We start from the raw sequence: 72,089 nt of genomic DNA, 5'->3' as shown, positions 1-72,089 counted from the left end.
AAAAATTATTTAGTTAATAAAATGTGTTCGTTGTTTTTTAAAAAAACAATTAAACATGACTAATTTCTCAGAATATGGCGAGCAAATGATCAGTGTCGATTAGCGAATTATCAACTGTTATACGTTTCGTAATTTATAAATTACTTTCACCAGCTCTTATCATTACGCTTAACATTGTCAATACATATAATCTTCTCGCCATTAAATATTATCTTTGTAACTCTACTTGTGATTAAGTTTACATAAATTAAATCGATTAACCAATCCAGTGAAACCAAATATTTATCGTCACTGTACACCATATCTCGTCAGCCATATTGTAAAAAAACGAAAAAATATAATAAAAATAAATAGCTGAAGTAAATTTATAATAATTTAAATATTGCAAAATAAATGAAGTAAATGCAAATATGAAATTTAAAAAAAATTTTTCAATAACCTCAACAGTAACTCAATATGGATGTGAATAATGGGTCATATGATTATAAGCCTTAACTAAATCGACTTTAATAATAAGATTAGTGAGTTGAGAGAACTCAGATGTTGTTCAGATTTGAACCCCACAGGACATTTGGTATGCTGGTCGACATGACAACATGCTGCGTTATCAGAATAGCCTAGTATAGCCTTTACAACCAATATCAGGGCTAATGCGACGCGTTAACATTCGTGAGGGCGCGTCGAGCGTCGCATACTCGCAAGCTGTGACCGGACTGTTTGCTTTCTCGCATGCCACTACAATACACACAAATACAAATAAAAGGGAATCCCATAGCCCATAGCCCACAACCCAAAGATGAACATATGTAATATATGTATGTATATGATATTATACAAGACTCTATTAGATATATAGATACATATATAGTTTGTCTACCTTGACATTGCCAGTGTATACTATTTGTTCTACTGTGCTCCTACTGTATGGTACGGACTTGCATCTCTGTTGTTGAATTTGTGCCTAAAGGCCTCATCACAAATGTGGGTGTCTTTCAGTTCACTCATATCACATATGTCGCGCCGAATCGGAGGGGATTTCAAGCTGTTTTGAAGTATATCTCAATCTCTATTGTTCTATTGCTCAATTTTGTTGTATCATGTGGTGAATCTATGTGTACATAAATATATATATGATTGTCGATTGACTTTTTCGGGCATCGAACTTCTTTTGGGTACAATGGGTGCCTTGAAAATAATCATTCAGTCGTGATATATATTTTTTGTTATTATTTATTTATTGATAGATCATTTGTAATGAAATAAAATCAATATCAAATATTGTGAAAATATACTCTGAAGAAAATTGGGAGTAAATACCCAGTATGTTTTCTCGGAATACGGATTTTATTTAAATCCGAAATCACTCGGAGTTCCAGAGTTTGAAATAAAATCACTCCGCATGCAGAGTAAATAGGGAGTTTGTTTTTCCAGAGTGAATTTGGAGTGAACTGAATTTCATTCAAATCCACATTCACTCCGATTCGGAGTTTTAGTATTAAAATAAGCTCCCTGTTGGAGTGAATTTTACTCCGAACCGGAGTTTCAATATTAACTCCCCTCCGGAATAAATTTTACTCCAAGAGGAGTAAATAAATAAACAGTCATCCGCTTCGCATTCACTCCGGATTTAATCCGCGTTTACTCCGCAAATTTTTTACAGTGCAGGCATTCGGGTCTTCGATTCTTGGACCAAATGAATAAGCAAACGCTAAATTTTCTAAATGTGCAATATTTCGTTGACTATTTTTCAATTTCTTCAGATAATTATTTGCAGTTATTTAAAAAAAATCGGTGGGATTATTTTAAAAAATTGTTAATTCTGTTATGGATGAATGAATATTTATTGCATTATTAGAGTTACATCTAATTTTTACGATTGGAGTTCGGATTGCTTATCGCTACTTAATCTAATTTAAATTTCAAGTAAATAATTATCTTTGCTGACATAATTGTTTAATTTCTTTTAAATTAGGATCGCTTATTGACATGTTTATAATTTTCAAGAAAATTGGTCTACTATCTACACACAGCGGGCATTCGTTAATTCTGTTATATATTTACCTTATTTTTTTTAAGCATCAGAGTAATACCCGTCTTTTTAATCAAATTTTGGAAAATTATTTGAATTTTATCTGTCGTTTGAAAAACATAAAAATTTTAAAGATCAGTTTTCTCAAATTTTATTCATTTTTTAAGTCAAAAATTTAGAGAACGACTTTATCAAAATTTTAATAAAAAATTAAGTTTCAATTTCTGTAGCAACTTTTTTAATCAGCGTATTCTATTATATCAGCAAACAAAACTTTGATTAATTAAAAAAAATTTTAAGGAAAATTAATTACAATAAATTAACTATTTCATCAGTAGCAAAAATATTTAAAAAAAATAACAAAGGCCAATTTATTTAAACAAAAACGCGTATAGTAATTTCGATTCATTTTTAAGTATTCAAAAAACAAAAATAAATAATTATAGTTCAATGAACACTTTAAGGAAATATTAAGTCATATATATGAAGAATATCCATATATAAGAGAGAACGATGATCATCAGTAGTGGATAAGAAGGAGGAGCACAAAGAAGGAAAAATAAGTGATGAAGAAGTTGAAGCTCAGCAAAAAGATATTTAGTGGCTCAGGAAATCTATATCTTCTACTGTTCATTTTATTTTTTATTATTATTATTATCATTATCATTATTATATTCTTAATATTTTTTTTTTTAGCATTTGATCATCTCTCTTCTCTCGTGGAGTCTTTCGTTGGCTCTTTTCGCCGTGACTTTAGCTCACCGCCCTGTAATCATTGGGAGTCAGTGGCGGCGGCCGCTAATTATGTTTCATAACACTTCTTACCCCTACCTAATATCTACTCCCTTAAGGGCACCTCATCATTTATTTACATCATATTTATCCCGGGGGATACCGTGGCGTGTTCCCAACTGCACTTTCAAGCTACATAAGTATTTTCTATACAGATTATATTCTTTTCTTCACTTATACTCCTTTCTTACATACTATAGTCCAGTATATTTATCTATATAGATATATATACAAAGCTACACCATTTTTCGAGACGACTTGTTAGCAAAAACACTGAAACATGCTTCGAAATTTATAGAAAATCGATCAACAAAAAATACCATTACCCTATCGTTAAATATTTTCTTGTAGATAATAAAAATACCGGAAATTTATCGCGATTAGAAATTACTAATTTTTATGGTTTTCAAATTTTTTTCACTGATTACTTAACGTAATTTAGAAAAATTTTAACGATTTATTTTTTGCTTATGAATTTTTTAGTATCAAAGTAAAACTTTGTATTAATAGATATATTATATATTAAAACCCAATATTTTGCTAATTCAAAATATGTAATTTGAAATTTACTTCGATTTCATGTACAGATTAATTCCCATTTTCTCATATCTTGCTTTTTGATGTAATTGTTTTTCAATATTTAGGGAATTTACTTTCAATGAATATACTTCAATAAGTAATTACATATTTTACACTGTAATTAATAATATAAAATCTCTAATTTCCACATTTTCTCATGACTTTTTTCTATACTTGATCGGTATAAAAAAAATTCATTTATTTATTTTAATTAATTTGTTCTTAATCAATTGTGTTAATAATTATAATTAAATTTAATGAAGTTGATTGACTATTTTTCTTCAATAAGCTGCAATTATATATAAATACATCTGAACATTTATTTAGAGACATTGTCATAAGGAAAAACATTAAAAATTAATTGCCATTAAGTATTCAGAATATTTTTTTTATATTTTTTATAAAATTACATTTATACCCACATGATTGTTTTTTTTTATAAATATTTAATTTTTTTCAACCCGGTATAGCCATATTTTGGACATAAACTTTTCAAACTTTTAAACGATCAAAGATTTTGCTTTAATGAGTATAAAATGTTCCGGCTCGAAGGACCAAAATTATTTTGAAATATTATGGATTATAAAAAAAACATTAATAATAGTGTAGAGAGACCTATTATCAGTCGAGTTATCACTAATTTTCTTAAAAAAATTTGGTTTTCTTACCCTGAACAAGTAAAATGTCAATACTTCAGACCGTCAGGATTTTATATTTATTCATTGTGAATAATTTGAAAAAAAACTACGGAAAAATCATCAATTTTCCAATGTTTCATTATAAAAAAATGTTAACTAAGACTTTAAAAAATTACTACGATTGTTTTTTCTATCGAAATAAAACAAAGTTTTGTTAAAAATCGCCAAACATGAATATGAGTGTACTAGAGATTGTTCGCCGAAATTCAATTAGGAGCGAAGGATCAACACAGCTCGATTAATTCAACGGCACACGTTAGATTCCAAAAAGGAGTTACTGTGTGTTGTTAGTCTTGAATGTGTAATACTACTTCTATATATCTATATATCTATATATATAGATCTACAATTGTGGTTGGAGACGTGAGAGCCACGACGGATTTCAGGGATTACCAAAGTAGTGCCGAAGTAACTGGGTTCGAGTTTCGAGTGCCAACTGTGATGTTCTCGTCTCCCTCAAACCGTCAACTATATATACTTACTTTATTTCACAAAGTTTCCGTTTAGGCCAGTAAATTTGTGGCACTTTTGCGGCCAAACAATTAAGTGGTCTTAAGTGCGAACCACCCTTGTCCTTTTACTTCCTACCAGCTTTCGGTTAATTCCTTTTTTTCTACTTCTCTCAATAATATATTTTTTTCCAGGCTAACCTTCCAAATTAACGACCATTAATAATATAATTAATTGCTCTAATTTATTTAATCACTTTTTTTTATAAGCCAAAAAAAATAAATCTAAATAATTGTACGTTTGATGCTAAAGAGAAACGGCTTTTCTGATATTTTTGTCAATAAATCTATGATTGTTCACAAACGTGCAGCTCGTAAAATTAGCGGTAGACTTGCAGGTATATTTATAATTCTGTATGAAACACTGGAATAACAGTGTGATGGAAAGAGTGTGAGCGATTTACTGCGATTTTATTCACGCGGCCTCAAACACTCCCAACTCTCTCGTACTCGGTAACGATCGATTCATCATTAGAGTTTTGACGGGTTCGTTTGGTAAGTCGATCTCTCGACGTACAAATTTTTTTTTTTTTTTTTAAGTATATATATATATATATAGAAACTCTTATGTATACTACAAACTATTGTTTTATTTTTTTTTAAATTTTTTATCTGGACAATGTCACTATTGATATTTTTAAGCAGCAGTATTTGAGTATTTATTTTTGAAGTTAAATTTATAATATATAATAAGTCAATTTCATAAAAAATTTTTAATGAAAAATTGAATAAATTAATCTTTACTTAAAAAAAAATCTAATTTACTTAAATTTTGCTGTTATGTCGATTTGAATTACACAGAAAAAAATGATTTTTTGGCGCAAAAAAGATTTTGCACTATGAGTTGAAGACAAAAATTTTCTTCGAACTGAAAAAATATTTCTTAGCGCAAGAATTTTTTCTTGCCTCAAAAACTTTTTTGTTTTCAATTTATGCTGCGAAAAATTTATTACACGGTAAGAAATGCATGGCGTTCAACACCATGCTGGTATGGTCTCAATACATACTAAAATAGTATGTGAAATATTCCAAGAAATTATTGTAACGAGTCCCAGAAGTATGGCGTTATTTACTATACTGTATAGTACTAGAGCTATTGTATTGCTCACACGTATGCATAGCAGGCACGGCGAAACAGCATGGCCCTGTGACCCGTACTACAATGACGAGGGCACAATGCTACTAGTTTTTCCCGCCATAATTTCTGGCGTCTCAATCCAAGTATACTATCGTATTACCACCAAAACTACAAAGATGTCGTTAGACTAGGTTTATCTACCAGAAGAATTGTAGATACGGCAACGCAGTATGGGCCTGACGGCCAAACTGACATTGCGGCGTCCGCGACAACTATTGCCAATGTTACTATTCCCGCAATGGTTGAATCATCTATGCATACAATTTTATAACCTATAAAAATCTTCGATACCATACAGTATGGCGTTCGCGCCCATACCAGCATAGTGATATCCGCAAAATATTTCTTACCGTGTAGGGTGAGTAAAAATTTTCTTAGGGTAAATAAAAATATTTTGCGCCAATGTACTAATTATTTTCTTGTCTTCGTTTGCTCCAATTTCCAAAAATAAATTGAAATTCAAAAAAAAAATTCTAAAACAAAATAAAAGTAAAATCTTTTGATCATATGTGTGACTAAATTGGTCCATTTAAAATAAGATTGAAGCTTGCTCTTGGACATCTGGAGCGCACCGAAAGTGTGTCTTGAAAGCGAACTTACAAAATCACCTACTAGTTATGTATATAATAATAATATTATAATATCAGATAAACTAAAACTACTCTTTGGACTACTATACGACGCAAAATTTTAAAGCTTTGCACCCTCTCTTTCTCAATAACATCCTAAAACATATCCAACCTCTTGTCTGGCATATTATATTATTATTTCGCTATAGTACAAAGCGGCCGCCATCAAAGGTTTCAGTATGTTTGGACTGTTGGTCTGTCACGCGAGCCTGTTTAGCTCACCGCTTTGCTCGTTTAGTCTCATTTCTTACTTCTTTTTATCCCATTACAAAATATATATCTAAACGAGACTGTTGGCACGCGTGTCGATTCCTCATTTCCTCTATATTTGTTTCGTCTTTCGTTTATTCACTTGCGACGTTAAAATCAACCCCTCGAGGGTTTCATATTTATAAATGCCCAGCCGTTTACCTGATCCACCACCTTTCACTCCGTTACACATTCAAACAGACGTCAATCATTTCTTCAATAAGCTGTATTCATTGTTACACCTATTTTGTATATATACATCACTGTTATTTTGTTATTACGCTAAAAGATAAATCCAAAGTGATTTTTTGCGTGTGCCAAAAAATTATTAAATATAATTTGTAATAATTTTTTAACATGATTTGTTGGTCACATTCAACTTCATTTTTACAATAGTATATTTATTTCTATTCCATATAATTCATTATCGATAATAATAGTATTCATTTTCAGACATCAATATTTAATTATGGTCTAATATATCAAGTTATTCAAATTATAATTAAATATAAGGGAAACGGGGCACAATTTCAAAAAAAAGTTTGGAAAATTTTTTTACTAACGAATCTATACCTCGTCAGCACTTCCGTTATGAGCATCTTACTCACAGGACACTATTTAAATTATAGGATGTCACTGATGTAGTGTAAGCGAGACACTAAAAAACACGGGAGTGCTGAAGGGTTGATAATTTGTCAAAATAATAAATTACCTGAAATATCGCAAGCTTATGACAGTGTGGACTGAAAAAGAAATTAAATTTTGTGTAAACAATATTTTCTTAAGGAGTAAATCTATAATAGTGTATTACACACCTAGGGAGGAAAGTAGGACATTATAATACATGTGTGTAATTACCTACCCCATCCCAAGGTGAGGGTGACAAACTCGCAGATTGGAACGTCCTACTTTATGTATACTGCACTATACGGAAAGATTGGAACCCGATTGGTTACTGTTCTGCACCCGACTCAGTACGGTGCTGGAAAAAAATGCTCGATTGTGGTGCAGCGCCACACTGATTACTGTGCGGAACCTTACTGAGTCGTGTGCGCATATCACTCAGTCAGGTTCCGCACAGTAATCACCAATTCTTCACCAAATCTGTACTTGAAAGTTTAAATTTTGGCCTCTGCTAGTGGGAAGAATAGCGCATGCGCTAATTTTTATCTTTTGTTTTCTTATAATAGAAAAGAACGACTTTCTTCCTTGTAAAAACGTCAAGAATTTAAATTTTCGGTGCAGGTATGGTGAGATTAGTTATTTATGTACCTTGGGCGAACCTCGCGCCATTACGGTCGAGGTGAGTAATGTTTGCAGCAGGGATAGTATAAAGCCGAGGCTCATTCTATAGAGGTCATTACAGCCCAATAACCATTAGCGCGTAAGCGCATTATTTACCGATTGAGTTTGGTCTGCACGTAAAAATCCGCATTCGTCCGCCGAGGATGAAAAGTGTATTACACACCTAGGGCAGTAAAGTAAGAAATGTCTCCTACAATTACATGTGATCTGAGACTTCTTATTTTACTGCCCTAGGTGTGTAATGTACTATTTTCTCCTAGTGTGTGCAGGGGAGAAAACAATATAATTTTAGATAGTGAGGTTGACTGCTTGATCCAAAGGCCAAGGCTGCCATCACATGGAGTCTGAAATTGCGTTTTATCCTTTGACACACACAATATTTTTAATAATTACCTGGGTCGAAATTTAGAGTTTCAATGTCTGGAGCCAATCAAAACAAATTCGTTTCACAATAATTTGATTCATTAGAATAACATATTATTATTCCGACGTTTACAATAAAATCCATTTCTGACAGAGCTGAAATTAAGTCAGACGTTTTCTGCCCTAGAGAAGAAACAAACGATTTTCAGAATTTAAAAAAAGATCACCATTAATTATTATCAATCTTTTAAAATTCAATATTTAAACTCACAAATTTACAGTTTTTCTACTAGAAGCTTTCAAAGTGCCGCGTCAGAATTAATTTCAAATGATTCAATTTTCTAGGCTAAAAATTTTTTTATTAAAATTCACGACCCATATCAAGTTTAGAAAAAATGATCTTGGCGACTCATTCTTACACATATTATTCGATCTATTATTTTATTAAAATAAAAATTTGTTTTTTTCTTATAGAACATCAAAGCCACATGATAGTAGGTGCAGCAGTTATGGATAAGTGCCGCGTAACCGCGCGGCGATTTGTCCGGATCAGCGTCAAGCTAAGCAGATTATCCGAGTCCCCTTCTAAACGAGGTAGCGTGCAGTGACATCAAAGAAGAATACAGCATTCGACACGGGAGTTCGGTTTGTCTGGTCCATCGGGAGCTGTATTTGTAAATGAGTAAGTGTATTATCGCTTTAAAAAAATACATATATATATATATATATATATATATATATATATATATATATATATAAGTATACACATACTTGTAGTTGTAGTGTACACTGTAGTCTGTTAGGTATTTCACAGCTATTTGTCTATTGTATATATAACATACGTATATATCTATATATATGTACGTATATAAGTATAGGTATAAAAAAAATCCCACGAGTTCACTCCCTTATTCGTTGTATTATATACCGTAAACGACATCAGATCATCGGATATCGTTCACTCTTCTCATCGATATAAATCCCCTTCTACGAATTGTCCTCGTTCAATCTTGACACTTGAGAAAAAGAAACAAGTGTGTTCACAAGAAGTCAAAAGCAATCAAGATGAATCTACACTTTTTCTGACGTCAAAAAGAAAAGACCAGTTAACTCATATATACATATATATACAAATTCTATAACCGTCACAAAGTCGATTCTTATCCTCTACTCTATCCAGATTATATTCATACATATGTATACTTATATATACATAACGCACATACATCATATCTATTTGAAAAACAAATATTTTTTTTTCTTTAAAATTAAGTATATAAGTGGATGTATGATGATGAACTACTGCTGTGATATATAAGTATCTAGTTCTTTTGTTGAATGAGAAAAACCCTTTTAAGATTAACCTTCACCGTATGGGACCATATTGAATTATTATTTTTTTTTCCACTTAATTTTATTTATTTACAGCAAAATTAAGTCTTTCGTTCACCGAAAATTTCAAAATAAAATTATATAAATTATTTTTTTTTTTTTCAAATAAATTCCGTCAATAATTCATATGATTGACGTACAAGATTTTTTTTAATAAATTGATTTCTATTAAATTTTTCACAATAAATTAAAAAAATTAATCATAATCAATTTGGCGCGAAAACCAACAAGAAAAAGTTTAAAAACCATGACCTGGATTCGAACCCGTAACCTCTATGTTGCATAACAAGTCGTCAGTCTAAAAAAAAACCTCTTATTTTTATTTACTTAATGACCCGAGTTAAAAAACAAATTCGGATTTAAGTCTCAAAGTTTTCCATGAGGTTTTTAAGGATCAATTTAGAATTTGAAGATTGACAACAGTAGAGAAAGTTATCTAATTTAGTCCTCAAAGTAGTCCAGTAGAATCTCTCTATATTTGACAATCCTGTCTCCCACTACGACTTTTCGTTCGGCCAATCAAAAAAAAAAACTTAGTGGCAGATAGATTTGAATCTTCTGAGTAGACTTAACTAATTAACTTGTTCTATGAATACAAACATTAAGTTCTGTTAATCTAATAAATTTTAATCACTTACTTTAAAGATATATAATATTTAAATTTACAAATTATTCTGAATTGTTTAAAATTTTTTATTGCACAATATAATATTCTATTTAGTAATTGAGGTTATGTACAGATAATATCATAGAAACTGTTTTTGCACACAGCGCATTTAGCCGCGCAGACCTGCGTATGAGACAATAGTGTTGCTGTAGTGGGGACGAAAGGACGAGTCAAATACAAAGAGAGATCCTGGACGGATGAGTCAAATATAGAGAGATTCTGCGGTAGTTACGACCCATTTTACCATTTTGAGGAGTAAACTGGAAAAACAATCTGGATTAGAAGCCTCAAAATACTCAAAACATAAAGGAATAATTTTATCCGCATTTAAACCTCAAAAATCTCATCCGACGTTTTCTCTCCCTTCCCTTACTCACAAATAAAATTACCCCTTCCTCTTTTTTCATGAACGCAATATTGCTGTTAAATTATTATCAGCAAAATTAAATATCAAAATAAAATTGTATGAGTGTCAAAACTGTTTTACTGTTTCAGTTTCAACGTTTTTTAAATAAAAAGTAATTAATTTTTTTTTACCTACAAATTTTTCAAATTCCGAAGTATAACTTTCATTCATTGAAGATTTTGAGGTCTTAGTTATCATTTAAAATCGATAAATTATTCGCATTTACACCTCATAGTTTTCATTGAGGATTTTGAGTCCTAAAGTAGAGTTACTTTTCGGGCGGCAAATAAAACATCAAAGCACTGAAAAAAAAAATTTGTCATCTTAACAAAAGTCAAGATTACGCAGTAATTTGATAAAATAACGAATCCATCCTGGTCAACGCGACGAAGTAACATTTGTTATGGTAAGTAAAGTGAAGTTACCGTTATAACAAATGACATGCGTTGAGCTAAATATTGAATTAGGTTTTATGAAGATTTCTTGACTCGAGAAAATTGCGTATTCAAAAATTTTTTCCTCAACACAAACACATATTATTTGTTACAACAGCACTTTACTTACCACAACAAATGTCACTTCGTTATGCGTTAACCAAGATAGTTTTGCTATCATAACAAATAGCTGCGTAATCTTAATTTTTGTTATTATAGCAAAGTTTTTTTTTCAGCGAGGAATTGAGGCTTTTGAGGACTAAACCAGAATTTGTTTTTTGACTCGGGCGAATTATTTTCGCGCAAACATTTAAAGAAGTACATTTTTTAAAATCCACTATTAGCTCTAATAAAGATGAAAATATTTAAGCTTGAGAGCTAAAAATTTTTATAAAAACATCTCGTATAAATTTTAAAAGCCTCTAATTAACTTAAGGAACTAACTCGTAAAAGTTGTCCGAGATCCGAGACTTACTCAGGCGTTTCTTAACGGTTGTATGAAAATTCAAAAATATATATACATGTATATATATACAAGTATATTAATCATACATCTGAAGTTTAGCGTGAATTAACGTCAAAGATGAGCCGGTTGGTCGCACTTCCGGTCGTTTACTATTTATTTCTACAGTAGTAACTTATTTAGATTCCTTGTAATATTTTTTATATACCTACATATATATATACTTTTTTTTGAGTTTATTATAACGCCATTTGAACCGCATTTATTACTATTACTGTTGCATATTATGATCAGGTAGGATGTGACTATTAACGTGAGCAGACGCGGCGTAAGATATGTTTTTAATACGACGCTCCGGAGACCACTTCAAAGCGACGTGACATAAACAGACACTGAAACTACGCTATATATTTATGTATATACTTTAAGGCAACTCGCTGATGTGCAGACAGCAGTCTCCATCATCTTCTCTTCATATATATTTATCTGTCATATCTTCTGTGTGTGATGATGCTGTTGCCCTGAGCTAGGTCTTCTCGATTCGCGTAGAGGAAATTTCTAGTTCACGTGTCTATAATAATAATTGTCAGCAGTGCGATGGTACCTCCTTGAGATACCAGACATCAGACATCCGACAAATATTACTGTCGTAAATAATTTTTTACTCAAATAGTTTTTAAATTGATCACTTACTCGGAAACTAATAATTGTCTACTTAAAAATCAACACAAATTGCTGATAGTTGTAACTATTAAGTAGACTATTTGCTGGCAATTTATCAAATATGTTCCTTTACTTTGTTGCCTACGATTACTTCCTCATTACGGTTAATTACGGGCTTCAATTGGAGTATTAGATATTTTGGATTTGAATGAAAAAAAAAGTAAATAGAGATCTAATATTCTGTCTGAGCTGGTGAATAATGAATATATTGGTCTGAGCCTTTTGACTGAGAAACAAAGAAAGGAACAAAAGAAGTTTGGTTGAATAAAATGAAAATTACGATGAGAACGAGAGAGGTTTTTTTGTTGAGACAAGAGCCGGGCATTTAGAATTTCAGCCCCTCGAGAATATGCAGTAATAACGATGAGAACAATAAAAACCTTGGAGAAGTCTTTGTGAGGAAGTGTAACGTTGGGCGCCAATGTATCACAACATGCGCAGAGCGAGCTAGTTTACAAATATATATAATATATTATACGAGGATGAACAAAGGCGTTGGAAAACCAGGATAAAAGACCTGGAATAATAATGGCGACATAATCGCGTAGTGAACGTTGCTACTTGAACTGATAGGTGTCGACTGTCATATAAAACCTGAGGGAGGGGGTGAGGAGAAAGACGAGATATTTAGTATTAAAAAAGGTAATAGTAAAAAATATATATGAAACACAAGTACAGAAAAGTATTGTCTCTTGTGAATTTATATTTTCTCAGTACTTTTTTCTGACATTCTGTGGCTGTCCCCACCCACATTATCTGTATTATAAAAAGAAAAACCCCTATCGTCTATCCACTACTACTTTACATCGTCCATCTTTCTCCCACTACTGGTACTCGTTAATACAATATCGTACTCCACCCACCCAATGCCAGCCGCCCCCGCTGTCCGCCTGCACGTTCATCCCGCCCCCGCCCATTCTCACACTCCAAAGAGCTTGAGACTCATCCGCGGACTGCGTTTAAAGTCCGACGGTAAAACAATAAATTGCTACCTCTTACAAACGTGGTGGATCGTGGATGCCGAGATGTGTTCTTTTGCTCTGGTGTGTAACACTACGGAGTAAGAGCGAGAAGATGATATTCTGCCGAGGGCTAATATAAAGTAAGGGGAAAGCGGTCTGCTACGCTGTCAGCAATTGCCCCCCACTACGATAACCGAGGTAGCAGCTCCTAGTGGTAGCTCCCTCTTCAGCACATCCCTTTGGTAAGAAAAAATGGCAGCTGCCCGGTCTCGCTTAGGTTTAGATGGCGCGTACGAGACCATAATATTGAGTATATAACATCTCTCCCTTTCCCTCTCTTTCCCTTGTTCGCTCTCTCGGTTGTTTTTTATTTTTTTAAAAGAGAGAGAATCTCTTCTACTCCCGTGCATCACACTTATAACTGCGGCTCACACCACGGGCTTCATCTGACGACTACGACGACGAGGAGTACGACGACGCGGAGACTAAGAAGAGAAAGGTGATGTGTATATAAAAAAAAAGGTGTTGCCTCGGTGTGTATAGCTCGTGACCGGTGGTGTGAGGAAGATAGAAAAAGAGACGAGGGTCGCCACCCGTGAACGTTCGCACGTACACGCCGTGCCTTGCAACGGGGTGGCATTGGTTTTGGTGGTGGTAAACGACGACTACGACGACGATGAAGATAATGGGTTTGTGTTGAAGAAAGATAGTACCAGCAAAAGAGAATGTACTGGAGGCGTTGTGACAGGCTGCGGATCAAGCAATAACGACCGCTCGCTCACAGAAATATCTTTTTTGTGGGCGTGTCTTGGCGTTCAGGAACCACGGGGCGGGGCCAGACCCCGACACGCCCCTCGGGTTAGTACGCGGGTAATACGTTCTCGTTGATGTCGTCGAGTAGCTTTAAGAGTGGGAAAGAAGGGTAGGACGCGGGGGGCGGTTGTGAATTCGAGCCATCCCGTCGCGGCGCAGGTCAGTCTGTCAGGCAACCGGTCTGTTACTCGGTCCAAACCGATCGTCTGTCCGCGCGTTCACGGTTCGATCCACCCCATTCACACTCACGATTTTTCAAAAACATCTTGGTCTTTCTGCTACTTGATGTCTGACCGGTGTGATAGATACACATACACACATGCACACATACTTACACGCACATACATTCATGTGTTCATAACGCGGTTACATCCTTTTGATCATCTCACTTTGTCTCAGTAACTCGTGGAGTACAACTGCGGCATCAGTGCTTAAGAGTAACGTTCAAGTGTTAACGTGGATCGATTGTCAGTTTGTGTTTTTTTTTAAATATTATATTAACAATCGGGGATGTTGAGCTTCTGGGTGATCGGTAACCATAAGAGATCTCTATTGTTTTGTTTGTGTTTATGACCCAACAGACCGTCGATTATTGCCAACAATTTAGATTACAAGCAGCAGCTATTGTTGCTCCAATATCTAGTGTCTTTAAATTGGAAATATTTGCGGGACCAGCATATGTTTGGTGGGAGTGTATGACTACTCTGCTTTTCATATTTATTTATTTATTTATTTATTGAATACTGCGGGACGGAAGTAGCAAAGCTGGACACCATTGGATGAGGTTGTGACGGTATTGATAAAACGTAAAACTTGTTGGTTAATAAAATACTAACCAGTGTGGCTGGGTTTCACGGAAGTGGGTGTAGGTAATGTTGCTGGAGTCGCGAGGTCTTGCTGCAAGGAAGAGAAACGGACTGACCCTGACTACGTACGGCGGGGTGGGTGCCGGCAGCGAGGAGGACGAGGAGGACACATCACAGTCACTTCTCGGGGGTGGCGCCGACGGCGGGAAAATGCCGCGATGCGGCGAGTCCGAGGTGACCACTGCTGTATCAGCAACACCTGGAGTTATTCCTGACAGATGTACAACAAGAGGCGACGACGGTGCCGAGGGTGATGACAGCTCTAGTCCATCCCCAAACAGCAGCCTTCTTAATAATTTAAATAATAATAATAGTAGTAGTAGTAGTAATTGTAATTCAAATCGCCAATGCGCCACGGACTTCAGTATAGCAGCCATAATGGCGCGGGATTCACGGCAACAGCAACAACAGGCTCATCAGCATCAGCAACAACAATCCAGGCATTCACTCCAACAGTCCATTGGCAGTGGGAAATTACATCAGCTCGGTAAGTTATTTCTCTTTGTTGTTAAAAAAAGCTGAGTTGTGTGTCACCACAAAATTATACTCAGAGAATAGTACATCAATAATGTGGTATTCCACAAGCACATAAAATATGACACTTCCTGATGCCATTCTTGACAGCGAAATTAGTTCAGAATATTTCAATTTTGAATTTGTTCCAACAAAGCTGTGAATACCTGAATTATAAGTCGTAGTAAAACAGTAATAAGGGAAACTATATAACTGTTTGAAAAGCTATCTATCAAATTAAACTCTCGAGCTAAAGCTGCAAATAGCTTCTTCATCGTCCACTTGTCTTCGAGACATATATTCAAACCACACATGATGTAAAATGACAGCGCTAATGAACCGTCTTGGTGTATAACGTATATATAAGAAACGTGTGCCAAAGAGGCTACGTGCCAACCCGCATCTCTATCTTATTCAACTCCACTTTTGCTGTTCCTTGATATTCATTATTTTTATTTTACTCTTCTTTGGTCTTGTTGGGCCACACTATCCGCTGAACACCGATCGTTAACCAACGATTACACACTAGTGTACCACAACTATCACACACGACAATAACGACAACATATATATTGGCGACGAAGAATATGCGGGAATGCAAATTGCTTATGTTAAATCAGTAATAGTTAAAAGCTATTATCTTTATTACTAAATATATAACTATAGTACATAGCATAGAACACTTATATACACACACATCTATCAGACACTATCAACGACAATCTATTGGAATTAATGTTGACAGCACACTTATCATATTAATCGCTAATAGACTTATTTTCTGTCTTTATAAATTACATTAAAGTATCGTAAATTACTAAATGTAATCAGCGGCTTAATTATTTTAAAAACTTAACGAACTATCGTATAGATGAGCAGGAAAAAGACATCTGGTGGACAAGTTAACAAGTTAGGAAACAGCTCAGAGCTCAGATATGTTTTTTTTATCTCTCACTATCGGAACACTCGTTATCGTTAATGTTAATAGCAAATCTCAAAGTCTAGCTGATGATTTTATTATCGACTACTGTGCAGCCATTAAAGTACATACGAGTTATTTTTAATAAATACACATATGTACTGCCATATTTGTAAGCCGAGTATCTCTAAACCATAAACTACAAGAGTATTAATATTCAATAGCAATAGCAATAACATATTTGTAATAAGCAATATAGTATTTAACTTTTATAGCAGTATCCAGCTAAGTACCGCCTTACTCTGCTGTAAAAACGGTATTGCATATCAGAATAATGGCAAGGGCAAATTACAGAATAGAAAACTGCCACGTGGATGGTTGGCTATTATCCTACTCGTTTTCCGTTCGCGTTTCTATGTAATTTAAACTCGATAACCTTCTATTCCTTTTCGCGGATCGCCATCACGACTAAGTGCAGCACGCGAACTTGCTTACAAGTTCTTGATATACCCAGTTATCAGTTACTCAATAAATATATAAGACCATAATACACACAACAGTTCAACGGGAAAAACAGTATCATTGTTTAAGTGATGGATGTCAATGATGAAAATAACTCGTTTCTTGGCTTTTGTATCAACTGTTTCTCATAGCAATCACTATTAACTGCCAATTAAATGCATGCGTCTTGCGTCTATAAAACATACAAATGATTTGGTCAATGATGATGATGATGATGATGAGGATACTTGTGCTGGTGGTCTTCCTGTATACACAGGCTCGACAAATGACTCTTATGAAACACTATTGTGTGTATGACATACATTATTTTTGAATGAATTATTATTAGCTGATGCACTTGTGACCTGGACAATAGTACTCCAAGCATCATCAACACTTTTTTAAATAAAACGCTGAGTCATCTTTGTAGGCTGTACTCTGGACTTGTTCAAAATTTCAAGTCATTCTCTGGAGGCCAGCAGTTTCAAGCAGGTTTATTTGTCGTTACACGGCTTTGCATTGAACGTAGAATCAGATCTTTATAGGCCTTCGGAATGTAGGAATTCGGGATTTATTGAATACTGGCCAAAGCAGCCGTCATCGTCCTGGTAAAATCCAGCAGGAATCCCATCGATCATTTAGCTAAGAGTGTTTAGAAAAAATATCAAGCAATTTAGCCGGTCTTCAGATGAAACTTGGCAAGTTTCCTCGAGTTTAACAGTTGCAGTTTTGGCAACCAGCTGAAGAATTGAAATCCACGTTGGATTGGTTGTACGGTAAACAGATTTACTGAAGTAGAGTGTCTAGAATAATCTGAGAGCCAGTTGAGTGTCCAGCATCAGAGACGATGGCTTGATGCCACGTGACTCTGCGGTCTTGGCTAAGCTGCTAGGGTGTTTTATTACTTTGGTCCACCGGCGGTCAATCATTCTTACGACCACACCATCTGTTTTAAGTCTAATCATGAGCAACTCTTCAGTCGACTAGTCCACTAATCTTTTAAATTCCGTCAACTTTATTACTTGTTGCAGTTTTATTAATCAGGAATATGCTTCTCTAGATTCTTTACTGCTCATCATATTCACTTACTATATTTACAGCATACTTGTAGCCTTCTTAAATATTTTTTTCTTTCGGCACTCCTGCTATTCAGTTGCATCTTTCATGATGACATTCTTATGCGCCTTCTGAATCTTGTCGTAAATAACAGCCCACGCATTTTCACACAGTACCTTTTTCTTCTTCGTCTTCTTCTACTTATGCTACGACTGTTATTTATTCATCATCTCTCATTCTAAATAAGTTGGTTTAGTTGGCCATCTTTGTCATCATCTTCACTCTTTTGATGGTCATTTTTTATTTTGCGGGTTTTGTCCTTTACTTTTCGTCAGTCGTTTAACACTAGCGTTGACGTTGTTGAATAAAAATACATTGAACGTATATATATATGTATGTATAATATTTATAGAAGATATAGACCACACACGAGTAAGAAAATGAAGAAGCAATCTAAGGATAGACACTTCTCTCGCCAATTAAGAGATACTTCAGTGTTGCAAATTTAGAATGAACTTTTGTTTTATTGGAATACTTTGTCATTATTTACATTCAGTGGTTCACTTTTTTTATCATTACTTTCAACCATATACTAAGATAATTTTTTACACCTCAAACGCGAAGTGGTGTGCGGTATTACCGACAATTTTCGTATCTTTTTTGCACAGAAATTTTGTTGAAAAATTACTATGCAGATGGCAGTATAAAAAAAAATATGAAATTGGGCTGAAAATTACCAATAATGTAGAAATTTTCCATACACATAAAAAAATTGGAAGTGAATCCGAATCCCTCATACAAAGTCGCCGAGCTTCGAAATTTTCCCATAGATCGGCCGATGCCTGGTTTGCAATGATTGGCCAATAAATGGCTAACTATACTGGCCAGTGCATGGTGAAGCATTGGCAGCCGTCTTTTTGCTTATAAAAACGGCGCACAATTAACCGCCGATCGTTGACCAACGGTTTGATCGAGTGCTCTTGATACCAAGCTTTGGCCGATGATTGGCCAATACTTGCGACTGCCATGCTTGGCATACCGTTATCATCTGATATTTAGCCGATCTTCGGCCGATGCTTCAAAATTGGCAGCCATTCACGACCCAGTAATGGGCCGATTCTATTTTTTTGTATGGGACTCCGCAAATTTTTTACAGTGCACATATTACTGGTTAAAAAACTAAATATCTAAATGAGATATTTGGATTTGGAAATTAACTAGGGTTCACCTGAACCCCATGTGACCGTTGAGTCAAAATTTATAGACTTTGCTGCTAAATCTGAAATATTTGTTAATTTGAGAGGAAAGTGGGCATAACGGATCACTCCAAAATTTGATAAAAATTTATTTATTTTCCAAAGTTTCAATTGTCATTTACGACTTTTATAATCATCTTTGTATATTTTTGAGTATCCAAAATTTTTTTTAATACAATACTAATTATACTGCAAATTTTTCTCTCTCTCAGATTCAGTACAAACAATTTTATTATACTCATTTCCGTTTTTTTAATTTTCTTGTTATTTAGGGGTGGTCCATTTTCGCCCGCCCAAGGAAGAAATTCTCTTTTCACGGCAACTGGAAATTTGGTTCAATTACTTTGAATGGAGTCAAAGAATATACCGTAATCAAATGCACAAAAATCCATTATTTCCACAGCGGTCCCATTTTCCCCGCCCTTCCCATATGTGATACAGAAAAAATTCATCTTCCTGAATATGTTCTCGTTGAATTTTATTGAAAATCACTTCAACAAGTGGCATAATTTTTTTCAAAAATTGGGTCTTTCCACCATCACCTAATTTTTTTTTGTAATTTCCACCATGAAATTCTTCGCATGTCTAAATTTTTCGTCGGTAATTTTTTAAAAGAAATTTCGAAAGTAAGAATCAACATATGCTACTGTGGAGACAATTGGTCACGCGTATGTGTATAAGAAATTTTTCTTGGGTTGTATCCATCGTCAATGGATGTCACCAAGTAGATGGCACGTGTGACACATAAGTTATGTATGCAACATATGGGATATTTTAAATACATATATATATATATACTACGGAAAATAAATTTAAGTGTATAATAATATATTAAATTCAATGCCAGAAGTCCTTTAATATATATCTATCGCGATACTGTTATGTATAATAAATATAATAATGTATGAGAGAAAGACAAAGTGGACCGACGGCTTCTTGACCTATTGCTTCTTGGCATAGCCAATCATTTAATGGATATTATTTACGTAACGGCGCAATACTTTGCATTGATAAAATAATATATATATAGATATTCATGTTAAAATTGTCATATGTAGACATATGTGTATATAAAGCTGTGTTTCACCGAGAAAAACAGATGGCAGTTAATGTGGAAATAATTTATATTTAATTAATATGCTTTAGTTTTAATTTTGATAAAAATGTTGAGAAATTTCGTTTTTTTTTTTTTTTTTCGTAATATTTGAGTAAATGTGATGAAAAAAAATTTATTATTAGTTATAATATTTGAACTTTAACAAGAACAAACTTTATGTTTAACATCATTATCAAAAATTAATTATTAATTTACAAATAATATTAATTCACGAAAGATAAATCTCGGAATTGAGGTCAAATTTCGGAGCCATTGTGAATATTTTACTTAATGTTTAAATTACGGATAAAGTTATGGAATTAAATAAAAATTGATAAGGAATAATTTTATAGAGAATTTAATTTGCTACAAGAAAGTATTCATTACATTTAGACGTACAATCGATATTTAGCCTGTAAAATATATTTTAATGTAAAAAAATTATAATTTTAAAAAATAATATGATTTACTTGTATTTAAATTTAAATTGCAGATGAAGTTATGGATATAGACGAAAATTTATCAGGGTCATTTTTTCAGAGAATTAAATTTACTAAAAAAAAGTACTCATTGCATTTGGACGTACGATCGATATTTAATTAGTAAAAGTAATTTAAATGCTAAAGTATTTAATGCTTTTTTATAGCAGGGTGTAATTAAATAATTTCTGCCATATATATATTTAAAATTTATGAAAATAAATTATTGTTTGGAACTGAACCAAATTGAAAAATTTTTGGAATAAAGTTGCAATGTGATATATATATTTTCTAGACAGAAAAAAGTTTCTCTCGCCCCAAGAAAATTTACGGTACCGAAGTGAGCTGACGTTTAATAACTTTAGGATTTTTTTCAAAATAATAAATTTGAAAAATTGCTCCTCTAGATTTTTTAATTTTCTACATGTGCATATTTTTAGTTTTTTTTTTTTAAATTGAATTGTTAAAAAAAAAATTCGATACTTTTTAATTGTCGGTTAACTTCGAGATCATGAGAATTTTCATTTTCAATTCATTTTTTTGGGGGGAGTATAAATTATTTGCCTCAAGAAATCTTTTTTTTCTGTGTAATAGTAAATATAGTACATGTAGTAAAATAAAATTACAAAGTATATAATTTATAAAATTATTTAAATTTAAAATCGATGCAAGTATGCAATTTATTTCTCATTATTTAGCAACGTGCGTTAGATAGTGACGTTAAAAAATAGCTGCTAAAGAGGGGGTGTTTAAAAAAAAATAGATTTTAAAATCACGTGAATTTTTAACGATTAATTTGTATGCATATATTTATATATATATGTGCATGTATATTAAAATCATTAAAACATGTTCATTGAATGGAGTCATGTTGCTTTACGCATAAACTTATTATAGGTAAGTTAACGATAATAAAAGCACGCATAATAACCGGTGTTAGTTAAGCCGCAGTGCGCCATATCTCGTCTCAATAACTCTCTCTTATTATTTCCCTATAGTTTTCTAAGGCTCAGGTGCAGTGTTATTAATTTACCGTCAAAGTATTGAGATGTTAAATTTATTTTATGTCTTAAGTGTAGTCAGTCGTCTTTTTTTTTCTAAATAAAATTATTTTTACGCAGAAAAATTATTTTTTTATTTTTTTAATAAAAATATTTATGCAATTAATTCTACTTGATATTAAAAATATTTAATTAAAATTTTTATTAATTAAATAAATTTAAATTACTGCGAGTCGATATTAGAGGAAGTTTTCCTTTGAGTAGACGTGAATTTAATTGAAGAAAATTTTTTATAGAAGAAATGGAAGGCTTTGATTTATATGAATTTTTCGAGACAAATTGTGGGAGTAAATTAAATTTTTGGCTTAATGTAATTTTTTAGGTGAATTTTGAAGTTCTCTTTTAAATTTTATACACTGAGAAAAAATGTGCTGCGAATTAACGATCAGTTCTCTTATCAAAGTCGCCAAGACTTTTAGACCTTAAACGAAAGATTTTCCGTTGCGATGGTGAATTTTGAGTTGAAGACGTTTCGGTTGCGCGAATTGACAGAACATTTTTTTTTCTCAGTGTTCTTATAAGAAATTATTTTGTATTAATTATAAAATATAAAAATAAGAAAATTGTCCGCAACATGATTATGAATTAAAACGGAGAAAGTAAAATATACAAATTTGAAATTTAGTACGCTGTAAAAATTTGTGGTGGATGCGGATTAAATCCGGAGTAAATTCGGAGTGCGAAGTGAATGAGGAGCAGATGATTTTTGAATTTATTTAATCCCCTTGGAGTGAAATTAATTTCGTAGGGAAGTTTATTTTAACATTAAAAATACATATCGGAGTGGATGCGGATTTAAATAAAATCCAAATTACTCCGAAATTATTTTGTTGAAAAAAAAATCTCTACACTTTACAAAATTAGTGGAGTGAATATGGAGTAAATCCGGAGTGGGTGATTGTTTTTTTTAATCCCCTCGGAGTAAAATTCACTCTGAAGTGTAGTTTATTTTAATATTCAATCTCCGAATCTGAGTGAGTTTGTGTTGAAGTAAAATTCAGATCACTCCGAAATTACTCCACTGAAAAAACAAACTCTCTATTTATTCCGTATGCGGAGGGTTTTCTTTAAACTCCGAAACTTTGGATAGCGGAGTGAATTCGAATTAAAATAAAATTAGTATTCACTCCGATTTCTCTCCCGACTTTTCAGTGTAGAATTACACAGAAAAAAAAAATTCTCGACTGAATGTAAATATTCTTGATTCAAGAAAAGTAGAAATCTTCTCCGACCAAGACGAATTTTTTTTTAACCCAGACAAATTCTCTTGGCTCAAGAAAATCTTGACTTGGTTCCCGAAAACTTTTGTCTTCAAAAATATTTTCTCGACTCAAGATAACTTCTTTTTCTGTGTAGAAATCACTAGACAATGGTACGTAAAAATATTGAAATTTTCAATATTTACTAGCAGTTTACCAGCAGTCCTTACAGTACCAAATTTTTTGGGCAATTTTCATAAAGTAACAAATTACATATTTTTCTTATAAATATTAGAATATCTAGTCGAAAAAAAAAATAATAAATTTCGTTCCAACGCCGCATTTAATAAAAACAAAAAATCAGTCAGATAAAATTATATTCATTTTGAACATCGACAAACACGAGTAGAAAAAATTGTGACCGTCATTAGTGTGATTTCGAGGCCGTATTTGAGTAAACTCACCCCCGAAGTCTTACATCCTCTCTGTTTTCAAATGCAAAAAACAATTAAGCGAATATTTAAATAAACAATACAAGTAAATAAAATAAAACTAACAATTAAAATTCATAATAAAGCAGATTAAAAATAAAAGTTTTTTGCAATACGTCAATCAGAAAAGTACTTAGAATAAATTTACCAATTAAGCTCGTTTACTCGTCGCGGCTCGACGACTTTAAACTAATGAGAGTAAAACAACAACTGTCGTAAAGTAAAAGCCACAGCGTAAATGAATAATTAAACGTTTTTATCTCAAAACACCGCACCAGAGCTATTACACTCCGAACACAACACTTTTTTCGCAACAAACTATCTTCCAGTAACTTAGGCGTAGGTGTTATTACATCTTTTGCCAGCTTACTGTCTCTCCTCAATATTTCTTTCTCACCTCAACCCAATATCCGTACTCGGTGCTCCATAACTAAACATTATCTTCTTCATGTCTCTCCTCTCTCCTCTCTCTTACCCTCTTACTCTCCTTCACTAATATTTCTCTCGTTCACTCGTATCGCGGCGAGCAATTAGTCCCGGCGAGCCTAATTGCGTTCGAAGCGCTTTGAAGGTGGTTGAAAAAAAAAAAAAATAAAAAAAAAAGTAACCGAGTCCATCGAAACATCACATCGAGAGTGAGAAGGAATTTGAAAGACTTAACTCTTTTAGATCCCATCTTTCTCTCTTATTTTTTTTTCTCATCTTTTCGAACGGTAGCCTTCAATTCGATTCGCATTTGCTCGTATATTTCCTTTCAAATTTTTTTTATTGCTTTATTATTTTATTTTTAATCTTTCATATATTATTTTCTTTTGCTACTTATACTTAAATTACCGTACGGTAATTTAAGAAGATTATTCTCAAGTAGTTATATTAAATAAGTTATGTTATATATATATACATATATGTTAGATATATATGAGAGACACTAATTAGGAGTGAGCCGTTGATATGTAACTGAGGCATGAATGAAATCTGGGTGTGTGTTTACTTGGCGCGTGTGACACACACGACGTCATATATATATGTATATATATGAATGTACTATTTCTGATGATAAAACGGATGGCATCAGTGGAGAGTAGAGGGTTAGGAAAGCTTGGGGAATATTTTTGTATGAATGAAAAAAAGATGTCATGTTAATAAAAACAAATAAAAATATATGAAAACAAACAAAAAAAAAATGTTATAAAAATTGGGGTCTTATTGCAACGGCTTGACGACATGTGGGTGGATATGTGAGAGACCACATTCTCTTAATATTTTTTTCTACTCTTACTCTGCTCTTACATCAGTTCGAGTCTTAATGTTTTTTACACACTCATCTCGCGCCGACAATGTTTTTTTTTGTCGGTTCATTATCGCGGCTGGGTCGCGCATGGTCGCATTCAAAATATTGCTCATAAAATTTAAACCCAAAAAGAGGGAAGCTTTAGTTTTTAAAGTTAAAAATTTTTTAGGGTAAATATTGCGAGTGCTTTTAATTATTTTTGGTGATAATTTACATAAATATCAAAATTTTTTTATTTTTTACCCAATTTATATATATTTTTATGAATATGTAAATTTAGGTTTTTATTCATTTATTTTTTAAGATGCCCATTTTGGCCATTTTTCGGAAAATTTCAAATCTGAGAAATTTTTACTTTTTTTTTTGTAATAAAAAATTTATCCCATTAAAAATTTTTTATACTTGAAGTACTAAAATTATTCTAAATTTTTATTAGCAATCAAAAAATATTTTTACCCACAAATTTGTGGAAAATTGGACAAAAGGGTCACCCTCAAGTTTTCAGCATAAATTTTTTTTTTTAAATATTCTGTCACCTGATTTCTAGCCAAGTTATTTTTCGACAGATCAAAAAATTTTAGGATGACCATTTTACCCCTCTGTCGCCTACCGTTAATTAGCCGTATACTAATTGATATTTACTTTTTTTTTTTACAGAAAGAGAAGCAAGTGGATCAGGAATAAGTAGGATACCTCCCCCTTCTCAAGATTCCGTAGACATAGACGACGAAATAGAAACGGACGATGCCGGAAGTACCAGCGGAAAAACGGCATCACCTTCGACCAACCCTCTTCTGCAAGAGCACTCGAATTGCGAGGAGCTGAGGCACGTCGTCTGTCATCTGGAAACAAAAGAACTCTGGGACAAATTCAACGAACTCGGAACTGAGATGATAATAACTAAAACCGGCAGGTAATCAATCTTTTAACCCTTTTATCAAATTAAAATGCCAATAAGTAAGTCCTTCTAATATATATATAAATTAACTCTTAAATAAATAAATACAATTTCTTGATCCAAACCGTAACGAACCCAAATGCAATAAAATATATCACGTAGATCGATTAAGTTATATCAACCCTTTAGTCCCAAGGGTCAATTGTTCCCCGGATTTTACTAATCGCAAGCACCAGTAGATTCGGTATATAGTAGATACTACATCAATGTCTCTACTCAGCCGATGTCAACGTCAACAAGCGGCGACTCTTTCTCATTAACAGCCTTGATCCGTGAATTTCTCTCTGCCCCTTCTCCTTTTACACTATCCAGCTGAGCGACCAGAAACAACTACACCAGAGACTCTCCTATCCACAGGGGTCGAGATAAAGAGCAAACTGTTTGCTAGATACTACACACAAGTTCAAACCCATCTGAAAATTCAATCACGACCATACACTTTTATTAGTCTGCTCTATCATTTTTATTAATTTAAATTAAATAAATTATTTTATTAAGGTCTTGGGGGTTTCGAACACTTATTGTGATCCAAGCACTAATCAATTATAAGGTACCAGCGGGTAATAAGGCCTGTCGGGTAATAAGGCCTAAGTGACAGAAATTATATTTTATTTAAAATAATCGCCTCCGCTAAAGGCTACTCTAGTAGAAGGGTCTTGCATAGAGATGTTACGACAAGTTTATAGAGTCCCGATACCACGTTCCCTGTCTTCTATATTTCATCATCCGCCATATGCTGTTGTAGTGCAGAAGAAATTATAAAAAACAATCTAGTCTTCTGACTCTTAAAAAGTATTGTTGCTAAATTTAAGTGATGATTTATCTCTAATACCAATTTTATTAAGTATAGTCCAACTATTCAAGTTTGTTTAACCCGTAGGCCTTATTACCCTACCGTAGTAAAATAAGGCCTATTCCTATGGTTTTTGTAAAAGTTTAATTTTTTGTTTGTTTATCAGGGGTTCGCACTTTTCTCTCTATTACACTCAAGTCCACGAACGGTACTATCTTTGTTGCACTTGTACAGTAAATGGAAACTTTGGCCGAATTTTTCTCTTAAACAAACGAATATTATGAAACAATTAAAGCGCACTTTACTAGATTAGACAGCTATGCATCAAAGTGCGGTCTGTGTTTTGTATTGAGAGATTTTGTTTCCGAAAAAAACCCAGTCGAAAGTATCTGATAACCCTCGTTACGGTAAAAATTACCATTACTTCATTATATTTTATAGCTAATGTATTGAAATAAAGATTAATCATACATTTCGATAATTAAATGCAATCTTTTCGATTCTATTCAAAATCTCCCTTAGCTCGGCCTTATTACCCACTGATACCTTATAATAAAAATTTTAAGAGATTATATAATCTATATGTAGCTGACAAAATTTATTTATTTATTTATTTATTAAATTTAAATGCCAAGGCAGAAGCCAAATGGCAAATATTACAATATAAAGAGAAAAAGAAAAAGTACACGTAAGTCTATAAACAGATATTAATAAGTAATAATTAATAACATAAACAGAATATAGTAATAACGATAACAAAAGTATCATATTTGAGATAAAAACCAGGGTAAATTCTAAGATATATAAGCACTATCGAGATTTCAAAATTAACTCCGTGAATAATAATACCAGGTCCAAAATTCTCATACGGCTCAAGAACAAAGAAAAATTTAAAAGCTGCAGTTTTGAAAGTTTGAAGGCTAAGTGAGTTTATGACATCAGGTCATTTAGCCGATTTTCGGCCGATGCTTGAAAATTGGCAGCCATTCACGATCCAGTAATGGGCCGATTCTTTTTTTTTTGTATGGGCATGGAAAAGTTCTTAAAAATCGATAAAATTTTTACAGACTTACAAACAAATGCCCAGATTAACTCTTATCATATAAAAACTGACGCGCACACCTCCGATTCTATAGAATATCTACACCAATATGGTGCTCTAGCCGAGGGTTAACTCTCGTTTTTTTTTTACAGTGTATAGAATATCATAGTAATATAATAATTTTAAATAAATGTATGTAGCATAGTAATAAATGGTCGAGTGAAGACTACAGCATAAAAGTCGACGCGGACGACGCGCGCCTAATTGTCCGCTGCACCCTAAACTTTTCCCTCAAGAGTTAACATCGACTAGCTAAAGGAACCAAGAAAAACAATAAGAAGAACAAGAAGACGATGAACAAGACACAAAAAGTAAAAGAAAGACAAAGAAAATTACTTCACCCGGTTGAACACTTACTCGGGCGTCAGTAATTAGATCTACGTCCCAAGTTTCTATCTTTTCACCCGTCAACTTAAACCTTCATTAACTGAACAATATAAAAAATTCATTTCCTTTTCCAGAGCTTAATCTCCGGACAACATTTTTTGCTTAACCAAAGAAAGATCAAAGTGTTGATTTAAAAATAATCCGTTAATAAAAAGCATTAACTATTTACAAAATCTTTCACACATCAATCTTAATTGCAGATTAATCTCATATATATTTATTTGTCACTGTTGTCGCGTTAAATTAATTAACAAAGAACAGTTTGATAAATAAAAAGCATTATTCACATATGTAGTGTAAAGGATGCATTCATTGGATGAATGCACTTATATATATAAATATAAATATATAGATATATATATAGATATACATATAACGATTGAGCATAAGAAATAAAATAAAAAGGACAGAAAAGAGGGACGAAGACGAACGAAAAGATAAGATCGGCGGGTTGTCCACCATATATACATTTTTAGTGGTCAACCAGCAGGAGTCCAGACACGGTATTAATGTTATTTTCATTCCTTGGAGGCAAAACATTTACGTTTTAAATTGTATACACACATATTTATAAATATGTGTGTATAACTAGCCACCAGAAGTCATAAGTGGGCAAGCGGTGGCGAGAAGTCTGATTGTGATCATGTATTAAAAAAATATTTCTTTTTTTACACAATAATATGTTTGTCGTGATGTAGGTGTGGTTAATGTCAACCAATTGATTAAGGCACACGTGTGCTACATTGTCGCTTTCATATAAATATATATGTATTCAAACTTTGGCTGTTTGAGTAACAAGTTAACCAGTAGTCCTTAGCAGCAAGATCTTATCAGCGCTTATGTTTCAATGTCTTTGAACAATTAGTCATTGGTAGATCGGGGTTAGTTGGTTTGATTTCGAGGGATTTATCATTATATTTTATTGTATAGTGTATTTGTATATATGTGAAACGGTAAAAGTATATAAGGTTTGATTTAATTTTGTTGCAGGAGGATGTTTCCGACCTGTCGGGTGTCTTTCAACGGACTGAGGCCTGACGGACGCTATGCTGTGCTGATGGACATTGTGCCGGTTGATAAAAAAAGGTATAGATACGCCTACCATAGAAGTTCGTGGTTGGTAGCTGGAAAAGCAGACCCTCCAGCACCGGCGAGACTTTATGTCCATCCGGATTCACCCTTTACTGGTGAACAGTTGAGGAAACAAATTGTGTCCTTTGAAAAAGTTAAACTTACTAACAATGAAATGGACCGACATGGACATGTAAGTTTTCTTTTTTTACTAATTATATGAATATTATATTTTGTAGACGGAAAGAAAATTACGACGTAGATATGAACCCGAAACCACTAGTGGGAACCGATGGGTTTTAGTTTTGACAAAATTGAAATATTACTATTCCATAAGTGTATGTGATATCATAAATTAAAAATTACTAAGCGTCTGTATCTTCTACTTATGAAATAGTAATTTTTCACTTATGCCAGAAGTAAAAACTGCTGGGTCAATTTTAATGGTTTTGGTTCACTTTCCACTGGTAATTATAACTAAATTTTGAGATCCCTTTTTTTTTCCGTGTACTATTGTTATGTTTCACAAACATGAGGAAAATCATCAAGGATTTAATGATTTTGTGATATTTTTTATTAAGTTATTAATTATAAATGCGGAACCGAGATTTGAATGCTAATTTTCGAGGGTCATCCGGAAATTTTTCAAAGCCTTCAATTCGCAATTGAAAATTTATTAACTTTTTTGAATTTTATTTGTGAAAATTCTCATATTTGGTCTAGAATAAGATTAGAAAGTATACGGTAAAAAAAAATTAACTTTTGTAAAAACAATATTTTCTTGAGTAGTTAATCAATAAAAATTAATATATAAGTAATTTCATATTTGAATTGAAGAATAATTTTTTTGACAGAAGAAAAACGAAATTTATTTACGGTAATCCAGCAAAAGAATTATCAGATTTCGAGCAGAGCTCAGATTTCTTCGATTAAGAAAATGATTTTAAATGAAATGATTTTTGTAAATATAATTTTTTTCCTGTGTAGTAAATCAATGCAAATCAATTATTAATTTCATATGGAACTTGACGGATAATTTTCTTAACAGGAAAAAAATTAAAATAATTCATTAACAAAATTTCAAAAAAAAAAAAAAAAAAAAAAGTAGCAAATCAAAAACTATATGCAAATTTAAACCTTTAAATTTTTTCTCTCTGTGTCCAATTGCATAGAGGGCATGTTAATAAACAAGTTTTAAAAATTTTAAATCGAATTGTTCAGACATAAAAATAGAAAAATTTAATAGAATTTTAAATATCTCCGATATCGGTTGATCTCTACGAGGACATTTTAAAAATTATTGTCCTGATTATTTTTCTACTTTCAAATTTCCATAGAACACAATTATCATCATATTTTGGTACAAATTTGATAGTGAAAATAAATTTTTATTTAATTTTTTCGCGCTCTCTAAAAATGAATCAGTGAATTTCACTCCGAATTTGTGAATATTCTCTGGGGACCAGATATACGTATACCAGTGGTTCAATTAGTGCACGGGAAGAAAATTTTTGTGACCTCAAGATAACTTACGGTAACAAAATTCTGCCTTAATATACAGATAATGAAGCATTAGTTGGGATTACAATGTTTTTGTAATGCTAGCAAATTCTTCGTTGGGCCAAGCAATGGTTTATTGTTACTGTAACAAAACTGTTGTGTTCCAATAAAAAAACTGATTTGTTAAAGTAACAGAATGAATTCGTAGCATTAACAAAAATTTTTGTAATCATAAGCTAAGATTACTTACGTTAGCAAATTCCGGCTTTAAAATACGACGATATTATTATAATAAACATCATGTGTTCCTATAACAAATCGACTTCTTAATTACGACACAAATTGATTTGTTACCGTAAGCTAATCATGTTTGTCATTATAACAAAATATTTTGTTATTCCGTCTTTTGTTATCAGGACGAAATCCGTGTTTTCCGTGTGGTATACTTATAGCTGTAAAAATAGTAACTATCCACTGATTCGCAGTGAATTTCACAAATTCACTTTTAGAGAGCGGGTTATCTGAAAATTTCTATTTAAAATTTTGTGTAACACTTTTAGCACTAATTAAATTAACATCGATTTTATAAATCAGACAGTCTGGAGTGTCAAAATTAATTTCATTCAATTAATAATGTTAACAAGTGAGGCATTTAATATTCTCATCACATTGATAATACACGAAAATTTACTGTCGTCTGCCCGTTAAATCACCCGATATAAATTGTCCGACTCGGATTAATAAATTGTTAAAGATCCACTTCTATATTCACGAGCTTATTTTCGGAGCATTGTCTCATATACATCTATATATACATACATAAATGTATATTCTCAATTTTACAATACTCCATTATTTATCCGAAACGTTTAAACAATTTCCAATAATAAATTTTATCACTAAATCATAAAATTCCTTTTCATTTTCCATTTTAAGAATTACCGATTTTATTTTAAAAATATTATCACTAAATTTTAATTTATCATACTATTTTGACATTTTAACCAATAAACTATCTTTATAACAACATATACGTTAACTTAAAGAAAATAAAAATGACAAAGAGAAAATATTTATTGTTTGGAAATTTTCTAAAATATTCTCAAAGAGAAATCTTTTCTTAGTGTAATTGAATAAACATTTTGTTTGATTTAGCAGACGTTTATTCCTCGTTCATATATATATATTAGGGATACGAATAAAAGCAACCTTAAGTAAACTGAATATCCCCATGAAAAAAATGTATAACAAAAATATATATAAAAAATATACACGGAGAAAACAGAATATTAAAAATTAATAAATAATAGTTAAAAGTGAAATCTGTTGTCAATAATTAGTACTATTATGTACTTAATACAAAGTAGTTTACTAATTTTTGTAGATTCCTAAAAACTACTATCAATTATTTCAAAAAGTAAGTAAATATTAGTACTTTTAGGTATAATACGTGACTTATTAGTGAAAGTTAATTAATTTATGGCATACATCTATTAAAAAGTAATGATTGGTCAAATTAAGAATTGCTATCTTAGATACTGATTTTTCCAGCCGAAAAATTGCAAAAGTTACTAACTTTTATTTTATAAATTCGATATCACTGATCGATTATTAGCTTAAAATATCATTTATTTATCATTATAAATTAATTTACAATATACATAAATCGAATAAGTGGTGAATAATAAAATGAAAAATTAGTATACTAGATACTGATTTTTTGCTCATAAAAATACCGAAAACTTTTAACTCTCATTTTATAAATTCTATCCCATTGACTAATAATTAATATAAAATGTTATTTATTCGTTATTATAAATTAATTTGTTATATACATATATCGAATAACTGGTAAATAATATAATGAAAAATTAGTATACTAGATCTTTATATATTAATATGTACGTTTACTAATTTTTCGGTTCCTCATTTTTAAAATTTTTCTATGTTTATTTGAATAGTAATAACTGTAGATACCAATTTATCGATTCTTTTTCATATTAATTTTAATATACGGAATTACAAATTTTGCTCTTCTATGTGTATGAAATTTTAATATAAATAATAGCCATTTTGTAATATATAATGATCCCGGTTTGATATTAGTATCGAATATACTAATTTTAAGTCAAAAATAAACTACAAACTATTAAAATTTTGAGCGTCATTTTTTTCCGTGTATATTTCTAGTATAAAAAAATATATATAAACTTATATAAAATATGTATAAAAAATATATTTTTAATAGCCAACTTTTGGCCGATTTTAGTATAGATTTTATATATTTTAAATATATTTAATGTATATATTAGAATATATAAAAGAAACATATATTTTATATATTTTAACATATATTTTTTTTTATAAATTTTTTCATTGGGGTAAAGCAAAAATAAAAAGTATAAATTGATTAAAAAGAGGGTAGTTTATTTGTTGAGGTTTAATGGCAATGCGTTTATCGTATTATTAAAGCATCAGATGTAAATTAAAGATGATTTTTGAAATTAAACAGCTGGTATTAAATTCAATGCACAAGTACCAGCCACGTATACACCTGGTGAAGCGACCGGACTCAGGTGCCAAGGACCCAATAGAGGATCTTGAACGCGAGCCACACAAGACCTTCGTATTCCCGGAGGCCATTTTCACCGCCGTCACCGCCTATCAGAATCAGCTCGTAAGTCTCATTTTTATTTACACGCTATTCATTTTTCGTTTTATTTCACATGTCTCTTGTCTCTTTGCTACCGTATCTTTTATTATATTTTTATTTTCTTTCGTCCTTAATTTTTATTCCATTCCCTCCATTAAAACTCCTGGAAGTTTATTGACTGCTCGCTCACAAATCCACAACTTGCATCAATATATCCTCAAAGGGCATGTGCATATTTATGTGGCTTTTTGACGTATATACTAAAGCTATAAAGATGTAATTGTTGACTATCAACTTATCATTAGTAAACTTTTACAAAATTTGTTTTTATTTTTGAAAATCAGAAAAAAAATTTTGTGTCTGTTGACATAAAATTTTATTTTTGCATTTATGCCAAAAAGGCGATAAATAAATTAAATTAACATGAAGAATTAATTAAAAAAAACCGGGAAAAATTAAAATCATTTTTTTCTATAGAAAATTATTATTTTTATTTATTTATTTACCGGCATGTAACCAATCAAATTACCCACACGGAGAAAAAAAATAGGTAATTTTCCTATGTTGCATAGGAATTTTTACTATGCTAACATAAGGAAATTTACTATGTTAACATAGGAGTAATTCCTATGTGACAAAGGAATTATTCCTATATAACATAGTAAATTTCCCTATGTGCACATAGGAAAATTTACTATGCAACATAGGAAAATTTACTATGTTAACATAGGAATAATTTCTATGCATATAAAATTTTAAAACAGACAATTTACTTATTTTTTTACATATATATTAGCTTGCTTACTACAAAAAATCATGGGATTTGTAACTGTACGTTTACTCCGTAAAAGCAATGTGACTTGCAGAAAGTAAAATTTCCTATGTTTACGTAGGAATTATTCCTATTTTAACATAGTAATGATTCCTATGTTAACATAGGAACGATTCCTACGTTAACATAGGAATAATCCCTATGTTTGACATAGGAAAAATTCCTATGCTACAGAGAAAAAAATACTGTGGTAACATAGGAATAATTCCTATGCTGACATAGGGAATTTCCCTTTGTTTACATAGGAAAAATTCCTGGGTCCACATAGTAATAGTTACTATGCCAACATAGGAAAAATTACTGTTTTTTTTCTCCGTGGATAGTTCGGTTTCATAAATTTCATACTTTTTATATAATCAGGATCAACACATCGTTGGTTAAAAAAAAAATTTATACTCACGCCTGACACTTTGAATTAATCGAAATATTAAAACCCAAAAATCCTTTGCGTAATTTATAAACACATTTAATTATTGAAAATTAAATACATGCTGTACCTTAAAGTTAAACTTCTCCACTTACTCGAGCATTCTTTAAACCCATACATATACCTATAGCCTTCACACAAGATGAAACGAGAGAATTAATTCGCCTCGGTCACTCCAGGCAAGACGTTGACGAAAGAGTTATATGCTCCTGCTTGAATTTTTATTAAATATATTTTTGATCCTTCATTTAATATATATTTCTCTTTTCGTACATACATGCCCATACACAGACATACCACTTATATATATATGTAACATACATTTATATTCTTTGGTCATTTTTAATTCCTCTTCCGACTCCAAGACGTTTAAATTGATTTTTTGCGATAATCTTTAAATGCATGCGATTTATCTTTTACGGTTTGTTATTTATTATAATTATTACCATTATTATTATTGTTATTTAAACGATTAATAATTTTTTATTACTCATTATCATTCAAAAATTGAAAACTCACAAATATTTTGAGTCAGATTTTCCATACATTTATATGCCGAAAAAAAGAATGATAGTAAAGTTAGCAGACATTTGAAATTAAAACAATTTTTTTTAACAGATAAATAATGAAAAAAAAATATTTCTAAAAAAATGCACATGTCAGAAATTTCAAAAACTATACGTGCAATTTTTCAAAATATTTTTTTCAATATTTATTTTTTTGGAAACAAAAATCTAAAACTTTTTAAATGGCCGCTAACTTAATTGTCATAAAAAAGAATTTAGAATTTAGTGCAAAAAATTTTTACTCGCCTCAAGAAAATTTGTATCTGTCTCAAGAAATTTTTCGCATTGTGCGAAAAAAATTTCTTGTGTAAAAAAATCTTTTTTTTCATGATTCTGAAATCAACAAACAGTTGACAATTTTCGGATTCTTTTTTCAACAAATCAATTAAGAAAAAAAAAAAAACTAAAAATATGCGCATGTAAAAAATTAAAAAATCTACAAGTGCAATTTTTTCAATATTTTTTTCTTTTATAATTTATCGATTTTTGAAAATTCAAATATTATTAGACATCGCCTAACTTCAGTATGATTTTTTTTCTAATGACTATACGTATACATATATATATTTATATAAATGTATATCATATTTTTTAAAGTCCTTCCGTCTCTATATATGTAGTTTTTTTTTTTTTTGAGACTTAGACAGCAGGGCTCCAAATTACCATATTTCATGATGGTCGTTTAGAATGGTAGCATCTTGGGTGGTCTGATGCACATCACTAATGTTGCATTCTCAGCGACGTATGTCATATTTATTAAAAAATATGTTAAGAATGTAATACCCAGCAAACACATGCTGGGTAATTTTCATTCTAAAATTCCAAGTTATTAATTTTCCAAAGGGTTTACTTTATACTCTTATCTAAAACCGTACACATACCTATACATTATATATATAAATATCTAAATATATAAGAAGATAAATAAAAAATAATAAATTTACGACTTTTCATTCATCGCGATAAAAAAATAAAAAAATAGGTGAAAATATATTGAAAATACGAATGGTCTAACGGGTGGTCTTACTTCCTCTCACGACGTGAGTTTCGTGACGTTTATACGACGACAACAGCCCTAGCTGTTGATGATGATGATGAGGTGCGAAGAGATGCCTCAGCAATTACCCAGGGTTTCTTGGTTGGACTTATTCATTCTCGCGCCACTTTCTTCCTCACTTTTCACGTCTGTTCACTACTCCTTACTGTCATTATCGTCTTCTTACTCTCTTTAATATTCGGTTTATCTTATTTATAACTATCCATACAACTATTAATTATATTTTACACCAACAGAAAAAATAACGTTTAGAGTCATCGTATTTTTTTCTACAAGAAATTATGCTACTGAAAATTTTCAATTTAATCTATTATTGGTTTAAAAATGTTAAGGTTTCACTCGAAATGACTTTTCTACTTGAAAAAAAATTTGAATTCGCGATTTGATATTTAATTTTTTTTTCGAAATTTTGTTAACAAATTTCGATTTTTTTCTGTTAACGGAATTATTATTCAAGTTCAATATGAAATTAGTAATTAATGTAGTACTTGATAAAATATTTTTTTTACAAAAATCATTTTTTTTACTACACTGAAAAAATTTGCGGAGTGAACGCGGATTAAATTCGGAGTGAATGTGGAGCGGAAGACTGTGTATTTATTTAATGCCCTCGGAGTGAAGTTTACTCCGAAGGGGAGTTTATTTTAATATTTAAACTCCGGTTCATATTCAGAGTGGAATTAACTCCTATATAAAGGAATTTTATGCGGAAGTGAATGCGGATTTAAATAAAATCTACATCACTGTTAGAAAAACAAACTCCCTATTTACTCGTATGCGAAGTGATTTTTTTCAAACTCCAGAACTCCGAGTGATGGAGCGAATTCAGATTTAAATAAAATCCGTAATTACTTTGGATTCACTCCCGATTTTTTACAGTGCACGGGTAATTTAATATTGAAAATTATCTAAAAATTTTAAGAAATTGCGAGTCATTATTTAAAGAATTATGAAATTAGTTCAATGGTTTTTCAAATTTTTAATTAGCTTCGATCAACTTAGATCACAATAGATTTATGTGAATCCAGATAATAAAAAAATTAGATCAATGTCATGTACACTAAAAAAATTGCGAAGTGAACGCGGATTAAATCTACAGTGAATGCGGAGCGGATGACTATTTAATTCCTCCGGAGTGAAATTTACTCCGAAGGGGATTTTATTTTAATGTTAAAACTCCGAATCGGGTGAAAGCGGATTTTAAAAAAAATCCAGATCACTCCGCTGAAAAAGAAACTTCGAATTTACTCCATATCCGGAGTTATTTTTATCAAATTTCGAAATTCTGAGTGACGGAGTGAATTCGAATTTAAATAAAATCCGTAGTCAATCCGAATTCACTCCCGATTTTTTACACTAAGTTTTTTTTTCCGGTAAATAAAAATTCGTAAAAAAGTTATCGAGATATATGTAACATTTCATTGAAATAGTATATGATTAATTATTTGACTTACATTCAGCCAAAATCTTTGATAAAAAAACAGAAAATTGATTGAAAAAATAAAAAATATTTAAAAATAAATATCGAAGTATTAAAAAGACAAATGACATTTTCCAACATATGCAAGCGTTGTTTGTCAACCTAAATAACTGGCTAGACGTCTGTCAAAGTCAACATATCCGCGTCTGAAAAATATTTTTGTTAATGACATTTACACTTAACAATCTGCCTAATTCATTTTAAAATTATTTCCTTGGTATTTTTTACAATAGTCCATAAATATATACAAATTACTAAATTCTCCATACATCTATATATATTTATATGTATATATAAATACCTAAAATAGATTGATGGAATAATCCTCTCAGAATTTTGACATGATCGCCGGCAGCAATTCGCACGTCGGCATTTCTTATGTCTGTTCACTCGCCGAAACGATCAAGTGGCCAGTCGTTTAACAGGATATTTTTTTTTTCTTTCATTCCACTTCCCTTGAGCTACTCATATATAGAATAGAAAGAGAGTGCAGAGTGTAAGGAGACAAGAGACTGAGTCCGAAAAAAAAATGAAAAACCCATAAGAATAAAATATAAAAATAAATAAATAAATAAAAAACAAAAAGAGAAAGGTTCGTTGCAGTAACTTTTTGCTTCCTTCCTCTACTCATGTTCAACACACGCACGCACACATTTACTGAATCTCATAACGACCTTTTGCGACCGACAATAATCCTTCTTTCTTGCTCGCGCCACGTCATAATTCATAACTTAACTGCTCTCTCCTTCTGGACCATATTTTAAACTCACAATACTTAACTCTTTATATTCATTCCCCATATTATTGTTAATATTACAAAGCTCCTTATTGTTAGCTTACCCATCCTAAGTATTTTATTATTTTATTCACAATTAATTACATCGGTTATTATTCACGAATTTCAATTAAGAGAAAAAATCGATGATCAATAAAATTTATGATACTGAAGTTAGCCGACGTCTGATAGTTTTTAGTTTTTTTAAAATCGACAAATCATATAAAAAAAAAATATTCAAAAAAATTGCACTTTATAGTTTTTTAAATTTTCTACATGTGCATTTTTTTATTTTTTTTTTTTTTTGTAATCGATCTATTGAAAATAAAAATCAAAAAATTGCTGATTGTCTGTTAACTTCAGGGTCATTAAAATTTTTATGATACTAAAGTTAGCCGACGTTTAATAATTTTTAAATTTTTTACAAAAACGACAAACTATAAAAAAAAAATTCGAAAATTGCACCTATAGCTTTTTTGATTTTCTAAATGTGCATATTTTTGGTTTAGTTTTTTTTTTTTTTTCAATTTATTTGTTGAAAAAAAAAAATGACTAGACGTCGGCTAACTGCAGTATCATAAATTTTCAGCAATTATGCATCTAAAGATATTTCCACATTCTTTTTAATGCCTGGCTGTTAAGAGTTTTCTTAATTTTTGAGGATAATTGCTATGGAAATTTAATAAAATTTAAGCGTAATCTTTAATGAAAATACAATTTGACTTTTTAAAGATTTTCAGGATTTTAGTCTAAGAAAATTTTAAAATGCAGTACTAATTTTTTTTTCAAAAACATTAAATAGTTTTTGATAATTGTGAGTTTTTTAAGTCTTGCTATGAAATTTCTTCTATTTAAAAACTAATTATACATAAAAAAATTAATTTTTAATTAAAATTTTGGTTTTTCATATAACTATCAGCTTTAAAATTAATTGACTTATGGTCAATAAAAAAAAATTGTTTAAATGAAATAAAATGAAATATCACAGTAAAGTTCGCAGAGGTCTAATAGTTTTTGGAATTTTATATAAACGATATATTATAAAAAAAAAACTATTTTGGAAAATTGCACTCATAGTTTTTTTAATTTTCTACAAGTGCAAATTTTTAGTTTTTTGTTTTTTTGTAATTGATTTGAAAAAAAAAAAAAATCCGAAAATTGTTAATTGTCTGTTAATTTCCGATTCATAATCAAATCCATTGCGATTTTAATTTTTATGACATTTATGACTTAAAAACTTTAAGTAATGTAAAAATAAAATATATAAATAAATGAAACTATAATGATATTTATTTATATTTTAAATTTATAACTGATTTGAACTCGTTAATAATCTCAATTAATTTGCTTTAAATTGAACGGAAAATTTTTAACAGTGCGTATTTTTAGTTACGTCATAATGCATATAAATGTATATATACTAAGTTATCTTATAATATAAAAATCTATCAAAAATAGATTTCGTAAGACTTCGCAATTTCGTTGAATCCAAAAACTTAAATTACAGAGTAGAGACTTTCGAGTGGTGATTGTTGAGATAACCAATGGTTGATGGACAAATGGTCTTAAGTAGACATTCAAATATATATAGATATATACGTATGCATAGCATTAAAGATGACAAAGAGGCGCTACAGGTGATTCATTTTGTGCAACCACAAGGCGATTCGCCAAAAAGTATCAATTTAAAAGGTTGACTAAGGAGACATTGGCCAGCAGCCAAGTTATCTCTAATTGTCCGGCCGGTATTTTGGAAAAGAAATTCGCTTTATTAAATAAATTATCTGCGCATATATTTGTTAATTTAATTTTATGTTTCACTTTATAAATTATCAATGAGTAATTTAGTAGATCTTGATAAGTTTCTTTAATTAAATTTAAATAATTGTCATACATTTTTCTAATAATAGTCGCGGTCTAGGTAAATAAAGATTCAAATCTGGTACAATAAAATAATCAACAGAATTTGGAATCCCATTTACAAGTAAAATTGTCAAAAAAAAAAAATTGCAATTATAAATCTCATACATTTTACAGCAAATATATAAAAGCAAAATTTATCAGGAAGTTTTTTCAGTGATTGCATTTTGCCCGACTTTCCCCTACATAATTACAGTCAAATTAGTCGGGTTCAAATTAAAAAAAAATACTTATTAATATTTTGTTCATGACTTCTTTGTTCAAAAACGATCATCTTGCGACGGAAATAAATGTAAAAGGTGTAAAAATTTATAAGATATTTAATAGGCAGCAAATTAGCATTTCTATTGGATATCAATCGAAAGTAGAAAGCTGTCACCCGTTCTCTTTAAAAAATGATAAAGCATAAAAAATCTGGGGCGCATTAGCAAACCTTAGGTAGTAATACATAACTTGTGGTACGTCACCGGTGCGTGTTGGCGCACGTGAAAAGGGGACTTAAAGGAGGAGCCGATGGTTTTAGTGGCTGCAGGCGTCGGCGGTCCAACGAAAGAAAACATAAATAATCGAGTTCAAATGAGACAGGAGGCACTTTTTGAACCACACAAGAAGGCTACCCCGTATTAACCGATATACACAAGAAAAAGAGTATTAAACTTCTGATACATCGACCTTACACACAACAGCACAACACGTATCATAAAGCGTAACACCAAAATATCATATATATAAATATATATATACAGTCAGCATCTTTATCCTCATGCTCAGCTGTAACGTATTTCGGTTACCTCCCTCATTCATAAACTCAACTAATTCGACAGCTAATCACACGTCATCTATTTCCGTCATTGCGCCCCCATTCAAACATATTTTAAAGTTCATATGTAAATAACGACTAAAGAGTAATTTAAGACTTAAAAAAAAATAGAAAAAAAAGTTAACAAGTATATATGTGCTACATAAAACGTAGTATCATTGCGACATTAGTAGTCATATATAGGGGCGAGGGAGGGGGGGAACGAGGTACTTAAGGAAATATGAAGTTTTTAAGGACTCAAATACGTAAAATCTTTTTTTTTAATGATATTCAAAGTAATTAGAAAAATTTGCGGGCAAAATGAGGTACCCCCTAAAAAAAACTTCTGGATATTAAATAAATTTGATTAAATTAAATTTTTTTATAAGTAATTTACATAAAGAAAAATGACGTTTTACATAATTATTGAATACAAAAGAACAAAAAAAAATTTTTTAATAGTTTTTATCATTAAACAAAAGTCGTCATTAATAGTTTTCGATTGATACTCGATTTTTGAAGAAGTTTAACAAAAAAAAATTCAAAATAATGCTCAATTATATTTACAAAAGTGATTTTAGAATGTTTGAAAAACACCTCAAAAAAAAAAAATTTTTTTTATAAAATTTTGGGGGTTTCCCGTTTTGCCCCCTCGTCACCTATAGGTATGGATATAAAAGATTTCTTGACGTAAAAAAAATTTTTCATTATGAATTGAAGACAAAAATTTTCTGAGGACTAGAAAAATTTTTTTTTGCTCCAAGAAAATTTTTGTTTTCATTTGTAATGAAAAAAATTTTTTTGCGCCAAGTAATCCTAATTTATCTGTACACACACACATAAATAGATATTATAAATGAATGAAACAAAAAAGTGATATGACTTCTTTCAGGATTTACTTAAAATGCACTAACTTGAGTACATATATTAAGATATTCTATAGCTTTTATAGGTTTTATTTGTATTATTGTGGCCACCGTGGTTGAAAACTCTGAAACGACTTATGCCGGTGGCCGTTGGAAACTTACTCCCTCAATGAGCGTGTCTCTATTAAATCTATTATTAGAAACCTCACTAGTGCAATTCTCTTTATTCTACTCTCTGTTGTAGAACTGTTATTATTATTATTATATAGACGTATGTGTGCACATTTATATGTACATATATAAATGTTTAGCAAGTTTACGAGGCATATCCCTTGCATTTAATTTCAATTAAATCACACAACTTCATTTACATTATTATTTTGCAGGAAACATTTCACTTTTACGTTTGCTTTCATTTATTTTTATGAGCTAAAGCTGCGATAAAAATTATTTTGTTAAATATGAGGGTATTTTGAAAATAATTGCGAAATTGGGTTAGGTAAATTAGTTCTTTTAATAAAAACTAGAAAGTCATGAGAAAAAAATTTTTTTGTGAATTTTCTGCTCTGAAAAAAAATTAGTTCTTTAACCCATTAAAAATTCTGCGTATTTTTTACGCAGACTTCAAATTAGACTCCTTTGTCAACTTTTTTTGACTTTCCACTCAAAGCGCCAGGTTTCATAATTTTTTCCAGTGCAAAATATGTTCAGAAAAAGCTGATTTTTTTTTTTATTTATTCAATTTTTCATGCCAAGGCGCAGGTCAAATGGCAAAGAGTAATAATACAGATGATCTTACAAAAGTAGTATAAAAATTTGAAGTGATCAAACAACAATAATACAAACAGTTTAAATCAGTCATACAGACAAAAATACAATAGATTATGAGCGATATCAAGTTTGATGATGATGATACGCCGTTATAAATTTCGTTAATTAAAATCTACTCTCTAAGAATGAATTAGTGAAAATCACGTGACAATCACTATTTGGCAGTGAATAGTCACTTATTGCTAGGGAAAAGTATATCACTATTTAAAGTAGTGGCATACTTTTCACTAGGAAGCAGTGAATAGTCACTATTTTCACTATTTCAAATTTAAGAGAGTACACGGTAAGAAATGCATGGCGTCCAACACCATGCTGGTATGGTCTCAAGACAGATACTAAATAATATGTGAAATATTCCAAGACAGTATTGCAACGAGTCCCAGAAGTGTGGCGTTATTCACTATACTAGTACTGGAGCTATTGTATTGCTAACACGTATGCATAGCAGGCACGGCGAAACAGCATGGCCCTGAGATCCATACTACAATGCCGAGGGCACAATGCTACTAGTTTTTCCCGCCATAATTTATGGTGTCTCAATCAATGTATACTATCGTATTACCACCAAAACTACATAGATGTCGTTAGACTAGGTTTATCGGCCAGAAGCAATGTGGATACGGTAACGCAGTATGGGCCTGACGGCCAAACTGACATTGCGGCGTCCGCGACAACTATTGCCAATGTTACTATTCCCTAAAAATCTTCGATACCATACAGTATAGCGTTCACGCCCATACTGGCATAGTGACATCCGCAAAATATTTCTTACCGTGTAGATATCATACATCTTATTCTTAAAAATCTCAATACTGCCTGATTAAATTAGATCTAGGGGTAATTTTGCCAAAGACCGATAATTGATACTACAAATTTTGAACTATTTCTCAACGTTTCTTTTTTTTTACATCTCAATAATATCAGGATATTGATTAATCTCTTAAACTTTCAAAAGTTTAAAAAACGTTCAAAAAAAATTGGTCGTGTCACCTTTCGAAGTTTCGAAGTTACTCTTTTTCAACAACTTTTTTTACACATACAATCCAAAAATCTTGTACTTAGCAGTATCATCAACCATCAAAAGTACACATCAAAACGACATCCATGTTCTTTTTTTTGACAGTACACGATTGAAAGGGTGTGTAAATCTACTAAAATATTTTTTTATTTCTTACATATTTTGAATCTTCACATCCATATATATCTTTCTTTACCATAAATCTATGCACTCACATCTTGCAATCATCAAAGACAAGAGCATTTAGTTTAAAAGTACAGTCTGAGTTTCTGACTGTTGGCGGTCCAGTTTAAAGTTGTGTTTTAAACGTCTTAACTCATGGTTTAATTTCGCTGTTCGATCGTAAATGCCCAAAAGTTGTTATATGTGTATGGTGTGTGGTTCTTCGTCTTTATCAAATGTCATTGTCGCCGGCGAGGTGCCCACGTGAATATAATTTCCGATGGTTTTCATGCGTAAATAACAATATAAATATATATATTTAAGTATTAACATACATTTGTTATTATAAACTATATACGTCCATACATTTAAAAGTTATAAACTCGTGGATACGAGTCGTAAGGCAAGTGGGCCAGATGTGTTGGCTAATGATGTCAGCGGAATCGTAACTAAAACCTCCGGCGGTATACTGAATTTTGTGTGCTTTACTTCGGGTCTTTGAAGGAAAGAGTCTTATTACCCAGATCCAGACGACTACGACTACAACGTTGAGGGTAAAATGCTGCACGTGCTCAGTTTATATTTCTAGTCTACTCTGTAGAATGAGAGAGACTGAGATAGTGATATAGGTTTAGTAAAGCCGCGAAACCAGAGGGTAATTGGACCACCCATAAAATGCATTTCTCTTCCTCATTTACCACATTTTCCTTCCGACACATTTCTAACACCATCAAGACCAGCACGACGGAAAAAGGAAATTAAGCAGCTTAAAAGAGCGTACTTAGTTAAAATAACAAATTCTCGTGTGATTGGAAAATTTTGTCACTAGAATTTCTACTGCTGTTTTTATAAGAAACTGTTACTAATTTTGATTTGAACCGAGTGTGTAACAAGGAGGTTTGTCTAAAATGCTGTTAATTTGGTAGGATTTAAATTTAACTGTCGGATTTTTTATACTGAATGCGAGAAGTCGAGCCATCTAGCGGATATTTCTGTACTAAATGACACTTGGAAAATTTTTCAAATTAGTATTTAATAATTTTGATTATTCCCGCACATATTTCGTGTCATATTTATTGAATTTTTTTCACATGATAAAAATTACTGCAGAAATTTCGGTAAATTTGAAGAAACAAAAATTCTAGGTGAGATTTTATTTAACTGATTTTTAATTAAAATTTTTTTTTCTCCAATGATATTATCAAAATTTTTGTTCAAATATTAATAAATATTATAAATTAGTACTTTAACAAAACTTTGTTTCATTGTTTTCTGTTATTAGTTTAACGAAATTCTTTTATATATATCGTGGAGTTTTTTCATGTGAGAACACGCGGCCACCTAGCGGACATTTAGTAACTAAACAACAGGTCATGCAAAAAATTTCATAGATTTTCTCAACTTCCTGCTATGAAAATTGAAGACTTTACACTGAAAAAAAGAAATGTTTGTCCCAAATTAATCAATTTATTTGTGGCTATTTTTGAAGATTTCTTAACGGCAAATAAATATATTTGGTACAACAAAATATGATAGTTGATTCAAATAATTTTATAATTTGATGGAAATATATAATTTATTTGTGGTAAGTAATTGGATATATTTGTGGTAAAAATATTAAATTTGTGACAAATAACCTAAAATTTGGCGATACTATACTTATATTTTAAGTCATTTATTTGTAGCAATTGGATCATTTCTTTACCACAAATAAATCACTTATTTCACGCAATTAAACTAATCAAATATATTATATCTTTCTTACAATTAAATATTAATTTGGCCATATCCAAATATACGATATCTTTGGCTCAAATAAATCTTTTTTCAGTGTAAAAAAAGGCGTTATTGATCAGTGTCCGATTTTCAAAAATTGGAGCTCGAAAACAGCGGGAAGTTTTGGGCTTGACCCACACGCTCAACCGTTTTTCAAATTTTTTTTCTCAATTTATTCAAAATTATGTTCAGAAACTAAAAAAATACTAATAAAATTACAATTCATTAAAATTTAAATGAGAAATTAGTAAATTAAAAATGTTATCAAATTTATTTCCCGAAGTCCGTCAAGTTTAACTCGAAACTAAGGACAAGATCCGTCTACAATATAATATCTTATAGAAGAGGCTGTCAAAAGAGACATGCCACCGTATTCCGCCTTTGGGTTTTATTTATCCATCTTGACACTTCTGGATGATTCCATCAGAGCAAATGATTAATGAAACCCGAGCAGAGGTGAACACACATCTCAAGATCACACAATTAGTCAAACATGTCTCCATATCTGGATAATCTTAAAATAACTAATTATATATATATATGTATCAGTTTTATCTCAGCTCAAGTTTGAAACACTCAGCATATACTTTATTTTCCAACCCCAGCCTCATCACAAATTCTAATCTATTTCATATTTATACACAGAAAGTAAAAAATCTTGAATCAAGGGTAAATTTTCTTGAACCAAGAAAATTTTAAGGAAGACTGAAAATTTCTTGAACGAAGTTAAATTTTCTTGAGCCAAGAAAATTTATTCTTGTTCCAAAATAACTTCGGTCTTCCTTATAATTTTCTTGGTTCAAGAAATTTTTTTTTTCAGTGTACCAGATATCTCCAAAAAAAATAAACACAAAAATAATTTCAATGTAAATTGAATTTCCCCAAGACGGGACAATTCAATCTGTCAGTGGTGCTTACGAATTAACACGTGTCTCGCCCACGCATTATGTTTACTAACACTCGCACACATGAGTACAGTGAGCCTCTGGCGGCCGGTTTAGTGACTCAAGGCCACCTGTACATCCGCCGTGCGTGTTGGGTGGGCTTGTGGGGTAACGCGAAACACCGTGGGGTCCCTTGTCGTGCTCTATAGACTTAGGGTAAGTTTGCGAACAGTCTTCGAGAGCTGGTTATATTGTTAATATATACATATATATAAAATAAACCAAGAAATTCACTGGACTCTCCTATTAATTTCACATATACGGCTGCTTTAGTATAAGTTTTAAAAGCTCTTGTACATATAATATATTTATTTGTCGTAATATAGGGGGCATTGGACGTCGTATAACTCGACACCGCGACACTAACACTAACACCAACGCATTACTATCACACTATATAAAATAACCCTGGTGTAAAGAGAACACGTTAAAGCCTTTGTCAAGGTCTCCAGCTTCTATAAGATCCTTTACTTTCCTCTAAACTTTAAGTAATACTACACTGATTGTATAAATAAATATAAAATATATGTATATATAAAAGTGATTAGAGATTGATAAAGTTAATTAAATTGTATATCATCTGGTTTTACATCAAGTATTTAAGTATTAAGATAAAATAAAAGTACATAAATTTAAGAGAAGATAAAAAAAAAATGTATAAATAGATACATATATATGTGTATATAAAAAAGATATAAAGGGGTTTAACTAGAGTGTAATCGTGATTACGATATATCTACGACAGGACTAAAGAGATTTGTTGCACTTGGTAATAATTGAAACGATCGTCGAGCAATCTCAATTCACCCTATTTTATATATATATATATATATATATATATATATATATATATATATATATGTCTATGTATCAGGACTGGTAGATCTTGGTATCCTCATTTCCACTTTGTGATTTTGTTTTGCTATATCGTGTTGTGTATCCCTACCTCTAATTTTACGAGCCGTTGACTTCCGATCGATTTTGGGGATGAGTTCAAATGTTAGGGTGAGAAGATATATATATATATATAAATATATGTATACATATATATGGGAATGAAGAAAGACAATATAAAAGTATATATAATGAATATAAGTGTTAGTGTGGGTGTATAATAGGCTTCTATGAGGCGTCGGGTCGTCGTTTTCAACGATACGGATCGTTGACGCTGTCGCGACGCTGCTCGACACAATCCCGGGACGAATTGCCATTCGACGCGCTACCCGACGATAACGAGGACCCTACAAGGACGAGAAATCAGTTTCATCTTTTTATATATATGTATATGTATTTTATATCGGTATATATACTTGGAATAGACATTCGCGAGAAAATTGTACGGGTAATAAAACGCGAAGATTTTATTCCGACTTCAATTTCATTCTCCCTTTATTTTTAAATTTTATTATTATTATTTTCTTTACAGTATACGAGGTAGTTGCTAATGTCAATCAATCTTTTTACTGCTTTCAGATAACGAAACTGAAGATAGACAGTAATCCGTTTGCAAAAGGCTTCCGGGACTCTTCACGTCTTACGGATTTCGAGAGGTGAGTCTTAGTCTCATTATTGATAGAATTATATATTTTTTTTTTATGTTTTCAATTTTGTTTATATAAAAAATTAAATTTACTTTTATATTTTTACAAAAAATTTTTAGAAAAAAATAAAATAGAAAATTAACAAAAAAAAATTTTGAATTTTACCCCTATTTTTTTGGTGTTTATAAATTTTCAAAATTTGTCACTTTTATTGTTGAGTCAATTGATAAAAAATTTATGGAAAATTTGTGACTGAAAAAAAATGAAATTTAAAATTATGATCAATAAAAAAAAACTGAAAACCAAAAACATAATCGAGCAGTTTTCCTTTCAGGGAAACAATGGAGTCAATGTTAGCGGAGCAGCAGTCAATGCGATTTCCCCACCGATTTCCATTTGAAATGGAGCAGCTACAAAGTGGCGCGAGTAATTTAAGTCTTGAAGAGAAAGCCTTGTGGGCAGCGCGGTCACAGATTTTATTAAGAGCAGCAGCGGCCGCGGCGGTGGGTCCATATGCGCAGTTAGTCAGTCCAGCTCTTGTATACCCAAGTGCCTCGACAGTTGCGGGATCCAGTCATCAGCAGCAGCAGCATCAGCAACAACAGCAGCAACAACAACAGCAACAACTGGGTCACCTCTGGTGGGCATCATCACTCGGACCGACACTTTTCGCGGCCGCGCATCATCACCAGCAGCAGCAATTGGCTGCTTCGAGTTCCCAACAAAGTCCACCCTCTGGTCCAGCGGCACCGCGGCCTATGTATCCCTCAGCACTTGCACTAGCTCATCATAGATTTTCTCCATATCCAACTGCCATTTCCGGTCGTAAGCCCACTGTTACTTCCGCACCTTCACCTTCAGCTTCTAGAAGAGCTACACCTTCACCTACTGACAGTCTTTATCGTGAAGCTCAGGATTTATCACCCTCGTAGTCATCGACTAAATCATTATCATTATCATCATTATCATCATCATCATCATCATCATTATCATAATTTTCTGTGTTTTCTGATAGACAAAAATAAAAAAAACTGACACCGAGTGTGAGAAAATAAATTTTTTTTGTTAATTAAAATATTTTTATTTATAATAATATCAAGACGTTAATTAATAAATGTGCAAATAAAAAATGTCGTCGAAAAAATGTAAAATAATCTGTATATTATTATATTTAATATCAATGGTGATTTATTAAATTACATATTATTGTTATCGTTATTTATGTTTTTCCTTTATTATGTATTATTAATTATTATTGATATTATTGATATTATTATTTTAAGATAACGAATGTTATCGACGAACCTGAGGATTGTTGGTAATAAATGCGGATATAATCTCTAGAGAAGATAATTTATGTAGATTACTAACAATTCTCAGCCGTTATATATATAAATAATTATTGCTATGATGGAAATAGAGAGTAGAGTCGAATGTTATTGGTAAATAAATTAATTAATTGATTGATTAATTATGTATTGTTAAAAAAAAAAAAAAGTAAACTGCTTGTGTTACACAAAACTGTACTAGCTATTTTAAAGGAACGCTATTATGCAAGCTGTTTTACCCTGTAAATAAAATCCCGTGGAAAAAAAAAATAAACAACAAAAACTCTTGTACTGAGCATATATTTTTTTATTAATTATGATTTTTTTTTTTTACCCTATTCCTATATTATAAGGTAATTTGAGAATAGTGCAGAATTATGATCCTGAAGTTAGCAGAGATTTAAAAATTTTTTAATTTTCGTATTTCAATAAATCAATTTTAAAAAAAATATGTACATGTAGACAATTTAAAAAACTACAGGTGCAATTTTTTCAAATATTTTTTTTTTATCTTCTATCGTCTAAAAAAAAATCCAAAAATTATTAAACGTCTGCTAACTTCAGTATCATTGCAGAATTATGGGGGTAAGAGTAGGAAATTTACTATTCTTTTTTTTTTTATAAAATTATGGGGGCGGGTGAATATGGACACGAGAATTAAAAAAATTTTATGATTCTGAAGTTAACGGACGATTAACAATTTTTAAAATTGTTTTCAATTCTTCAATTACAAAAAAAAAAAAAAAAATAAAAATATACACATGTAGAAAATTAAAAAAACTATAAGTGCAATTTTTTAAAATATTTTTTTTTGTAATTGATCGTTTTTAAAAAAAATCCAAACATTATTAGACATCGGCTAACTTAGTCATGATCCTGAAGTGAACGGACAATTAAAAATTTTCGGATTTTTTTTCAACAAATCAATTACAAAAACAAAAAACTAAAAAAATGCACATGTAGAAAATTAAAAAAACTATGAGTGCAATTTAAAAAAAAATTTTTTTTTTGTCATTTATCGTTTTAAAAAAAAAATTCAAAAATTATTAGACGACTAACTTCAGTATCATAAATTTTTTTGATCCCACAATTTTTTTAATGGATACACTGTAAAAAAATTAGCGGAGTAAATCCGGAGTGAATGCGGATAGGATGACTGTTTATTTATTTAATACTCTCAGAGTAAACTTCACTCCTACAAAGAGTTTACTTTAATATTAAAACTCTAGAACTTCGAGTGAATTCAGATTTGAATAAAATGTGTTATCACTCCAAATTCACTCCCAATTTTTTATTGTAATTTTTTTTTTATTATACTAGTTAAATTTTTAGTAAAAGAAAAAATAACAATTTAAATTTATTTGTGAGTTATAGTTATTCTATTTGATCTCGGTACATAAAAGTGCATGTAAAACTTATCAATAATTAATTCAAATTGCCCAGTAGAGAACATTATAGTTCATATATATATTTATCCATAAATTGCAAGTCCCTACGGAGCGTTGAGTGATTCTTTCCTTTCTGCAGGGTAGCAAACATAACACACATACATACACCCTCATATATATATATATATATAACACAGAGCAATACAAGGGTAAATGTTAGCGGAACAATTTGGCCCAAGTTACAGGATATTTGCGTTACCGCTCCTCTACTAAATCACGCGATCCGTTGTCCGTAATTATGATTCGTTGAATAAAATGTCAAGGAAACGGGGCAAAATATAATTATTTTTTAGGCTACAAAAAATTTTCTTAAAAATTTTTAACAAAAAAAATTATTATCATTTTTTTTTTTAAATTTCTTTATCTGAATTATTTCTTTGAGGTAAAATGGAACCCTAAAAAATAAAAGTTTGGTCAAATTGTTTTACACTTCCCAAGTCGAAATATTAGACGTAAGTTGAACATTCTTAACGTTTTAAACGTGAATTGAACGTTTTTAACGTCTTGAAAGTAAATTGAACGATTTTTTTGTATTTTGGTTCGTAAAAAATTGGTAATTTCATGAGCTATGATCTTAGTTTAATGATAACATTAATTAATTTATTTCAATATTTGTAATCACAATTTTCATAACCTTGATATCATAATATATGAAAAGATATAATAGTGTTAAAGATAGAAGTATGAAACTAAAAAAATTTTTTTTTCAAAATACGAATTTTTTATTTAAGAGCCAGAAAAGCGGACGACAAAATTTTAGAGAATTGACGTGATTATAATCCAGGAGTACAAAATCGATGAAAAAAATTTTTTGGTATCTTATGTTTTCTTATTGGTAAGTCTAAACAGGTTTTAGTTACGTTTTCGATTTATGATACTCCAATCTACGTTTTGAATAAGTTGAAAGTTGTCCAATTGAGTTTTTAATATCCAAACCGTTCAATTTACGTTTAAAACGTTAAGAACGTTCAATTTACGCCTAATATTTCGACTCGGGTTGATCTAACACCGGCCCATTTTACCCCAGAATCAATTTTTTTCAATTTTCAATAAAATCATTTTAAACACAAAAAATTTTTTCTCGTCTCAAAAAGTCCCATTTTGACCCGGACACTTTACCAAAAAATACGCTGTCCCATTTTGCCTCAGTCTTTCCTAATATACATAAAAACTTTAAATTGAAATAAAAAATAAAAAAATAAATATTAATAATCAAATAGTCATTTCCGTTCGATGATTATGATAATTAAAATTTTTCCCAGGTAGGAAAGAACAACTGGGCAAGGTTTGGACCAAGCCTTGGCCAAGCGTCACTAGGATTATGCAAGGCTTGGCACGTGCCTTGGCTGAGCATTGGGCCAAGGATTGGTCCAAGCCTTGGATGATAGCCATGTCCCCAGCCTTGGGGAACGAAATATCAAGCCTCGGCCGAGTCTTGGGAAACAAAAAATTGAGTCTTGGCCAAGGCTTGGGAAACAAAAAATCAAGCCTCGGCCAAACCTCGGGAAGCAAAAAATCTAAGGCTCACCCAATGCTCGATCTAAAATATTATTATTTAAATTAATAAATATAATTAAAAAAAAGTTTGATCACACTTTTATCGACATTACATTGGAGTGTAATTAACTAATTACTGAATTAATGGGAAATAACGAATAAAATTATTTGGGGGCTACCGGGGTTCGAACTGAGATCCTTCTGATTACTAGGCCGGGACGCTATCCACTGTGCTAAATCTGATGTCCAAATAATCATGATTTTTTTGCTTGTTAATTATTTAAATACAATTTAATTCAAAAATATTAAATCGTAAAGATGAGGTGAACTGTAGTTTTATTTAATGAACAAAATTGTCTGATGAGTAATGACATATTTTTATTAGCACACCTAGGGAAGGGGGGAGGGGGCAAAAGGGGGTCGGGTAGGCAAAACGGAGTACCCCCAAAATATTTAAAAAAAAAAAAATGTTTTTCTTCGTCTAATTGCTATAAATCCGATATATTTGCGCATTTTTATCACTACGCATGACACCTGGGGCAAAATGGACCATCCAAAAATTCTGAATAAATGATTCTTTCATATTTTTATCGTCAAATTAAAAAAAATTTAATATATTAATTCATTTTTCGGCTGATTCTCTATAGCTGTGACAAATTCGGCCACTAAAAATATTCGAAAATAATATTTTATTTTTTTATTGATAAAATTTTTGAAATAATGCAAAATAATCTGTAGTCTAAAAAATCAAAAAACACGTTTTTTGGGTTCACAATAATGACAAATAAAAAATATAGAATTGTTTTTTTTTATTACATAACAATTAGTAATTAAGCTAATCGAGGGGAAACGATTTATTACACCTAAAAAAATTTTTTTAGAGTATTGTAAAACCAAAAATAATTGTCAAGAGAAAGAAATACATTCTTAATGATGAAAACAATTTAATAAAAAAAAAAATTATCATTTATTGGAGGGGGGCCTCTCTGCCCCACAAAAAAATTTTTTTTTTGCCTTTGTATCCACCAATGATGTGAAATGTAATTTTTCTTTATGTATATTACATATAAAAAATTTGAATTTAATGAAATTTGATCAACTTTCAGAAATTTTTTTTTTCAACTTTTTTAAAGGATACCCCATTTCGCTCGCCGAAAATAAAAATTTCATGTTAACTAAAGTTTTGTACATAGCAATAACTAATTAAATGAAAATTATTGTATATCAAACAATTTTACTTTTTTGAAAATTTCAACTCTTGATATTAATCGTATACTCGGTAGACCGTTATGCCCTGGTCTTCTCTATATACATATATATAGATACATGTAAAGTTGATAATTTTAATATTAAATAAAAATTTAACCCATACTGAGGCATTGACCAATGGTCAGCTGCCAAGGCTCGGCTTGACAAAAATTAAACTATCGGCCCCAGCCTCGGCCAATCCTTGGGCCAATGGTCAGCGGCCAAGGCTCGATTTAACCAAAATTAAAACATAGGGCCTGGCCCTGGCCGAGGCTCGGGCCAATGGTCACCACCCAAGGCTCGGCTTAATTAAACGAAACCATTGGACCAAGCCTCGGCCTAGACTTGGGCCAATGGTTAGCTGCCAAGACTTGGCTTAACGTAATCAAACCATTGGGCCAAGCCCTGGCCGAGGCTTGGGCCAATGGTCAGCTGCCGGAGCTTGGCAAGTGACAATAGGGCCAAGGCTCGGCCTATGGTCAGCCTTGGCGATTCCTACCTGGGTTTTGACGTTTCAATTTTTACCTTTAGCTCAAACTGCGTATCAGTATCAGTATTTTACAAAAAAAAAATAGTATCCGCTTTGCTATTGAGAAAACTAATTTGCCAATAAAAAAAAAAAATCTAGAGTTCATGTCACCACCATAAAATTACTTATGAAAGAAGTCTATAGTCTTCGGTGTTTTGTCTGCAGTATGCAGTAAAAAAAAAAAACTAAAATACATAATTTCTTAGATGCATGTATGTACATCATCAAATTGTATAGATGATGATTCGTGTGAAACTTCCGGCAAGAAAAGGTGTCGAGTCACAGAGTATTAGTTGCAATGGAGTAAGAGAGTCACGCAGTACACAGTTAATATTGGTATCTATGCATAACAGCTTTGGAGCCAGCTTACAAACAACAATAACAATAACAATAACACCAATACCAGCATGAGTACTTACTACATTAGTGTACGTAATATATCTCCATGTATTTTCATCCGTAAGTAACATGAAAACATGTGCGTGCGTGAAATGTTGAGTTATTAGTTACTAGTTTCTAAGTTTAACAGAAACTTACTGCTGATGAACTTCGCAGGTTTTGTTGGAAGTTGGTCATCATTATGTACGTGAATTAACTCGCGAGCTGCCGACGTTAAATATCGAATATAAAATCAAACTTCAAGACTTAACAGGTTAAATTAAAATTGCTACAACGGTGGAAGGCCAAGTCAATTGCCCTATGCAATATTGTAATGTTGAAGAGCAAAAAGATCATGTGCATTGTACATTAGCATGAAATATAACTGTGCCAAGGTTAATGACAATCAACATTGGAAATAATATTCAAAGAAATTTTCAGACAAGAAAAGTTTTTTGTGGAAGGAAGAAAAAGTTTAGTTGCAGTGTAAATGATTTATTTTATGGAATGGTAATTTTAAATTTTCATGATTTTTAGATGAATTTGGTAGAGAGAAAATACATCATGGATGGAAATATTTGAATAGAAATTATGAGTTTTTTTTATTTTTACACCATAAAAAAAAAAATTATATTATTATTAATTGGAATTTTTTATTATGTGAAATTAGGGTTTTTGACAAGTTTTCGACACGTATCTATCTGCCCCTTATAGGAAAAAACAATAGGCCCAACCTTGGCCGAGGCTTGGCGCAAGACTTATTAACTCTGGGGGAAGCTTAAAATCCAAACTTGGCCCAAGTCTGTCTAAGCATCGAAATGATAACATCGAGCCAAGCTTTGAGTGACAGTGTTGTGCCAAGACTGCATTTGTATTGGCCCAATATCGAGAGCCAGAAGTAAACTTCAAAATCTTTCATTTGAAATCTAAAAACGGAATTATTTTTCGATTCGGGTTGTGAAAATTTGAAACTTTCAAAAATTCAAGACTAAAATGAATAGTCGGTTCATTATCACTTCTTATAAAAAATTTTTCGAAGTCTTATTTCAGAATTTTTCTCTTTTTTATAAAAATTTCAGAAAATTGGAACGAGCGAAAAATCTATAAACATTTCTAGCCTTAAATTAAAAAAAATCAACTCAAAGTGCTAAATATATTCGGACTATAGTCCAATTTGTAAGTTCACTCTGCACAATTTTTTTTTCGAACAAAAGATTTTCTAAGCGCTAATTTTATTACCAAATTTTTCTGTTGAAATCTGGAAGCCTTCTTAATCAAAATTTGAAACTTAACATTTTTATAATTGTCCTTTTTTAGATTTGATCTACAGAGATCTCATTGTTCCATCATTCAGATCTTCGTAGATCTAATTTATTTTTTTCACGTTACTAAAATTATAAAATTTTATCTTACATTCATACACAAATTTTTTCCATACGTCAATTGCCCTGTAATATTTAAGAGCAGAAAGTTCATCACATTACATACCTTGTAAATATAAAATATAAGTATGTCAAGGTTAATTGATGTAGTGAACATTAAAAATAAAATTAAAGAAAAAATGATTAAACACGGAAAATTAAGTAGCGGCCTTTTGATGCGAAATGAAGGCATTATAAAGTCATTAGGATTAAAACTCCTCCTTCTCCATATACATTTCTTACTCGGTCGTCTTAATAAATTTTGTTACCTTCTCTGCCTTTCACATCTTACACAGTATTTACTGTAATTTATGTGCTAATACATCGCAATATTTTATATGAATAAACAAAACATTAACGGCCTCACTGATGCGTACGGAAATAAACTCAGCAGAAGCCTTTTTTTTACCTCCTACTTACATCAAAGCCCAAGAACAGGAACAAAGAATCTAAACATCACAGTTAGTTCTCAATTTGACCGCGGCGCTGTATTTTTATTCTAGCCCAAGATGGTAATAGGTTAGCTAAGCTTTAATAACAAGTTAGTTAACTGATGCCCAGATCCATCTACTGATTCTCGATACGTTGATGCTCATCCAGCGTGTCTGTTAAATCTTTAATTACCCAAGTGTTCTAGGTGTACGTCAGGTCAGGTACTGAGGAAAAAGGAGAACATGATGAGTAGTCTTGCATTAGCCTTAGAAGCAGCAAGAAAAAGAACAAGACTTGGGTAAGAGCAAGACGAAGCTTGTTCGCTTGTTCTGGACGTCAGCCGGCAACGTAACGCCCACTTCCGCCGATAGAGGTACTTTATTCTTGCAAGTGGAGAGGACTGAGATTATTTAAGATACTCATTGTTGTGTTTACTTTTGAAGCCGTGGATTAGTCTATTGTCATTTTGTAATAATGTACACGCGGATAATTTTACGGTTGTAATTATACAGAAGCTTTAGGCAACGAGGAAACGATTTAATGTTCTAAAAAAATACGCTACTTGTTTAAGTAATTTTAAATAAAATTACATATAAATATACTCTAGAATATGTATTTAGAAATTTTTCTATTAATGCATATTTTTATCATAACTATACTGTTTTTATATTAATAGGGGAGGGTGGGGCAGAGCAGCCCACCTGAAATTTTGACCAAAAAAAAATTTTTTTTTTTTTTGACTAATTACTATAAATCCGATATGTTTGCGCATTTTTACCCCTACGCATGACATTTGGGGCAAAATGGACAAGCCGAAAATTTTGAAAAAGTGATTTTTTCATATTTTTATCGTCAAATTAAAAAAAAATTATTGTAATTCCACATATCTAGCCCTACGCATAACACCTGGGGCAAAATAGACCAGCAGAAACTTCCGAAAAAGTATTTTTTCATTTTTTTCGGCCGTTTCTCTATGTAAGAGGCAAATTTGGTCACTACAAATTTATAAAAATTAAATTTTTTTTTTTAGTTGATAAATTTTTGAAGTAAAGTAAAATTATAGAATTGATTTTTTTTTATTATATAACAATTAGTAATTAAGGTAATCGAGAGTGAACGATTTTTTACGCTTTAAAAAATTTTTTTCGAGTAATATAAAACCAAAAATAGTTGTCAAGAGAAAGAAATACATTCTTAATGATGAAAACAATTTAAAAAAAAAAAAAACGAAAAAAAAAATTTTTTTATCACTTTTTGGAGGGGGCCGCTCTGCCCCACAAAAAAAAATTTTTTTTTCAGAATTTTGGCAAAATGTCCATAAATTTGTTCGAAATAGGACAAAAGTAAAGTGTTCTTATGGTTGAAAGCCACAAAAAATAATAATTGGCTTAGGGGGGCCGCTCTGCCCCACCCTCCCCTATATGAATCATATGTGAACATTTATGATTATATATCAATCATATATAGTAATATATGATGCTCGGATAACTTAGACAAGAATATTCATGCTCTATATATGTTGGTATTTGAATCATATATAATTTTATATGAGCATATATGAACTATGTTCATATGTGATGCTTAAATGAATTGGACGAGAACACTTCTTCTGATGTGTTCATATACGATTATATATGAATTAGTAATGTTTATATATGGCTCATATAGTTATATATAAATCATATATCGATACATATGAATACATATGTTTACATGTGATGCTTACATGGATAGGATCAATACATGTGTTCTTATATATGATTGTATATAACCAGATATAAATCATATATGAACGCATCTGAACTATATCTTCATATATGATGTTTAGATGAATTATACAAGAACATTTACTTTCATATATGTTTCTATATGATCATATATGAATCATTAATGTTCACATATGGCTCATATATAATTATATGTAAATCATATATCCACACATATGAATATATATGTTTATATGTGATGCTGAGACGATTGGGATCAAAACATTTCTTTTCATATATGATTATATATAACCATATACATCATATATGAACTATATCTTCATATATGATGTATAGATGAATTTCACAAGAACATTTACTTTCATATATATTCGTATATGATCATATATGTTCATATATGACTCATATATAAATCATTATCGACACATATGAACCTAGATGTTTACATGTGATGCATAGATGAATTAGACAAGAACATTTACTTTCATATATGTTCGTATATGACCATATATACACAATATGTGATCAAATATGAACATGCTTGTACATATCTGCTGCTTAGAAAAACTGGGCAAGAATAATTCTTCTCATTTATGTTCGTACGTAATCATATGACATCATATATGATTCATATAACACTATACATAATAATATATGAGAAGTTTTCCATAGATAGCTATTTGTATAGTAATTTTTCTATAAATACTTTATGTAAAAATGACTAGAAAATATTCTAAGCGTAATTAATTAAGTTGAAGCTGATATTGAGGCTAAGGTTGAGGTTGAGGTTGATGTTCAGGTTTAAGTAAAACAGAGTAATTTAAGATTATGATAATTAAAATTACGAGGTGTGTAAAAGTGCTTATAAGAGGATTGAGAGTAGTGTGTGGAGTTAAATACTGAAGGCATATAATAGTTGTAGTGTTACATTAGCTAGATGTAGACTAGCATTAATTATGTCTGCTTCACAGGTGCCAACAACTCGATTATCAGCAAGCGATCCGATCTGATCGTACTGGGGTTTGGATTGTTGTGTGTGCGGACTGCTCGAGATATACTACATTTATATGTACATATATATATTATATATGTTACATTAGACGTGTAGTGGAATAGAGTAGAGAAAAGAGTGTTTGAGTATAGCAGAGGAGGTTTTACATGCGATTTTAAGTATGTAATGTGTGGATATTCATGTATGTTAGTATGTATTTTAGATGTGAATACATATATTTATGTATCGCGTGGGCGAAGCTAATATTTTGTTATTTGTTACTTAAACTCACGCATCAGTAGAGCTATAGAAACAAGTGTGTGGTCATGATCGTGGTTTATGAGAGGGTTACTTACTTTTTGTGCATTCTCGACCATTTATTTAGTTTTTGTTGCTCGGAATTAGAGACGTTAAAATAATGTCGTTGGATTACGACAGTATCGCGTGTGATAACGCCAGTATTTTTAGTTTTATTTTCATAATAATCAACAGTAATTATCGCGTTGAAGTATGAATTTTTTTTTATTTACGTGCTTTTATCTTTATTTTATGCGATGGGCTGGATGGTAATTTTTAAAAGTATGTTTTTATGGTTAATTTTTAATGTATGATATTTCCATATGCTGTATTTTAAGTTTAAAGGATGTGAGAATAATAATTATTGTAATTTCTTTTGAATTAACATGAAGATGTAGGTATGCTCAGGAAACTTTATTGTAGATTTGATAAAAAAAAATTCACTGATAAATCATTTTTATGGTATCCGGTAAAAAAATCCTCTTAGTTCCTTGACTACATGGAAAAAAGAGCAGTGGAAAAATTACAGTTTTGAGTGCAAAAACAGGATTTTCATAATAAACTTAGAGTATTATAGCTTGCACTGTCATAATGGAAACTATTTCTTGTAATGAAGTAATTATACAGAAAAAGAGGATTTCTTAACGCAAAAAATTTTTACTCGGTCTAAAAAAATTTTTACTCGCCTTGTGAAACTTTTTGCATGAGGAATTGAAAATGGCAATTTTTCAAGGCCTAGAAAAATTTTTGTTTTCATTTAATTGTGCAAAATTTTTCTTGTGCCCCCTGGTAGATCTATACTGCGGTAAATTACCGTACTTTACGGTATTCGGAAGAATTACGTTATTTGACGACATAGGTACAGTACTTTTACCGTAAACTTGCAGTACAAGAGCGGAAATGTACCGTAAAATTGCTGGAAGCGTGTGGTATTTTACTTTAAAGTGAAGTATTGCACTGTTTACGGTAAAAATGCCAGAAATTATGGTAAATTTCCCTACTTTACCGTAATTTACCGTAAGTTACCGTGAAATTCCAGCGAGTTCGTGGTATAATACCGTATTTTACCGTAAATTACGGCAGAATGTGGTAAATTACCTTAATGCAAATCTGCCAGGGCAAGAAATCCTTTTTTTCTGTGTACAATTGTCCACGGAAAGATGAGATCCCGACTGGTTACTGTTCTGCACCTGACTCAGTACGGTGCTGGAAGAAAATGTTCGATTGGGGAGCACATACTAAATTTTACAGTTTCTGATGTATTTTAAGTTGAATGAAACTTTATTTCCCATGCAGGAGCTGCCAAAATTGAACGACAGGGCCCTACTTGGCCCAGCACTGGGGAACCTAGCTTTGGCACACCTATATTGGCCCATGTTTGGCCCAAGATTGGGTACTCAGTCCTGGCCGTTACAATGATTACCCGGGATTGGGCCAAGGCTGGGTTCCCCTGTCTTGGCCATTCAATAGAAAGCCAGGCTTGGGCCAAAACTGGGTAACCTAGCCTTGGCCATTCAATGGCAACCCAGGCTTGGGCCAAGATATTCTTTTTTCTGTACTATTTCAGCCAGAGAAACTCGCTCGGTTCGAACCCAGCTCATGGTAAATTTTCATCAAAATTTTTTTTTTAACTATTTTCTCTTATTCCTTAAAAAATTAATTTATTTACTAAAAAAAATAATAAAATACATAAACTAAATTAAATTTATTCCACTGTAAAATTAAAATAATACATGTATTGATTTAGTCTTTCATATATTCATATACATATACATTAAATTACGCAAAACTGAAGTTTTGTGTATGGAAGAGAGAATTGAAGAGGAAGCAGACTAGAGAAAAGTAGAGAGAGAATATTCTGTATAGACATTGCACAGCTGCGAATATCGCATGGATTTACAAATTACATATATACATACATGTGTATAGCAATTTAATACAACGTTACACATATGGAGTATAGAAGCATAGATTTGAAAATACACGTAGCTTACCAGAGCACGTATTAATTGATCGAATTAATTTGCGAACGTGTTGGGTACCTTCGGCTTCCACAATTCGAAATACATTGTACCTTGTTCACCAATTACTGTACAACTAACACTTTTAAACACATACATATACATATGTGCACACATATTATATGTATGATATTTATATACACATAAAAAGGCAGATATATAACCCCCTCCTCCAACCGAAATAACACACCCTAAATTTTGTTCGCTGATTTTACGCGACGGTTTTAATCCAATACGATGTCCCTTACAGCTCGTTGCACACTATTATTATTTCCGCAGTGATTCTTGAATTAATTTAAATTTTTAATATATTTAATGTACATTATAAGCATGTAAAATATCACTACGAATTGAAATTTAATATTTTAATAATTAAAAAGAATTGTTTTAATAATTAATTAATACGTACCTTGTTTCTGTACGTGCTATGGTTTTGTGTGTTAAATATGTGTGCAGAATGACATGTTTTTAAGTCGCTAGATCGGCGACAATGGACCACTTTGTTCTCTTAAGTATAATTTTAAAATGAAAGTCGACTCTAATTTCGCTTTTGTCGATTTGATTTACTGCTGAGTTTTGACTTAAATATTTTTGCCAGCTCGATTTGACTACTCTTTGTTTGATTTGAATTATTTTGACTTTCTTAGTCTACAAACTAAAGCTTGTAATAATAAAGTTTATTAGAGTTTTATTAATCATTCATTTTGGAGTAGCGGAAGCTGAGGTATGTTGGGACAACAAATTATTATAAAAATTTTAGTGTTACTTAATTTAGGGGAAGGGGGCAAAAGGGGGTAGGGTAGGCAAAACGGGGTACCCCCAAAATTTTATGAAAAAAAAATTTTATATTTTAAATGGTTTTTGAACATTCCAAAATAACTTTTGTGAATATAATTGAGTGTTATTTTGAATTCTTTTTGTCAAACTTTTTCATCAATCAATTGTTAGTTCAAAAATATTAATGACTTTTGTTTTTTGATAAAAACTATTAAAAATTTTTTTTTCTTTCTTTGCATCTAATAATCATGTAAAATATAATTTTTCTTCATGTAAATTACTTACAGAAAAATTTGACTTAATCAAATTCATTTAAAATTCACAAATTTTTTTTTTTTTTACCTTTTTTAGGGGGTACCCCATTTCGCCCGCAAAAATGAAAATTTTTTGGCAACTGAAAACTTTTTCTATTTACTTTGAATATTATTAAAAAAAAAAGATTTAACGTATTTGAGTCGTCAAAAACTTGATGTTTCCTTAAGTACCCCCTTTTGCCCTTCCCTCCCCTATACATATATATATTTATTTGTTTATCACTCCTTTTGAATTGCATACACTGTAAAATATTTGCGGATTAAATCCGGAGTAAAATTCACTCCGAATGGGAATTTATTATAATTTTGAAACTCCAGTTCGAAGTGAAATTAACTTCTAAAGAAAATTATTTTTTTTAATATTAAAACTCTGAATCAGAGTGATTTTTAATTTAAATAAACCCCAGGTTACTCCAAAATTACTCCGCTGCAAAAACCGTATGCGGAATAATATTTTCTAAAACTCCGAAATTTTGAGTGACGTTTTCCAACAAGAAAATTTTTCATTTCCTGTATTTCTTCAATTAATTATATTTTCAAAATAAATAAATTCTAGACAAAATATTTTTTTCCCAAATTTTTGCAGTGACCCATTTTGCCCCGATCACTTCATATCACCTTGAAATCGAGCCTTGGCTCCTTAACTGAAAGTAATTTTCCAATGCATTAAATTCTGTACATAAAATAAAATAAATGGTTTTTAAATTAAAAAAAGATAAACTTGTGGGAAAAATATCATGTCCAAACACTCGAAGTTAAAAAAGAATAAAAGCCTGATGTATTAAACATAAAAAATGTAGACAGACGTCATTGAGGACTTACCGATCTCTATACGGGTGATATCTCTTGCTGAGAATTGTTCAAGATTCAAAGGAAAAGGACTCATGGATATCATCAATGTGTCTATAATAATGCGTTTTTTTTTTTTTTTTGTTCCGTATATCCATAAGTATATAAATGAAATGTATACCACACTTCTGTGTAATACTTAGTGTATACTCATGTCGAACAGCATCAATGTCACACGTACTAACCGATCGATCAATCGTTTTTGAGTGGATAACAGTTTTTTTTTTATAATGTTGTTGATTACATGAGTATGAGATGAGGAGCTTTAGAAATCTGCGGGTAACCATCATTTTCATTTATTTTTTTTTAAATAGTCTTAACGATTATTTATCGTTGTTTAATAAAGTCTAATAGATAAATATATAACAAAACAATTTGGGGACAACGGAAGTGAAAATTTTTTTTCTCATTCAAAAATGTATATTTCCATAAAATTTATTATTCAAATTTCTTATTTATTGTAAATGACAGTGAGAAAAAATTATGGTTAGAAAACTGTCACAGGAAAAAGTGAAAAAAATGTCACATAGAAGAAATTCAAGGAAATTTGAGACAAGAAAGTTAAATAATAAATTTGAAAGCGTTGAATGTTATTTTGATCTTATTCTAGTGAAAATGGACAGAAAATAATAATGATGATGAGATAAAGATAATTTTTTTTTTTTTTTTTTTTAAGTTATTTATTTTATGAGGACAGGGTCTGAATATACGTTTGAAAATAATTTAATTATAAACAAAACATAGATATAAATTTTTTTTTTTTTGTTGTATACGCAGAGAAATTTTTAGTAAAAATTACCCATAAAATTTGATACTGTGGGGGCATGTGGTAAATATCTAAATTTTTCCCATGCATATTGTAAAATATACTGCTCGAAAGCATGTAAATGAAGTGCAATTTCTACTAAGAACATGGTAATAATTTAGTTATTGGATAGATGTTCTTACAGTACCAAAATTTATGGGTAATTTTTACTTAAAAATTATCTGCGTGTAATCAAATTCAATTTGAACGTTGGATTTTTTATCTTTGACTGCGTGTATACACGGAGAGAATTATCTAATAAATTTTACTCGATAATTGTCAGTAAAACTGGGCCTGGATGAACAATTACTATTCTGTTTCTAGATAGTGTTCAATTATGGGGTAAAAACACCCAATTTCAAGTAATTCTTGAATAAAAAAGTGCAAAAAGTAAAACAAAGGGAATCTGTTTTTATTCTTTTTGTATTTATTTTATTTTTGGCCCAAGTTTACTCTAAATTGCAGGGTAAATTTTTTCAAAAAATTATCTCTGTAAATATTAGTGATGCGCATCACTTACATGTAGGGTAGAAAAATTGTTTGGACAATTATCAGAAAATTGACGTCAATTGTCCAGCGAAAAATTCATCGGACATTTTTTGAGTTCAATGGCAGTTCCCGCGTTAATTTTAATAATGTCCAAAAAATTGACTGAATAATTTTTTACCCCCATTTCACCTTAAGAAGAAGTGAAGAGAAATTTTTGATGAATTTCGTGAAGAACTAATTGGTTGCTATGTCGAGTGGTATAACTTGTGATTCATTCAAAATTACAAGCACTTTTACAATTAGTATTGTCCAAAAAATTGTTTTATTAAAAATTGACCGAAAAGTTGACTGAATTTTTTCTAATGTCAATATCCCATACAAAGTCGCCGAGCTTCCAAATTTTCCCATAGATCGGCCGATGCCTGGTTTGCAATGATTGGCCAATAAATGGCTAACTATACTGGCCCGTGCATGGTGAATCATTGGCAGCCGTCTTTTTGCTTATAAAAATGGCGCACAATTAACAGCCGTTCGTTGGCCAACGGTTCGAACGAGTGTTCTTCGCGCAAGCGCTACTTGCTTTATAATAGCTGATTCTGTGTCCGTTATTTATTTTCTCAACTTATATAAATGATTATATCAAATTTGATTGGAGAACAAATCTTACATTTGAATTTTATTCACCATGTCAGAGGTTGATATCAACATTTTTATTTAGTATAGCTGTTATTAAATAATTGAGATAAATTAAGCTTTGGCTGATGCTTGATACCAAGCTTTGGCCGATGATTGATTGCCACGATTGGCCAATGCTTGTGACTGCCATTTGGCATACCGTTATCATCCGATATTTAGCCGATCTTCCGCCGATGCATCAAAATTGGCAGCCATTCACGACCCAGTAATGGGCCGATTCTTATTTTTTTTTTTTTTTTGTATGGATAGACACGCAATTACCCAGTAAATTTCTCATAATCTAAGCAAATATAAAAATGGCGTCACTTCGCATTACTTGTATACATACATTTGAAATTTTATTTAGAAATTAATTATGATTATTTTCCCTTTAAAAAAAAATTAAATGTAACAGTGAATTTAATTTATTAATTCAAAATCAAACTTTTAAATCCTCATGAGTCATGACACCGACCCAATAAACGAGTAGTCTTTTCATGCCACTCTACTAATAATTTCACGGTTTTCTAAAATCTGTAATCCCAAAGTCTGAGGTAAAGCAACTTTCAAACACCACTCTCTTCTTCCCGCTTTATTTCACCTAAAATTTACACTCATCAAAAATCTGGTCTTCTGCTTACATATATTTTCTACGTGGCTGTGAAAATATTTTGAGCAACCATTCATGTCGGTACTCTTTGGATTCAAAAAAAATTCATACATATGCGCATCCCATACTTTTATCTTACAAAACAATATTACGTACAACAAAAAAAAATATAATTCAGTTGACATGTTATGGTTCTTCAATTATGCTACCGTTGTATTCCTTAAAGACGCTAAAAAAATATATATCTATTTATAAGAATAGTGTAACGATAATCACATAAAGAACTAAAATCGATATCTGTGAAGTTTCGACAGCAAATCTCTTGTTCATCCTTCAACTTTTTGTCGAGAGTGTTTTTATCCTGTTAAACTGTCATGATCGATGGTAAAAAGATGAGTGAGGAGTTTTTGTCGTGGTTTGTTTTGTTGTCAATCAAAAAAAAAAAATATATATATATATATATATATATATATATATATATATATATATATATTCAATAGTATGACCTATTAATATTTGCACATTAGAAAATTTTTAAGGTAAAAAAAGATAAAAAAAAAAAGTCGAAGGAAAATAAATATAAGAATGAAAAATATATACAAGAAGTAATATATTGAATAAAAATGTGTAAAAATATATGACAATAAGAAGTCAAAATATACATTACATGGAAAAGTAAATTCTTTGTATAGATAAATAGTAAAGTTTGTTGAATGACAATAGACATGGTGGATGTTGTCTAAATAGGTTGGAAATCGTTGGTGGCCGTGGTGGCAAACGAGTAGTGGACAAAATACGTGTGGTGTCCGTGACGAAACGCGCGACTGCAGGTGGCCCACAGATGCCAGGGATTACGGGGTTTTATATACCCCAGCGGGATATTGATCCTATTGTGCTGAGCGTCGAGCCAACAGCGAGAACGACACTGTGAGATGTGTGAGAAGTGAGAAAGATATGTATATATATATGTATATATGTATATATGTAAAGGTGAAGGTGGAGGTATAGGTATAGGTATGTATGGTTAGAAAGAAAGAAAGAAACCAAGATGATGATCGGAGTTAAGTATACGAGTGAGGAAGACGATAAATAAAATAATAAAAGGTTATAAAAAGATGTGGATGGTTGCAACTAACCACGCAAACCTATTCTGATTTTTCATGCATCTTTACACGCGTGATCACGAATTAATTTACTATTAATTTATACTCATGAGGTTGATCGTTTTTATTTTTAAAAAACTGTTTTTTCTGTTGAGAAACTGCTAATAAATTTTTATTTAAAATTAGTGGATAATTTTTGGGAAAATATGTTGATATAATTAGTGAAAATTGAATGAGTAATTTGTGGAAAATTTTGTTATTGTCTCATTGTCAGACGAATTGATTACAAAAATAATATTGGGTCAAAAGTTTATTTACGGATAATTATCTGTTATTTTTTATTTGTTTGAGAATATAAATTTGGAGGTAGAACTTATTTTGGTGAAAAAATATCTCAATTAATGATAATTAATTTTTTTGATGCTCTCAACTCTCTTAAAATGAATCAGTGAAAAGTGCTGCAAATCAGTGAATATATTCACTGATTTGCAGCACTTTTCACTGATTTATTTTAAGAGTATACTCTCGAAGCACGAATAAGTAAAATAAGTAAGTATTCACTGATTTGGAGTGTCAATCGAATCACTTTTTGGAATTAGTGGTTCGATTTGCACTTTGAGTTAGTGAATATTCACTTATTTTTACTAAAATTCATGTTTGGAGAGTAAAAATGAATCGGTGAAATTCACTTCGAATTAGTGAATATTCACTGAAAACCGCTATAAGTACCACTGGTTGAATTAGTGGTATACTTATAGCTGCAGAAATAGTAACTATCCATCGATTCGCAGTGAATTTCGTTAATTCATTTTTAGAGGGTGAGATCATAATATAATGTCATTAATTTTTATGACTCGGAAAACTTTTACGGATCAGTAATTGTTTTTATTTACCTAGAAGGTATGAATTAATTTTTTATAAATTTTGCAGTTACTGTTGATATTTAAGAACTTGATAGCTTAATAATCAAATGTATTTACTGAAAAAAATTATATCGAATTAAAGCCGATGGTTATTTGAAGTTAAGTGTGATTTCATGATTAGCTTGACCTTTCGAGTTGGAGGAGGTTTTATTTCAAAGAAGAAATCAACGCGAGTTTTATTAGAATGTTTAATAGTTATATACATACATACATACATGACATCAAATTCATTAAATTGATAATAATTTTTTTGAATTCATCAAAAAAAACCTCAAAAATACATTTGATTTTTTTTTTTTTCCTTATAATCATATATTTCATTGCTTATATATTAGTTATCTTCAACTTTATATCAATTTAAAAAACAACCCCTATTTCTAAGTGTCACGACATTTTTTTCCAGTTTTGAGAAAAATGGGGTGACCAAAAAACTTTTTTATTAACAAAAAAATCGCATGATATTTGTATGTAAATTTCAATAAAAAATCGGAACGGATGCAATGCAATTTGAAGTCAAATGAAAATAAAATTTTCGACAAAATTTTAAGCTGCCCTATTTCCGACCGTCTCTCTTATAATCATATAAAATTGATACATTTCATCACAATTCTTTATCAGAAACCATTTCGCATAAATTAATTCCGAGATTTAATTTCCAGTCTTGAAACCTTTGAACAAAGACTTAATTTACATTTTATACAAGAGATAATCATGATTGGGTTTAAATGATTTAAAAAGGAAGCTGCTCATTCACTCGGAATCACGACATCACGTCGACTAGATGAACAAGTTACGGTTCTTTGAGTTGCTTTCGTGTCTGAAAGCTTTTGTCTTTTTATCTAATCTATCATTTCACTCTTCCAACACTTGGAAAAAAAAACTTTTCGATAATCTAAATATAACATCCATTTAATGTCAATCAAACAGCACCCGAACGGAAAAATATTTTATTATGACAAAAACAAAATTTCGATTTAAAAGACAGTGACAAATAAATGGTTCTGTCGATAGGTATGTATATATTTGTATATAGTTCACACCAGATCGAATAAACAACACAAAACGGGATTCCGTAAATTCCAATCCTGTTGGGGCCGTTACACTTGGAGAAGCACGAGCCGTCAGGAAACGAGGCAATTTGCCTGTCGCAGACGAGAAAACGAGCAAACCTTTTTGCTCTGACTTCAACTGCTCGACTCTTTACTACTCTTATTGCTCTGAGAAGCATGTTCGATTCTTTTAGTCTCGAATTGCACGGGCGTATCACGATGGCACGCAACTTTACGAATTATCTCGTATGTATACACAATACTAAGGTGCAGTGGGAGTTGGTAATTTCCGATCAACAAAAAAAACCCAAGAAATCTATCGAGAAAGCCAAAGGGCCTGAGAAGTCAATCTTGTGCAAACACGATAACGGGACTTTTTATTTTTTATTTCATCGCTTTTATTGAATACTCAAATAAATAACAAATATATTTTATAGCAACAGCGTTTTCAGTTACCAGAAATTTTGGGAAAAATTCCAACGAAATAATAAAAATCTATTAGAATAATTTTAAATTCGAGTCAGTAAAAATTTTAAGGATCAACAAAAAATTTTTGGAATTTTAGTTTCTTAGACTGCCGCTAGATGGCGAGTGGCTGAAATTTTTGGTCGCGGTCAGAAACATGATCAGAAATCATTATACATGTTGGTGTGTTATTTGAATAAATCAAATTTCTGTCTAGTGGTTTATTCAAATTTTTACCTCGTTCAAATTATATATCTATTTATTGCAAAGACAGAGACAATTTAAAACATAAGCATCAAAAATGTATGAAACCATATGTAATTTGACTTCATTAATAAAGAAATTTTCAAACTGAACTAAATAGATCAAATTTTGTAATAAGCAAAATTTCTAACTGAAATTAAACTCGAGTTTTTTTTTTACCCGGCTAGTTTTTCAAATTTTACATTACAAACATATTTTGATTTACTCATTTTTGGACAAAAAACTAGAATATTTTTCTGACTTTGGTCTTCTTAAATAAATGGGCGAAATTTTGGAAAAATTATTTCAACCCTTTTATAACAAAGCGATGAAATCTTTGAAAAATTTTTGTATGTAGATCAAATTTTCAAGCTAAACTATCTATTCAAAAATACCATAAGTGACATTTGAACTGTAACTGCGAACTAAATTTGACTATTCTTGGCCCAATATTTTAAACTTAATCACCAATTTCTTTTATCGCGTCTTAAACATAAAAAAAAAGAGTAATTAAGACTCAAAATAATTACAAAATAATTCATTCGCGGCCAATTGCTCTGAGTAAATCGAAACGGCTTTAATTGATGTCCCTAAATATTTGTATAGTAAAAAAATATAAAACGAAACCTTAAATAATGAGCCAAGAATGTTATTTTCTTAAGCATTTGAAATAATAGAAAATAATACATTATACCGGCAGTAAACGTAAATCGTAAAGGCGTAGTAGAGAAGAGTAAATGTCTGGTGTTTTGTTACACAGCTACTCCGAGTATAATTAACTCAAACGGACGGCGCTCCAGTTGCTTCCGTTCACCGAATATTCCAACTCGGATATTTCTTAATTGTACCACCCCGTCGAGAGACACGCCAAAGGGTAGAAAGACACGATTACACTCTTAATGGTTTCCTACTCAATTATCTCGCAATCGCATTCTCTTTCAGCTTTTCTGAGATTGGTTTTTACACTCACCCCATTTCCTTTTCTTCAGTTTCCACTTAAAACCCCAATTCACAATCTACCACACCGCGCTATATCTTTTTCACATAAACAAAATTATTTCTCACTCGGAGAAAATTTTATTATACTTCCTACAATACTACATTCTTTATTTCATCTATTTGAAATGGTAGCAAAATTTTTCAGAGGTAAAATAATCAGTTTTACCATTGAGAATGACAGCAGTAACAATTGATGGTGGTGACAATTACTATCGAAGATGCTAATTGTAACTATTGAAGACTATAATTGTTACAATCGAATACTATTCAAGGTTGTAGAAATTCTGAAATAACAATAGACTAAATTTATATAAATTTGAAACCTTTATTTATATCCATATTACAGCTATGAGCATTTTGTCCTTTAAATAATCAAAATTGAGAACTTAAATGATTGGGTATGACCATCGAAATAGCAATCATCCAAATATTGAGTGACAAAGACAATTTTATCATCATTAATAATCAGTATTTTTTTTTACAACATGAAATAATGGACCCCTGGGTCAAAAAAATAACTTGATTTTGGCGTAATTTTTAAAATGAAAATGAGACAAGTTTGACAAGACCAAAGCAAGTAAAGCTTAAGTTCTTTTTCTAATAAATCAAAAACATATTTTAAGATATGAAAACACGGACACTCGGTTTTGACTTGCTTTTGACTAAGTTGTCTTACTTAGTACCGATTTACGCCCGGGTCAAAAATAAAACTCGATTTAGATTTGGTCATTTTAAATCGTGACTATGTAAGACCAGTTAAGTCGAAACCAAGACAAACTCACGCGAATTCAAGCCTAGTTTTATTTTTGACCAGAGCGCCAACCAAGTCAAAAGAAGTCACGTTTTGGATTTTACTTAGTTGACTTGAATTTAGGCCATTTAAGTCAAATCCAAGTCAACGTGACTTTAATTTGACTTGGTTAGCGCCCTGGTCAAAAATAAAATTTGGCTTGAATTTGCGTGATTTCGGCTTGGTTTTGACTTAATTGTTCTTACATAGGCACGATTTAAGATAACCAAGTCTAAATCAAGTTTTATTTTTGACCAGGGCATCAACCAGATAATTTAAAGTCACGTTGTCTTGGATTTTACTAGGTTGACTTAAATTTGGGCCATTTAAGTCAAGTCCAAGTC

General features: G+C 31.2%; 1 protein-coding gene across 2 annotated transcripts; it reads left to right on the top strand.

Moving 5' to 3' along the window:
* Positions 1 to 14,316: 14,316 nt before the first annotated feature.
* Positions 14,317 to 49,957, top strand: LOC130668325 (T-box transcription factor TBX20-like). 2 transcript variants are annotated; one of them, XM_057470560.1, is made up of 6 exons: positions 14,317 to 15,504; positions 25,537 to 25,792; positions 29,110 to 29,383; positions 33,203 to 33,367; positions 48,270 to 48,346; positions 48,672 to 49,957. In XM_057470560.1, exons 1-6 carry the CDS (start codon positions 15,024 to 15,026, stop codon positions 49,267 to 49,269), a joined length of 1,851 nt encoding a protein of 616 aa, XP_057326543.1. In that variant the 5' UTR covers positions 14,317 to 15,023; the 3' UTR covers positions 49,270 to 49,957. The 2 variants fall into 2 exon arrangements, with proteins under 2 accessions (XP_057326543.1, XP_057326542.1); XM_057470559.1 differs by having other exon boundaries at positions 48,660 to 49,957.
* Positions 49,958 to 72,089: the final 22,132 nt, after the last annotated feature.

The sequence above is a fragment of the Microplitis mediator genome, chromosome 5 (genome assembly GCF_029852145.1).
Source record: "Microplitis mediator isolate UGA2020A chromosome 5, iyMicMedi2.1, whole genome shotgun sequence".
Classification (NCBI taxonomy): Eukaryota; Metazoa; Arthropoda; class Insecta; order Hymenoptera; family Braconidae; genus Microplitis; species Microplitis mediator.
This window is presented reverse-complemented; position numbering and strand designations above follow the sequence as displayed.

Bases quoted from the DNA above. Each gene is read 5' to 3' on its own strand.
- LOC130668325 (XM_057470559.1), top strand. From the start codon at position 15,024: ATGTTGCTGGAGTCGCGAGGTCTTGCTGCAAGGAAGAGAAACGGACTG. The intron at 29,384-33,202 runs GTAAGTTTTCTT...GAAATTAAACAG, and splicing joins AAATGGACCGACATGGACAT to CTGGTATTAAATTCAATGCA. The intron at 33,368-48,269 runs GTAAGTCTCATT...TACTGCTTTCAG, and splicing joins CCGCCTATCAGAATCAGCTC to ATAACGAAACTGAAGATAGA.